The following is a 72089-nucleotide window of genomic DNA, read 5'->3' on the forward strand; positions in this document are numbered from 1 at the left end:
CATTAACTTTCCATAGGTATGAGAATTTTTGGAATTTGAGTCATTTTGAAGTTGCTATGGAAGTTTGGGAGAGTTGGCAAGATAAGTCCCTAAGTGGGGATTTTGGCAGTGAAGTACGCTGGGCGTACGTATGCGTACGCTTAGCGTACATAGACACATGTTTCTTAAGCAAGAGCCACCTAGTACACTGGGCGTACCAAGGGGTACGATGGGCGTACAAGGCATAGAAGGAAACCCTAATTGAGTAAAGTGCCCCTATATAAAGAAAGAGATGGTCTCATTTCTGGCCACCTTCCTCAGTTAATAAACCCTCTCAAACCCTAATATCCGTTCTTGAGCTTATGAGTGGACATGATGAGCTTGTTTGTGTTCTTGTGGGATTTTAGGAGTCAAGAAGGAGCATGGAAGGGAGTGAAGTTGAAGAGCAGACTGTGGATCTGAGCTTTCTTGGGGCTAGAGCACCATATGAAGGTATAAAGCTCCAAGCTTTCCCTCTCTTTTTGTTTTGTGCATATTAGGGTCCATTTTAGGGTTTCTGGTCCCAAGCTTGAGGCTTTATGAGTTGATGCACTCCAGAGCTTAATAACCTGTCCTTTTAAGTGTTTCTAGTGGTGGAGAACCATAAAAATAAGGCCTTGATCGTGTGAATCTACCCATGCATGAGTTATGAGCATTTTGGGTTAAGAAAGTAAGAGTTTTTATGTGTTGTGACCTTATCAGCCATGAAAAGGCTTAAAGTTGTTAACTTTATGGAGTAAGAGATGTTAGGAAGTCCAGATCCAAGAGTTGAGCTAAGGTCTTAACAGGTTAAGACCCAAAAAATGGATTAAGCAAGTCGGAAGGTACGCGTCGTGTAATTCCAGTACACCCCGCGTACTGGGTTGAGGTCCCCAATCAATTTCTTGAGTGTTTGGGTACGCTGAGCGTACCAGGGGGTACACCCCACGTATGTAAAACCCAGATTCCCAGGTATGATATTTTGTTCTTTTATTTTTGGGTTTTGTGGTGGGAACTCGGCGAGTTGGCGTCTAGAATCGTCGAGTATGGTCGCGGATTTGTACGCGATCGCACAGCTGGACTCGGCAAGTTCATGAGTGGACTCAGCGAGTCCACGCTGTTTAATGAAACCCTAATTTCCATGGTTTGAGACCTATTTAAAGGGCATTATGGCCGTCATTTGTGGCCACCAACCCTAGAGAGAAACCCTAAAGAGATCTAGACCGTTTGTGAGGAAGGAGAGGCCAATCTTGATATTTAGTGGGTGTTTTTGCAAGAAGGAAGTGTTTAAGGCAAGAGGAGGCTGAAGGAGGTGCGATTTTTGGTGGTTTTGAGCTCATAGAGATTTCATTGAGGTATTATTCTCGGACCTTCTTCAGTTTTGGTGTTGATTCTTAGTGTTAGGGTTTTCCTAACCCTTTTAGAGATTGATTAAGTGGTGTATTTGGTCCCTCCTCGAGTTTGTGTTCTGGATCTGGACCCAAAGAAGTCCAGAGGCCTTAACCCTTGGAGCTTTATGAGTCATTTTGGAAGTCATGAGCTTGGAATGTCATTTTTGGGGCTAAATCACCATTTTGGACCATTTCTATGTTATATGTGTGTCAAGGTCCGAACTTTACGTGATTATCATGCTTGGGGAGGGCAGATCTATGATTGTATGGAACAGATCTGACCTCAGAAGTTGTTTTGAGTTTGTGCATGGCATGAACTCGCCGAGTCCTAAGAAAGACTCGGCGAGTAGTATGAAGGTTGCCCGTTAATCACTCAGTGAGTGGACTTGCCGAGTTAGGGGAATGACTCGGTGAGTCAGGGAGAGTCAGGGGTGTGAGTTCAAGTTGGAACTCGCCGAGTTGTTCTTAAGACTCGGCGAGTTGAGTCGGGGTGGCCCCGCGATTCATGCCAGGTGGAACTCGTCGAGTCAAGGGAAGTACTCGACGTGCCAAGAGAGAATCTAAGAGAGTCAGTGGACACGTGTAGACTCGCCGAGTCACCCTTGTGCACTCGCCGAGTCGGGTCAAGTTGACCGTTGACCTTGTTGACTTTTAGGGTTGAGTACAGTTGTATTTATGAGAGTATTACTTTATGTGATTAGGCGGAGGCTAGATCATAGTTCTTCCAAGACAGATATTTTCCGAGACATCGAGGTGAGTCTTCTCACATTATACGTTACCTAGAGTGGTACCATGTGATTGTTGGATTAATTTCTAAGTCCATAACTATAATTGGTAAGACTTGACCCGACTCGGCATGGTCCATTTGGGTTGCATGGCATCATGCATTTGGATAGACTATAATGAGAGAAATAACACTTAAGGTTTGTTAATATATTATAAGTTATAATATATTAATAAGATTATTTAATTAGTATTGATCAAGAATTAATCTAGAATTAATTAAGTGATCAAAAGAAGAGTAATTAAATATATGGGTTGATTGTGTAAATCATCCATACTTGTATAGTGGGCTAATGCTCCATGGATGCTCCATGGTGTATTTGAACCCATGGATCCAATGAAATGGAAAGTCATGACAATTAGGGTTTACCCTAATCGTAACAACTATATAAGATCATATTCTTTGGGAAAATCGGCCACTAGAGAAAGTAAGAAAGGGCTAGCCAATTTTCATGAAGTGTGGTGTTTCTCTCTAAGTCTTCCAAGTGCATATGATGTTGTGTGAACCATTTGATGTGTCACACTTGGGGCACTAGGCACTCAAGCTTCTTGAGAACATTCTACATCAAAGATGTATGTATTCTATCTTGTTATATTCATTGTTTTTTATGCTAGATTAGGATAATACCTTGGATGTTCATATTTGCATGTATAATAGAGAAAACATAGATCCAAGGTATTTAGGGTTGCATGTACACTTAGGAGTGTTAGAATGCTCAAAACCCAACAGTGGTATCAGAGCCTAGGCTTGTTTTCTTGTTATACTTGCAAAAGTAGCTGAAAAATCGAGTTTTGATGCTGTCTGCCCAGCAGATTCACCGAGTCCAAGGCAAAATGCATCCAACTCGCTGAGTTGGTTCGTGCAGTCGACGAGTTGGAGCCCCAGACAGCATAAATTTGACTTTTTTGGTTGGAATTGGACTAGGAACATTACCCTAAGATGTTTTTGGACCTATAAACTTGTTTTTTGATGTGGTAATGTTCATGCTAATCCAATTTCTAAGATAATTGTCATAAGTTCAAGATTTGTATTAGTTTGTATGTTCATGCTAATTTCTTGAAGATTGATGATTTGAATTATCTTGTTCTTAGATTAATAGAAAAGTTATGTGAAATAGTTGATTTCAATCCATTTTAATCTAAGAGTTGATTCCAAAATGTGTTTGTGTAACTTGTCCTCAAGTTACATGAAAAGTCACATTAAAGTTTCTTAAAATTCATAAAAGTTGGCAATGGTTACAAATATGAAGAGTCTTGTTCACATTAAATGGTTTTATGACTCCATAACTTGTCCTCGAGTTATGGAGGTTCAAGAGTCTCTTCATTAAATAATAAAAAAAGTGTAACCTTAATTAGTTCCATAAGTTAGAAAATAAAGAAAAGGTACATTCTTTTATTAGTTTAAAGTCTTACATAACTTGTCCTCAAGTTATGGAACTTGAAGAGTCTTTTAATTAAAACTACTTTAAACACATAAGTTATGGAATTAATTAGTTTTGAATAGTTTCAAAACTTGCCCTCAAGTTTTGGAATTTGAAAAGTTTTCTCTTATGAATACTTTAATTCCAAGTTAGCCCTTAGAATTTTAAAAGTTAAAATTCAACCCTTATACTTTATAATATTATAAGTTAATAATATATATATATATATATATATATATATATATATATATATATATATGTATGTATGTATATATGTATGTATAAGAGTAAAGTCAGTCTTACCGCAAGTAGGCCTCATTCACGAAGCCGGTCTATAAGGGGGGGGGGGGGGTATAAGGTTACTGCCTATAAAATGGCAGTTTAATGGGTGTCCACTCTCACCCATCGCTTCCTTGACTGGTGGAGGGTCGTTAGCCGAACGGGTAGGACAAAGACTATAAGTTCTCCCTTCATTAAAAGTATTAATGATAAATACTAAGTAACTAAACACTTATAATTCCCAATCTTAGTTACTTAGGAAAAAATGTGAATAAGGTGCTAACACATGAAATTACACTTTGTACTTTGTTTAAGTCAGTTGGTGGAACGTGTGTGGTTTACCGGCACACTGGCTTGACTTAACAAGGTAGGAAAAGGGTTTTCTTAAAGTTTATCATAGGCTGGTGGAGCGTGTGTGGTTTACCGGCACATCGGTTGGGTGATAAACATTTAAGAGTACCAAGTAATTTGAATGGTTACTTCACACCTTGTTTTGTGATCCTCAGCATCCTAGTCACAAAACCTGAAGGGCACACTCGAGATTGAAACATGCCATTGAAAAGTTCAATGAATCTACAAGATCTAGGAGTTTCAAATCCAATTAAAACTTAATTATATTTCGGTTTTCATGGTGGAAATTGGTAAATCGTCATTTACCTACCTTCAACTATTTTATAACTTGGATTACGGCATCCCTCTTCCAGTTATAAAATAGTTTGTTGGGTCCTAGCCTTAATATTTCATATTGGGAGTCATATTAAGGACTTTAAATCAACAAAACTTGAATATCTCCCAAAAGATGTCTAGTTCAGACATATATGATCTTCCCAAATCTCTTGGAACTTCACTTCCTCCACCTCCTCCAATTATTCTCCCTAACCCACAAGTTCAAGGTCACTCAAGCCCTATTGGCAAGGCAAGGTATAGGTGTGATCACATCTTGGAGATGAAGTCACATATTGACAAGCCGGGAGAGTTGGGTGTCAAAGTCTTGAGAAAGTTGGATGTTCAATCACTTTCTAACTCACATAGTGAGTTCCTTTGGGAATCCTATGAAACAACCCATGACAAGACCCTTAATGATCTTATCTATTTGTTTGGTACTGCTGAATCAACAATGGTTTGGAAGGCTAGTAAAGCAAATGTGATTAGGAGATCAACTTTCCAAAACATTATGGACATGGACAATAGTGACACAGGAAATCCAGAAAAGCATTCTCTTCCCAATGGAAAGGGATTTGCCATAGTCGACTTGATTGACAAAATGGTAAAGAGAAAGGCTAAGTCTGAGATAGTCCCATGTACTATTACCTAAGGGTCCATATGTTTCTATTGCCAAAGGAAGGGACTTTGGTTGCGAAGCGGCCAGATTTACCTAAGAATGTTAAAGTCAATAAGTTTGACTCTACTTCAGGTAAAGTCCATTGTCTAACTCTATTAAGTTCCTATTTGGAGATTCTTATTACATGATTTGACTGGGTCACATCTTGGTGTTTTAAGAATCAAAGAAAAGTAAAGAAACTTAAAGAAATAATATGCTGAATCTGATCGCGTAGATGGATTTCTATCGCATAGTTTGAAGATTGGATTCTTGAGCTACTTCTTAGGAGTTATGAGACATTGCTTAGGAATAGATAACAAAAGTTTTCATATGGATTGTAAGGATAAGTTCTTCCGCAAAGATTTTAAAATAAAAGGAAAATTTCTGATTTTATTTATTTTAAAATATCCTTACAACGGCATCTGTGAAAATTTTTGTTGCTTATAAGATTCCATTAATAGCAAGACTTGAAATATGAAATTGATTCTTTCATTTGTGGTAGTGTCTAAATTTACCAAATAAAGAAAATTTCTCATCACCCAAGTTTCAATTGGACCGAAACTTGGAATCATGCAAGTTGTATAGTATGATGAATGAGAACTTTCAAGCATTGGAAAATTAAGACTGATTACTTGTTCACATGGATGTGTGAGTCAAGTAAAGGACTAAGGGATCGAGTACACATTCTTGTGCACTGATCAAGCCCACCACAAATAATCGATAAGAATATTCGTCATGATTTACTAAAGTTTAGTAAATATGGTTATACTTACAGGCTTAAGTGTAATTCTGATACATTGGAAAAATTTCGATGTATGGCATAACGAATGAGAAGAATCAAATTAGACAGAAGGATAAAATCTTCTCAAATCTGAAAAAGATGGGAGAGCACTTTAGTATCATGTTATATGATCATCTTAATGATTAAGATACCTTATCACAATTCATCCTCTAAGTGCATTCTGATAACTAAGAAGAGGAGTTATGAATTGTTGAAGTGGTTAAATCAAGAAGACGAGTCATACTTCGTTCCAAAACAATCCTTAGAGTTATACTCTAAGATTGTAACTTGAGTGACATATATTAAAGAAAGGTTTAAAAACACGTGTCAAATGTAAGAGTAAAAGTGTCCTACTCTTGTGCATTTGAAGTTGGTAAGTTGTGATGTTTTGGATAAAACAAAGACCAACTTAGGCCAATTGTGTGAAGTGTTTGTCTTGATAAAGAATCCGCACTATCCCTTGAATATTTGACAAGAGAGTCTTATATGTCAAGAGGACAGTGGGAGTCTTAAAGGTCTTGAAAGTCTCGAGAACTAATTAAGAATAAAACCTGAGGTTCTTCACTAGTACACGACTTGAGGTTTATAACCTATCGTGTTGACATATTCTGTGCCCATTCCAGTTAAAGTTGGCTTTGCATATGAGTTCTTAGATTCCTCAATTGGTTGCACAGCTACTTGGAAGCTATGGCAGGCCCTTGTGCTGCCAAATGGCAAGAACTTAAGATTGCACAAGTTCAATCCGTATGAGTTTGGATTTGTCACTAACCTTGTCTTGTGATTATGGTTTTGACAAATTCATATGGGTAGGAACTCATACACCATAAAAATCTAGGTGTCATAATTTTTCTCTCCGATTCATGAAAATGATGGTGAGGAAACACTTCCACTAAGTAGATTTATAAGTAGATAGTAATCTTTGCATTCTCAAAGTTGTTAGTAGGCACACTAACATGGACTTATGAGAAATAGCAAAGGTCTAAACAATTAAAACTATGATTACGAAATCCCTTTTTATAGTTCTGAAATTGTTTAGACACACCTGTGAGCTATCTAAGATAAGGTGTATGATTTTGATAAAGTCTTATGAAATCAATCTAGTATCAGAAATATGAACTTTGGTAAAAAAAAAGTCAATAGCTGATTTCTAAGTACATGTCAAAGCTAGTGGGAGCATAAGTGTTATGCTAATAATCATCATGTTAGTGGGAGCATGATAATTATGATAAGTATTGCAAGTTAGCAATATTAATTATATAAAACAAAAGTTTCAATTCGTGAGGTTGCAGGGGTTGAAAAAGTTGTTTTGCTATAATTAAGGGAGAGGAAATTATACTTCATTTCATTTATGAAAAGCTTAGATTGAGTTTATAATCATTCTAAAGAGCTTATATTGAGATTTTAATCACCTTTAGTCAAAAATATATATATGAATTTCATGTTGGATTAGTTCAACTTAAGAAAAATTCTATATATTGCGTTCTCAAAATTCGATTATGATTACGACATCCCTTTTCATAGTAAAATTTTGAGAATATGGCAAACAAAAAATTATTATGGCAAAAGACTGGTCTAGAACCATTTCTTTATGTGAAACATCATGAATCCTGTCCCATTTACTTTGGGTGCAAGATCGATTACTTGTGCTATAATATTTATTCTTTCTGAATTTTCCAAATGCCTTGGGGCATTAAGGAGGAAAATGTCGAGAATTGGATATGACTAAAGTGATTAAGCAATTGTCGAGGACAATCTAAGGTTTACCAAAGATTTGTTGCTCAAGGACAGTTGGAAGTATAGTGTGAATTTTGTAAGGGCCATATTGACATAGTCTAAAAAGAGGCAACTTTTGTTCAGAAGTAGTAGTCAAAATGGGAAATAGAGTTGTCTCTATAGATAGTAGCAATCTGTGTAAGATTAGAAAGAACTTAGTGCAAGAATCATGTTCAAAGCAATGCATACTTTGAACATAAGGCTTTATGTACATGGAGTAGGTCTTCATTGGAATACCCTGTAATGGTTGTTGACAAGTCTTTGTGACTTAGTACACATTCATTGCAAGAGGGCAGTGCATTTAAGTTTAATTCCTAACAAGATTTCGATTTGGGAGTGTGAAATTAGAATCATTGAAAGTTTGGTCAATTGGTTTATTTCACAAAGTAAGGATCATAGATAAACATAGAGTGCATACTTGGTGTATGGCAAAGCTATTGTTTAGAAAAACATAATGTACATGCTTGGAGCATGGGACAACTAGTGTTTTAATTCAAGTATAAAGTTGATAAAACCGAAACAATGAATAATGAGTAATCAGTATGGTGATAAATAGAAAGTGTTTTATTTATATTCATAGGTTTCGATACCATATTAGATTCATTTATTCTTGTGCTTCACTTTGCATGTTTTGACTTCCATAATAACTAGGTTATTCTTCCGGAATGACTAAGTTATTCAAACCATCCACAGTCGGTCATATGTTGGAAGTAGATATGAATCAAGACTGTCATGGGTTGGCTTGTAGAGGTCCAAGTTGGTGGACAAAGTTGTGCTACAACGCTCATGAGTGCTCATAAGTTTTGAGTATTGGATTCAACCCGCGCTCATTTGAATCACTTCATGGATTTTATCACGAGTGATCATGAGACGATAATATCTTATATTCTTCAAACCTAGAGATATGAGTTGTTACTATGAGTTGGTTATACATTGATTGCACGAAACTGCATTGGTAACTCGATGTTATAAAACGTGTCTTTGTGTATGATTCAACAAGTTATAGAACAAGCCATATGAGTCGAAGTTTATCCATTCCTTTTACCTTCAGGATAAAAGAGATATTTGTGGGCCCCTCGATGATTTAGCGATGACACATGTGAGTGCTTGGCCAAGCCAGAACTGATTTGATTTGTTCAATCAGTCAGTTGTCATAAATCGGAAATCAGGAAACAACAAATGGACAGAGAGAATGATTTATAATCCACGTCTCAGTCCATATGATATCTAGAATGGAGGAATATATGATCCCTTATCTAATGGACAAGTCATTGACAAAGGTCAGAGATCATCGGCAAGGTCAGAGTTCGACGGAAGCTTTTGAGAGCTACGATTGCCAGTTGGTTCTTGAAGTCATACGCAATAATAGTTTTAGACTTATCCAAGTGGGAGACTGTTGGATTAATGTCTGAGTCCATAACTATCATTGGTAAGACTTGACCCGACTCGGCATGGTCCATTTGGGTTGCATGGCATCATGCATTTGGATAGACTATAATGAGAGAAATAACACTTAAGGTTTGTTAATATATTATAAGTTATAATATATTAATAAGATTATTTAATTAGTATTGATCAAGAATTACTCTAGAATTAATTAAGTGATCAAAAGAAGAGTAATTATATATGGGTTGATGTAAATCATCCATACTTGTATAGTGGGCTAATGCTCCATGGATTATCAAGTTGGGCTAAAACCCATAGGATGCTCCATGGATGCTCCATGGTGTATTTGAACCCATGGATCCAAGGAAATGGAAAGTCATGACAATTAGGGTTTACCCTAATTGTAACAACTATATAAGATCATATTCTTTGGGAAAAATCGGCCAATAAAGAAAGTAAGAAAGGGCTAGCCGATTTTCATGAAGTGTGGTGTTTCTCTTTAAGTCTTCCAAGTGCATATGATGTTGTGTGAACCATTTGAGGTGTCACACTTGAGGCACTAGGCACTCAAGCTTCTTGAGAACATTCTACATCAAAGAGGTATGTATTCTATCTTGTTATATTCATTGTTTTATATGCTAGATTAGGATAATACCTTGGATGTTCATATTTGCATGTATAATAGAGAAAACATAGATCCAAGGTATTTAGGGTTGCATGTACACTTAGGAGTGTTAGAATGCTCAAAACCCAACAGTGATGACCAGAGGGTCTTATGTGTTATGTATGAGATTATTTGCTATGTGATATTATATGTTGTATGATGATATAGACCGGACCGGAGGGTCCAACGAGCTATGATCGGACCTAAGGGTCCAACGAGCTATGATCGGACCTAAGGGTCCAACGAGCTACGGGACTGGAGGGTCCCGCTGAGACACATTGACCGGAGGGTCGTATTATAGCCTTGAGTGGCGTATGTGCTGTATGTGGTATTTTGGGGAACTCACTAAGCATTTATGCTTACAGTTGTTGTGTTATGTGTTTCAGGTACTAGTGATGAGCGCGGGAAGGCGCCGACATGATTCGTACACACACGCATTTGAGTTTTTGTAGAGATTCTGGGGAAAAGTTTTGTGATAATAACATTTGATACAATGTGTTTGACATTATTTATGAATGAATGAATGTATTAAAAATGAAAAAATATTTTGAAAATTCACGTTGTTATAAGTTGGTATCAGAGCCTTGGTTTGAAGGATTCGGATGCATCTTCGGGCGTATCTGAACTCAAACTGAGGATTTGAGGAAAAATTTTGATAATGAAGTAAAAATTTTGAAAAGAGTAAAAAGAGTTTTGAGACAAACAGAGCAGAGCCGTGTGTACGATCAACCAGCGCCCGAACGGTGAATCCCTAAAAGTACCCTTACATTATGTGTTATGCGATATGTTATGTTATGCATGCTAGAGTAGTCTAGGTATACATATTATGACTAGAGTGGCCTGATTTGTGATGCCTTAGCCTAGGATTTTTCTGCTGCTGAGATCCTTTGAGAGTAGAGTACTTGTAATCCAAGATCCAAGGAGGAGGACTTGGAGTGAATACTGATGCGGTGTGGTCAGTAGTATTGGGCCCGTGCTACTGGAGACACCGAATCAGTGGGCATTCCAAGTAAGAATCTTTTGGACAACGGAGGACAAGTAGGGTTACGTCATCGAGTATGTGTATGCTCGATCAAATCTCTGATAATTTTTGTTGTATTTCAGAAGCATCATGGTTGGGACTCGACACACACCTGAGAGCAGTAGTGTCGGCGGCGAGGAGATCCGTCGATTGATTCATGAGGAGGTTGCTGCTGCCATTCGGGATGAGATTCCCACGATGTTTGGGGACATCAAGACCACGTTGATTGAGACTTTTGATGAGCGGTACGCAACATTGACTGAGGCTACTGCTGCTGCCAGACCTCAGGGAGGTGACTCGTTGTTGTTCCGGGAGTTCAGCAACACGAAGCCACCAGAGTTCGACGGGACGCAGGACCCGATTTCCGCTATGAGATGGATCTCTGACATCAAGGGATGTCTCTAAATGTGCTCTTGTCCAGAGCACTTGAGGGTTTGATTCGCCTTGAACCAGCTCTGCCTGGGAGCGAAGGATTGGTGGAAGTTCGTGACGGCGAACTTCACTTTGGCTGAGATTTCCGAGGTGACCTGGGAGAGGTTCACCGCTATGTTCAGAGAGGAGAATGTTCCCCCGGTGGAGAGGGAACGGTTGATTCAGGAGTTCTTGACCCTCAAGCAGGATACTGATTCTGTGGTAGTCATCACCCGGAAGTTTCATGAGAGGGCGATGTTTTTCCCTGAGCAGGTGTCGTCTGAGCAGGCTCGTATGAGCCGTTATTTGAGTGTGCTGAGGAGAGATATTCGGAAGTTCGTGGCGAACTCGACTTACCGGACATTTGCTGAGCTCCAGGAAAATGCCCGGAAGAGGGAGATCGAGTTGGAGACTCAGGCCAGGGAGGAGGCCGAGTCTCAGAGGATGGATCGGCGACCGGATCAGTCTCAGCCGGCAGCCAAGCGGGCTAGACCCACTGATTCGAGATCTGGTGGCGCGAAGGGCCACACCTGTGGGAAATGCGGTAAGATTCACGAGGGGACGTGCAGGACTGGGGTGTGCTACAAGTGTGGGAAGGAGGGGCATATCGCGAGGGATTGCCTCAAGGGATTTTCGGTGTGCTTTCATTGCAATCAGACCGACCATTGGAAGGCCGAGTGCCCGCAGCTTCTTCAGGGATCAACGTAGGGATCTGCGCCTGCTGCTAGGGTTACCGAGGTTCGGCCGGTGAAGGTCGAGGCCCCGAAGGCTCGTGGGAGGGCATTTCAGTTGACCGCAGAGGAGGTCCGCGTGGCGCCCGATGTTGTGGCTGATATGTATTCTCTTTTCATCTTTTATTTGAGTTGCGTATTTATGCTTATATGATGATATGCGTAGGTACTTTTCTTATGAGTTCTGTGCCTGCATTGGTATTATTTGACTCGAGTGCGAGTCGGTCGTTTGTTTCCATAGCATTTAGTCAGCATATTAGTGTCCATCGAGAGGCGTTGGATCGGCCTCTGCGAGTTTCCATAGCTGATGAGCGAGCAGTGTATGTTTCGGATGTGATTCGAGGATGTGTCCTTGAGATCTTCGGTGTGGAGTTCTCGATAGATCCGGTTCCGATCGCGATGGGGGACGTGTGTGTTATAGTGGGTATGTATTGGTTGAGCCGATATGGAGCTGTGATAGATTGCGAGCGTCAGTTGGTGACGATTCGAGACCCTAGTGGGGGGTTCTTACAGTGCACGACGAGGGTACACGTGCGAGGTCAACATTTTGTTCGGCCGCCAGAGCGAGACAGAGTCTACAGTAGGGCTGTAGAGGATTTGTGGCATATGTGATGGATGCGAGGGTTGTTTCAGAGAGACCGAAGTCGGTGGATGAGGTTTTGATAGTGCGCGAGTTTCCGGATGTGTTTCCAGAGGAATTGTCGGGTGTGCCTCCGGAGAGGCAGGTAGAGTTCAGTATTGAGTTGGTTCCAGGAGCTGCACCTATCGCTAAGGCGCCGTATCGCCTTGCGCCTCCGGAGATGCAGGAGTTATCCTCGCAGCTTCAGGAGCTGCTGGGGAAGGGGTTTATCAGGCCGAGCAGTTCGCCATGGGGGGCGCCTATCCTTTTTGTCAAGAAGAAGGATGGCTCGCTCCGGATGTGCATTGATTATCGTGAACTGAATAAGCTAACGGTCAAGAACCGTTACCCATTGCCGAGGATCGATGATTTGTTTGATCAGTTGCAGAGAGCATCTTGGTTCACCAAGATCGATATGAGGTCGGGGTATCATCAGGTGAGGGTGCGGGAGGAGGACGTCCAGAAGACAGTATTCCAGACTCGTTATGGGCATTACGAGTTCGTGGTGATGCCTTTCGGACTCACCAACGTACCGGCGGTGTTCATGGATCTCATGAACATGGTGTGTAGACCGATGTTGGATCGCTTAGTGATCGTGTTCATCGACGACATTTTGGTGTATTAGAGATCCAGAGAGCAGCATGAGGAGCATTTGAGGCAGATCCTCGGAGTTCTGAGATCGGAGAGGCTTTATGCTAAGTTCTCCAAATGTGAGTTCTGGCTACGAGAGGTTCAGTTTCTAGGACACCTCGTTAACCAGAATGGGATATTGGTCGATCCGGCCAAGATTGAGGCGGTCATGAGATGGGAGGTGCCGAGGTCACCCACCGAGATCAGGAGTTTTCTGGGTTTGGCCGACTATTATCGGAGATTTATTAACGATTTCTCCAAGATCGCCGTGCCACTCACCAAGTTGACCCGTAAGGGTGTTGCGTTTTCTTGGGGTCCGGAACAGCAGACCTCGTTCGAGACACTTCGCCAGAAATTATGCGAGGCCCCAGTGTTGGCCCTTCCGGAAAGGATGGAAGATTTTGTGGTATATTGTGATGCATCGATATCCGGATTGGGAGCGGTGTTTATGCATAGGGGGCATGTAATTGCATATGCATCGAGGCAGCTTAAGCCTCATGAGTCGAGATACCCCACTCATGATTTGGAGTTGGGAGCGGTAGTGTTCACTCTCAAGATCTGGCGACATTATCTGTATGGGGTTCGGTGTACAATATACACGGACCACAAGAGCTTGAAGTATTTGATGGATCAGCCCAACCTAAATATGCGCCAGAGGAGGTGGTTGGACGTGATCAAGGATTATGAATGTGAGATCCTGTACCACCCGGGAAAGGCTAATGTGGTAACCGATGCATTGAGCCGTAGGGCGGAGGGCGCCCCAATTCGAGATGTTTGTTTGAGATTGTCAGTGATGACCCCGGTGTTGGATGCTATTCGTGGGGCCCAGGCTGAGGCTGTGAAGACAGAGAGCCAGAAGAGGAAGCGAGTTGTCGGGCTGGTATCGAAATTTGTTACCGATAGCTGGGGGCTTATGACATTTCAGGGCCGGATTTGGGTACCGTCTGTGGGCGGAACGCATACCATTTTGTTGGAAGAGGCTCATCGATCGAAATTCTCGATCCATCCCGGGGCCACTAAGATGTTTTTTGGACCTGAAGAAGGATTATTGGTGGCCTTGTATGAAGAGGGATGTCGCATGGTTTGTAGAGAGGTGCTTGACCTGTCGCAGGGTGAAGGCCGAGCACCAGCGTCCACATGGTAAACTGCAGCCATTAGAGATTCCCGAATGGAAATGGGAACAGATTACCATGGATTTCATCACCAAATTGCCAAGAACCGTGAGGGGTGTCGATGCAATTTGGGTGATTGTGGATAGATTGACGAAGAGTGCTCACTTCCTGGCCATCAGCGAGAGCTCTTCCGTGGAGAAGTTGGCAGAGATGTACGTGAGAGAGGTGGTATTGCGGCATGGAGTTCCAATCTCGATTGTCTCAGATCGAGATGTACATTTCACTTCCAGATTTTGGAAGAAGTTTCATGAGGAATTGGGTACGAAACTGCATTTTAGTACCGCATACCACCCACAGACTGACGGGCAGAGTGAGCGGACGATTCAGACGCTCGAGGACATGCTCCGGGCATGTGTGTTGGATTTTGGCGGGAGTTGGAACACATATTTGCCCTTGGTAGAGTTTTCTTATAACAACAACCATCATTCGAGCATTGGCATGCCGCCCTTTGAGCTGTTGTATGGGAGGAGGTGTCGAACCCCTATTTGTTGGGGAGAAGTAGGGTAGCATGTGATGGGAAACACCGAGATTGTGCTTCAGACGACAGAGCAGATCCAGTAGGTCAGGCAGAGGCTATTGACCGCTCAGAGTCGTCAGAAGAGTTATGTGGACAGACGCCGGTCCGAGCTCGAGTTTCAGGTCGGCGACTTCGTGCTCCTGAAGGTCTCTCCTTGGAAAGGAGTGATCCGATTCAGGAAGAGGGGCAAGTTGGGGCCCCGATATATTGGACCTTTCAGGGTGATCGCGAGAGTAGGCAGGGTAGCCTATCGTTTGGAGTTGCTAGCAGAGTTGGGTCAGATTCATGACACTTTCCACGTGTCGTAGTTGCGAAAGTGTATAGTCGACGAGTCGGCAGTGGTGCCATTAGAAGATATTCAGGTGGATGTGAGCCTGAATTATGTCGAGAGACCGGTGGCGATCAGGGATCAGAAGATCAAGGTTTTGAGGAACAAGGAAGTGCTGCTGGTGCAGGTCCAGTGGCAGCATCAGAAAGGGTCAGAGTTGACTTAGGAACCGGAGCGTGAGATGCGGGAGCAACATCTGGAGTTGTTTACAGAATAAGACTTCGAGGGCGAAGTCTGATTCTAGTGGGGGAGAATTGTAACACCCGGATTCCCAGGTATGATATTTTGTTCTTTTATTTTTGGGTTTTATGGGGGGAACTCGGCGAGTTGGCGTCTAGACTCGCCGAGTATGGTTGCGGATTTGTACGCGAGTTCACAGCTGGACTCGGCGAGTTCATGAGTGGACTCGGCGATTCCATGCTATTTAATGAAACCCTAATTTCCAGGGTTTGAGACCTATTTAAAGGGCCTTATGGCCTTCATTTGCGGCCACCAACCCCAGAGAGAAACCCTAAAGAGATCTAGAGCGTTTGTGAGGAAGGAGAGGCCAATCTTGATATTTGGTGGGTGTTTTTGCAAGAAGGAAGTGTTTAAGGCAAGAGGAGGCTGAAGGAGGTGCGATTTTTGGTGGTTTTGAGCTCATAGAGATTCAATTGAGGAATTATTCTCAGACCTTCTTCAGTTTTGGTGTTGATTCTTAGTGTTAGGGTTTTCCTAACCCTTTTAGAGATTGATTAAGTGGTGTATTTGGTCCCTCCTCGAGTTTGTGTTCTAGATCTGGACCCAAAGAAGTCCAGAGGCCTTAACCCTTGGAGCTTTATGAGTCATTTTGGAAGTCATGAGCTTGGAATGTCATTTTTGGGGCTAAATCGCCATTTTGGACCATTTCTATGTTATATGTGTGTCAAGGTCCGAACTTTACGTGATTATCATGCTTGGGGAGGCCAGATCTATGATTGTATGGAACAGATCTGACCTCAGAAGTTGTTTTGAGTTTGTGCATGGCATGAACTCGCCGAGTCCTAAGAACAGACTCGGCGAGTAGTATGAAGGTTGCCCGTTAATCACTCAGTGAGTGGACTTGCCGAGTTGGGGGAATGACTCGGTGAGTTAGGGAGAGTCAGGGGTGTGAGTTTAAGTTGGAACTCACCGAGTTGTTCTTGAAACTCGGCGAGTTGAGTCGGGGTGGCCCCGTGATTCATGCCAGGTGGAACTCGTCGAGTCAAGGGAAGTACTCGACGTGCCAAGAGAGAATCTAAGAGAGTCAGTGGACACGTGTAGACTCGCCGAGTCGCTCTTGTGCACTCGCCGAGTCGGGTCAAGTTGACCGTTGACCTTGTTGACTTTTAGGGTTGAGTATAGTTGTATTTATGAGAGTATTACTTTATGTGATTAGGCGGAGGCTAGATCATACTTCTTTCGAGTCAGATATTTTCCGAGACATCGAGGTGAGTCTTCTCACTATACGTTACCTAGAGTGGTACCATGTGATGACCAGAGGGTCTTATGTGTTATGTATGAGATTATGTGCTATGTGATATTGTATGTTGTATGATGATATAGACTGGACCGGAGGGTCCAACGAGCTATGACCGGACCTAAGGGTCCAACGAGCTACGGGACTGGAGGGTCCCGCTGAGACACATTGACCGGAGGGTCGTATTATAGCCTTGAGTGGCGTATGTGTTGTATGTGGTATTTTGGGGAACTGACTAAGCATTTATGCTTACAGTTGTTGTGTTATGTGTTTCAGGTACTAGTGATGAGAGTGGAAAGGCGTCAGCATGATTCGTACACACACGCATTGGAGTTTTTGTAGAGATTTTGGGGAAAAGTTTTGTGATAATAACATTTGATAAAATGTGTTTGACATTATTTATGAATGAATGAATGTTTTAAAAATGAAAAATTATTTTGAAAATTCACGTTGTTACAACGTAACTCCTTCTAGGGGTTTTAGGCTAAGCATTGTATTGGGCCTTGATTGTTGGGCCAGGAGTTTGGACCTCATGTAATAGAGTCTTGGACTAGAAAAGTGTATGTATGTGCTTTGGGCCTTTGGTTTGGACTTGCGTTTTTGGTTGGGAATTGGGTCGTGTGAGGGCCCATTTATTATTGGGCTTTGGTGGGCCCAATGGGCTTAGAGTATTAATGGACCATTAGGTGGTCTATCTTTAGACCCAATAAGTGAGAGGTTGGACTTAGCTCCAAATTGAGATTATTGTGGGTTTGGCACAGAGTTAGAGTCTGGTGTGTAGCAACAGTGATTATAGGAGCTGTTCTTTATCCGAGGCGAGTCTTCTCACTATACTTTACCTAGAGTGGTAATTAGAGTTATGTGACAAAGTATTTTGTATGCTATTTATATGATGTGATACACTGCATTATTTCTATGTGATTTATGCTATGTATGTTTCAGAGTTATAGAGTTAGGACCGGAAGGTCCATAGAGTTAGGACCAGAGGGTCCACAGAGTTATGGGACTGGAGGGTCCCACTGAGACACACTGACCAGAGGGTCAAACAGAGTTATAGCCTCGAGTGGCTATTATGTGTTGTATGTGGTATTTTGGGGAACTCACTAAGCTTCGTGCTTACCGTGTTATGTGTTTCAGGTTTTCTTCTCAGGATCGCAGGACGGCAACTTGATTGTACACACACCAGAGAAAGAGTTAGGAGGATCCTGGATTACCATTTAATTAAACATAGAGTTATGTTTTGTGATTTTAATAAATGATGTTTTTGTGAAATATGTATTAAGAATTATACGTTTTCAAAAGAAATTTTGTTTTGAAATTTACGGTGTTACATAAACACCGGTGAGGTTTGCCTCCTCACCGCGGTTCTTTTCCGAGCACTCCGATGCATAATGACCAAAATTCTCACATTTTAAGCGTTTTACTTTGCTTTTATCCTTTTTGTGGTCATTCTGTTTTGCATTAGTTTCACGTCCACCTCCTCAGCCAAACCCTCGTCCTCAGCCTCTTCGTTGGCCTCGACCACCACGACTATCTCTATCCTTTGAGGTGTTTGACGAGCTCCCCTCATTCTGGTTTCTTGGATTGCGATGCCCACTTGACATGTGTAACCAACAAGGAATGTTCATTTACTTGTTCTCCAAAACCTTGAAGCCCTTCTTCATGGGTTTTTAAATGACCCACAACCTCTTCTACAATCATGTTCTTTAAACATCTAAATTGTTCCATAGATGTTACGATTTACATAAATCGCAATGAGACAGCTCGAAGAAATTTCTTTACCACCACAACTTCCTTAATTTTTTTCGCTTAAAGATCGAATATCGGTCACAATGGTATTTAATCTCGTGAAAAATCATCCACCAATTCACCGCCTTTCATTCGGATAACCTCGAAGTCACTTCTCAAGGTTTGTACTTTGCCTCTTTTACCCGATTGACGCCTATGTGCATCACTTTAAGCGTTTCCCATGCTTCTTTAGTTGTGTCATTCTCAGCTAACATAATTAACATATCCTCCAGAATTGCTTAATAGATAGCAACTAGAGTCATTAGATATTTCTGTTCTTCTACATCTTTATTTCAAATTGCATGTCATACTCCTTGTGCTTGCAAATTCACTCACATTTTTATATCCCACACCGAGTAATTTAACTTCGTAAGCAACGAATAATGTAGTGTAACACTATTGTTCTTCTCGGATTTTTGAACATCTTCACCTTTATCTGCTATCAGTAACATTGACATATACTTCGATATACAATAAGTACGCTCTAATACAACTTGTTGAAAATTAATGATCTAATTGCATACAATATTAAAGTTGAAGGGAAAACGACTTATAAGCCCAACGAAGTGTCCAAACCGTTCAAAAAACCTAAATCATGTTTTGTCTATTCAAGAAAACTCAACGAACTTAACATTTTGTCTAAAAAAGCCCAACAAAGTTTCCAAACCGTTCAAAAACCCCAATCATGTTTTGTCAGTTCAAAAGATTAAGTTCGTTGGTTTTTTTGAATAGACAAAACATGACTGTGATTTTTTGAATGGTTTGAAAACTTCGTTGGTCTGACAAGTCATTTTTTCAATATGGTAATATGTCACGTCATCTGTTTTTTTTTTTTTTTGTTTTGTTTTACTTCCATAGAATTGAACAAAAACATAACTTAGTTGAGCTTTTTTAGACAAAATATTAAGTTTGTTAAATTTTCTTTAACAAACAAAACATAATTGGAGTTTTTTGAATGATTTAGAAACTTCGTTGGTTTCGTAAGTCATTTCCTTAAAGGTGAATTATTGTTCAAACGTCCAAGTGCCAAAAATACTTAAGTCATTTCCCTAATGATGAGCAAAGGAACTTACCTGGCTGGAACCGGCCCGAACCGGACCCGACCCGTGAACCGAAGTCGGCCGAAATTAAGAACCTAACCGGACCGCTAGTTCTACCGGCTCCTGGTTCTTACCTGTTCTTGCCATGTCTTCAATGTTTGAACCGGTCATCGATAAATAACAACAAACGGTTCCGTTTTTTGCCGATTCTGCCGATTTTTGTCGGTTCTACCGGGTCTGGTTCTGCCGGTTCCCGGTTTTAAAAATCCATAAGAATATCGTCTTGGTCCCGGCCTGACCGGTTCCGGCCCGTTCCTCGGTTCATATGCTCATTCCTAACAAGAAACATAATAGTTAAACACCATTCAAATTTATAGCCTAAAATTACTAATATATTATAATAAAAATAATCCAAGAAAAATTAACAGATATCCCATATAACTTAAACATATATACTGTATCTTTTAAAATAATAAACAAAAACATTGTTATTTGCTTTACAATTGACAAACATGAAAAATGTTTAAAACAATTAATGTATCCAACAATTATTTATTAAAAAAAACTATCTAGGAAAGAAAAGGTTATTCTTTCTTAATTTTCTATCATTCCAAAACTATCATATCCTTCCAATGTTTAACAAAAAAAAAATCCATCAATTCCATTATTATTATTATTATTATTATTATTATTATTATTATTATTATTATACATGTAGTTTAATATCACACTGAATGATCAACAACAATTACCATCCATCTGATGAAGTAACACGTTCATATGTGCATGATTGATTAACAACGTACCTACAATGTCTAAATGTAAAAAAGAGAATTAAATATTGTAAAGTTATTGTATATGATTATTAATTAATCATATCTTGATATTTACAAAATTTTAACAGTTATATATTGAACAAAAAAAAACGTACATTTAATTTAATATATAAAAAGATATCTATGAACACATCCATCATACAAAAATGTAATTGATTTCAAATGCTTTATTTATTAAATTATATATGCACCCGTAAGTGGTGTCACTCCATGATAACGCAAGTCTTCCATATTTTCTTTAGATAAAGTGGCTGCATTTAAGTGGTCTACCATGTGCATCATGGAATTCATGCCGCCTAGTACTTGTCGCACAGGTAAATTCCACTTCCATTTTACTTTCATGAAGATGTGCGATTCCATAATGTTAATTTGCAAGACCTTGAAAGAAAATTACCACCATCGGCCAGACATTTCTTGAAACCAAAAAGGAAAGAAAAATGGTTTAACCTATGTTTTGTAAAATTACATGCAGTAATTACTATATATATTAATTAACCCACAATTTCTACAGTTCAAAAACAACTAAAAATCAAGAAAAAAAAGCAAAACTTGAACTCAAATTCTTCGATCTGTTATATATTTACCATGATCCACCTCCTAATCCTCCACTAGCTGTACCCCAATACCCACTTGAAGATTCTCCTTGCCCTCTAGTTGCCTCAAGCAAGTCACTATTTGATGTTGAAATAGGCTTCAGGTCTTCAAAGGGAAATAATACCCTAGCATTTGCACTTGTACCAGCAGTTGTGGTGATAGTACTCATGGTGGCTTGATGATTAGATACCCCACTACCTCCTCCTTGTGGATGATGGTGATAATTACCTCCACCATTTTCAAATCCATCAAGAGAAAAATTCAAACCTGCAGGAGAATTCATGATCATGGTGTTTGGTAATGAGTTCATCATCACCTCTCTGGGATCAGCAAATCCACTTTTCAAGAATTCCATGGCTGAGAACTGAGTACTGGAGGTGCTTGTGGTGTTTGGATTGAATGGCAAGCTACCAAATTGAAGAGAGATGTTTGTGTAACCTAGGTTTAGGTCTTGACCACCTTGACCTTGACTACCTATACCTTGACCTAGGATCATTGTCTTGCTGCTAGGGTTTTGTGGTGTGATCATGCTTTGTGCTGGTGGGGCCATCATCATCTGGTGCTGATTTTTAGATATCGAAGCTGCTGCAGATGGTACTGATGATGATGATGACGACGATCGCTTGTTCCTCCGTGAACCACCGCCAACCGGAACGTTTCTTAGAGATCCGCCTTCGGTCCAGTACCTTCTACAAGTCTTGCAAAAGTATCTTGGCTGAGAGAGGCTGTAATTGTTGTAGTAACAAAACTTTGTGTGCGCTGAATTGCACCTTGGACAGTTCAAAGCTTGTGGCTTTTGTGGTCTGATACTTTTCTTTTCTTCCATGGATTTCACCACTCCCAATCCCTGAAAAGTTGAAAAAGAAAAAGAAAAGGAGGAACACATGACTCCATGCTATCAAATCCAAATCAGTTTGTCTCAAAAAGAAAGCTTTTTTAGGTCAACTTTTTTGAGTGAGGAGGGAATTTAAAAGGGAAAGTAAAGAGAAAGTGTAGTAAGTACTTTCAAGAACAATATTATGAGATATATATATATGTAATACAGACAAACACAACACAAAGATTTGGGTTTAATTAGTGGTTGAACAACAACATGGTACACCATCATCTCTTTTAAAAGTGCAAAAAACTAAACCTAGCCATCATCAAAAGCAAGAAACAAATAAAACCCTAGTTAGAAAGTTAAAAATCAAGACTGACAGACAGACAGACATATATATATGCATGGTCTTTATATATATAATTGAACTGAGATATTAGGTTACCTCCGACCACTGAGCAGCATCCATTAGATGATCTCAAGAAAAGGGAAAGTTCGTGGAGATGTTGAGAGAGAATGAGAAAAAGGAGACTACAGACACCCACCCACTTTTGGAGGGATTGGAGGTGGTCATAACTCATAAAGCAAAGCAACACACTGGAAGGAGGTGTGGGTTGGCTCGCTCAACTCACTAGCTACCTTATTTATTTATTTTTTTATTTTTTTGGGAGGGGCATCTTTGTCTTCACCCACTATTTTCTAAAAAAACCGTTACACCTTCGTAAAAATTAAACTATTGTAGTGTTATACTTTTTAAACAGTCTTTTTTTTAACAGTGACATATATATAACTTTATACCTCTTAAAACAAGAAATTATGGTTTTGTAAAATAATATCAGTTAAACCAATATTGTTTTATTTATTCTATACGTAAAACTGTGTAAAGAGTTACATGATTTTTTTTTTTTTTTCATTTTGCAAATCTACCCTAATAATCTACCCTAATAAATAAAAGGATATTTTTGCCACATGTTATATTCTTATTCGTTTTGTTACATGTAATTTTATGGTAATTTTAAATTAAATTTTATTTCACATGTCATTTTATGGTTTTTCCATTTTATTAAATTTCACATAATATTAAATGTACTAATAAATGCATATCAATTTCATTAATAAACTTTCCTTTAAATTTCAAAATTATCAAGTTAAAGTTTTATTAGTTTCTTTTATTTATTTATCTAAATTATTTGTTTAAATTTAAAAGAGAAATAAAACACCTTAATTTTTATAATTCAACATTTTTTCATTTTTCTTATAAATTCAAAATTCTTAATGTTTAGAATTTTATATTTAATTTTTATTTTAAATAAACTCATGTAATACACAGGTCTCACACCTATGTTATGTTTGAACAGAATCTTGTGACGTTTAGTTTATCATTGTTATAAACTTCTTTTAAAGTTGTAGAGATTTTCGTATGGTTATTATTTAGACATTAAGTCATACATTATAATTAATGCTTATTTACTATGAATATTATAAAGTTTTTTTTTTAATTTCAAATTAAATAACAGCTAAATGATTTGAGTCAATAATTTGAGAATAAAAGTAAATTAACAGAATCTTTGTTAAAGTGATTTTGTATGTGAGTGGAATTTTGCAGGTATGCAAAGTGGAGTGTTTTATATTCTCTGTTTGTGACTTGGAGAAAGTAATGCTTGTCCGCTTCATGCAACATCTTTTCACTCATTCTTCATTATGCTTTCTTGTGACATGAAGGGACATGCAAAATTATTATTTTTTTCCAAAGAAAGACAAAAACAGGTAATTAAGCAACTTATATGCTCATATCACTAGCGATTATTACTTGATACGTGCGAGTCAGATGAAAAACCACTGATCTTTTCATCAATGTATACGTGATCAAATTTGACAATTGGAGAAAAACCAATAGCTAGGTATGTTCGTCCTTTTTGGATATCAGTAATTAATTGAGATTTTTAAGAATTGAAGTATAAAATCATCGATAAAAGAACTTTGTCCTCCCCAAATGAAAATTATGATCAACCCAAAATTTCCACCAATCCTTTAAGTTTTTTGGGTTCCATTAATGGAGAAACACTAGTACATTCATGTTATTTACATGCATGTTTTTTTTCTTTGAATAAAAAATGCTTCACTAGCTACAAAAATGTAGATCTCCTATTACAGTTACTCTTAAGAAGTTAGTTAGAGCATCTATACCGATGCAAGTTTAACATCTTGCAAAAAAGAGTCACATATGATTTGGTAGGTTAAAATATAACACACTTGCAACTTGCAAGTCTTTCAAATATTGAAAGATGAAGTCCTAAGTGGCAATCTATATATGCTTAGTGGCATGCAAAATTTCTTTGAAAGGCCTAATGTGGATACTCTTACAGTTGTTATTGTCTCTTATAGACTTACGGACATTTTAGTCATTTCTATATTATTACTTGTTACAGTTAGTTTTAGACAGATCATTGTATACAAATAGTCTCTTTCAGTTCATCTGGCCAATGAAAGAATGATTAAAACTTCTCTCTTTTGATCTTAACATGGTATCAAATTCGGTTCTCGATCTTTCTTATTGAATTGATTTTTTTTGAAATCGTTTTTTCATCATCATTTAGTCAATTCGTCATTTCTTTTCTCAATTCAATCAGAATGTATCAATCAAATCCTGTCAATTCTTCAATTCTTGATCAATCCAGTCTATACTTCCTTAATTCTTCTGATAATCCAAATTCTCTTTTGGTAACATCTGTATTCAACGACATTGGTTTTTATTCATGGAAGCGATCAATGGCGATTGCATTAGATGTGAAAAACAAAATCGGATTTGTCGATGGATCAATCTACAACCTCTTTCCTCTTATTCATCGTATTCCAATTGGTTTCGAGCTAATTCAATGGTGATAAGTTGGCTCCTAAATTCTATACACGAAAACATTGCAGAGATCTTACTCTTCCTTCAAACTGCAAAAGAAATATTGATTAAACTAAATCACTTTTATGAACAAGTCGATGGTGCTTTACTCTATTAGATTCAACAACAGTTGTACTCTAGGTCACAAGGATCTGAAGATTTTTCGACTTATTTCACGAAATTGAGTAAATTTTGAGATGAATGAAGAATCGTTCAAGAAATTCCACCTTGCTCTTGCCCGTCTGCCGTTGCAATTCACAAGTTCTTAGAAGATCAAAGACTCATTCAACTTTTGATGGGACTTAATGAGTCTTATAAAATTCTTCGTGGTCATATATTAATGATGAATCCATTACCAATTGCGCCCACAGTTTATTCAATGATTGTTCAAGAAGAGAGACAAAGAGGTGTTACTGCATCTTCCTCTTTCAATTCAGATGTTGTTGCTATGCATATTTCAAATGAATCTTCTACATCCAAGAAACAACTCTTTTGTAATCATTGTAAGAAGTCTAGCCACATAAAAGCGCATTGTTACAGGTTGGTTAGATTCCCTGCAAACTTCAAATTCACAAAATCCAAAAGAGAAGATCCTAAAGCTACAGTTCAAAATGTCACCACCATGCATACTTCTTCTATTTCACCAAAACAATATGAAATTTTGCTTCAACTATTGAGTACTAACACTATTACTCAATCATCACCAGTCAATCAACTTCATCTCTCAATCATAGAAGGTCCAATGAACGATAAAGGTAAAAAAATTTCATTTAACGCATTTGCTATAAATGTTTACAAATCTTCTTCTTTATTAAATCCTAGTGAATCATGGATCATTGACACTAGTGCAACTGATCACATATGTTCTAATTGTTCTATTTTCCTATCCATGACCAATTACTTCAACGAATTCATATTGGTCTTCCTGATGGTCATTCTACTCCTGTTACTTTCATTGGTGATGTAAGACTTCATGAAAACATCATTCTTCATGGTGTTTTCTTCATGCCTTGTTTCAAATACAATTTACTTTCCATAACAAAACTCACTTCTTAACTGTAAAACTTGATAATCTTCACCGATTCAATTTGTTTGATGCATGACCCCTCATTGAAGAATAGACTTGTTTTTGGCAAACTTGGCTAACGAGTGAAAGATCTTTATGTTTTTTTATCATAATACTCTTCAATCTGTTATATCTTTCAATTTACAATTTCCAACTTGTCTTAATATGTTTGTAATCAAATATGATTGTAATGCTTTGTTATGGCATAGACGTTTTGGCCATCTTTCATTTCATAAACTTCAAAGTCTTTCTCTTATTTCTTCTTCTCATAATATTGATCCTTGTTATGTTTGTGCAAAAGCTAAACAACATAAACTTCCTTTTCCAAAAAGCATTACAATCACCGATACTCCTTTTGTAACTATACATGTTGATGTATGGGCGCCTTACAAGCATATTTCATTACAATTATAGATGACTATATCAAGCATACTTGGGTGCATTTAATGAATAAAAAATTTATGCTTCTACATTAATCAAAGGATTTGTTGAATTTGTGAAAACACAATTTTCAAAAAAAAAAGTCAAGATAATTCGTTCTGACAATGCTTATGAACTCGGTTCAAGTAATGATGGGAAATCTTTCTTTGAGCAGAATGGAATTATCCATCAAACTTCCACGCCATATAATCCACACCAAAATGGTTTAGTGGAAAGAAAACATCATCACATACTTGAAATAGCTAGAACTTTATTCTTTTAATCAGGATTGTGCATAACTTATTGGAGTGAATGTGTGATGACTGATGTAACATCCCAATAATTTAGATAAAACTTTCATTTTAAAATTCATTTCAATCATACGATAATCATATTAAAACAATCAGGAGTATATCATAGTAACATACTGTAACGTCCCAAAAATTAAGACGAAAAATTTCGATTTTTATATTAATAAAACCATCATCCATATCAATACCATAAAACCATAGTGAAATCAGAGTATATCAAATAACATCCAAAAACATCAGAGTCATGTAAAATGCGGAACAATGTGGTGTGGGCATTGCAGTCATCCCGAGCTCTTTCCATTCGAACCAGAAGTACCTGAAACATGAAACTAAAAATCGTAAGCACAAAGCTTAGCGAGTTCCCCAAAATACAACATACCATACATAACAAACATATAATGGGCCTCGCCTGACATCGGGCCCACTCGTAACAGATCTGTCAATCATCAGGCCCCGTTTGGCATTGTGTCCTGTCTGATATACATATAAACACATAAACGCATACAAAAATTACAAAGATAAATATCATACAATATAATCATCAGGCCTCGCCCGGTAAACATATCAGAAAACATACATACAGAGTCACACAGACAACTAACATTCTAATCATAATAAACCATGGGCCGACATTCGTGCCATCAACCCGCTAAACACAGTGAGGAAACTCACCTCTAACTGCTGAATCTCTCAAGTAAAATCTAGTTTAACTGATCCGGAAAATCCCCACGTAAACACCATCAAATAATATCCAATTGATAATTGGATCTCCATCTATAATCAAGAATCTAAATTACTTGTCAAACATCCAGGGTGAAAGTCCATTTTACCATTTTCTTACTTGGCCTAAAACCAAGGCCCAACCCATTTGCTCAAAAGGCCCAAATTCCTAAATAACATCCCAAGGCCCAATATGGCCCAAATTCCTAATTGGGCCCAAAAACCATCATGGACCTAGTTCCAAGAAAGCTCATAATCTATCCATGGTCCAAAGTCAGAAGTTCAATAGCCCAATCAAGGCCCAAACCCTAAAAGTCCAAAATATGGCCCAAACCTATCAAAGTTAACTGAAGGTCAAACAGGTGAGTACGTTCAGCGTACTCAGACTTACGCGTAGCGTACTCCTTCCGAGGCCAGTATGCGCAATCTACGAGCTGGGTACGCCTCGCGTACTATTTAAACTACCAATCCAACTCATTAAGCACTTAATCGGTTAAGCCAAACTCTCTGATCTGATCCTAAATGGTGACTTAACACGTAAAGTTGGAAACTTTACTCCCATACATGACTTAATGGGACCCAAAACTAAAAAAATAACTATATTAAGGACCCTAACACATGCATGGACCAAAATAACTCATAAAGATTGCATTTTTATGGACAAAGGACATCAAATGTGCTATGATCTATCATCCATGGCTTCTGGAGTAGAACATAATCTCAAATATGGCTTAAAAGACCCAAAAATGCATAAATAACACCTAGGCTTAAAAGACGCAAAAATGGACAAAGGACCTTAAATGTGATAAGATCTGCATACTAGCTAGGGACTAAAATGAGATAATTTTGCATTAAGGGATAAATGGAAACATACCAATAATCTCAAATTTTACGCATATTATTAGAGTATAAAATCCTAAAATTATGTGATACAGAAAATCATAGGTGGATGCAGTGCGATAAGACAGGGCCTTTCCCTTTCGAGTTGGAAGTACCTGAAACATAAACTGAAAACCGTAAGCACAAAGCTTAATGAGTTCCCCAAAAATACCCCATACCATACATAAAACTGTAAAAAACATAATGGGTCTATTTCACCCCCTTCGGTATCTTTCATTAGGTATTGGGTCTATTTCACCCCCTTCGGTATCTTTCAACCGGTACTAGGTCCACTTCACCCCCTTCGGTATCTTTCAACCGGTACTAGGTCTATTTCACCCCTTTCGGTATCTTTCAACCGGTACTGGGTCTATTTCACCCTATTTGGTATCTTTCAACCAGTACTGGGTCTATTTCACCCCCTTCGGTATCTTTCAACCGGTATCGGGTCTATTTCACCCCTACCACTAACACATATAATCAAAACAATAAGAGTCATAAAGACATTAAGCAGATACATGCATAACATGTAATTGTCACGAAGACAATCACCATACTAAAAGCATAATCTAGTAGGCCAACATTGGTGCCTTCAACCCACAACTATAGTGAATGAAACTCACCTTAGACTGAAGGTATCAAATCACACTGGAGCTGTTGCGAACACTGCTCCTCACACTAAACATAATCCAGAAACAACTCCAATGAATAGCTAAGGTTTTATTCCATACCAAATTTCCACTCATCATTCATCATATCAAGGTAAAAAGACCATTTTCCCCCTTTCCCTACAAGACCCAACTAATCCAAGGCCAAAACCCTAAATGGCCATGGCCCAAAATCAATCCAACGGGCTTCTGAGAGAACGCCTGACATCCATTTAATGATGCATGGCATCCGAACTCCCAACGTTCTATCCCAAACGCTTGGTATAACCACATAATCCTAAATCCTTAACAAAGATCTTAATGGCTTAACACCTAACGTTCAAAGTTCAGATCCAATGCTAAAAGAATGTCTAAATTCATAAAGTTGCAACCTTTATGACTTTGCATGGCTACAAGGAGCCCAACACCAAAATCTAACTTAAATCAAACTCTAAAGTTCCAAAACTCTTGCATAAAAGAGTATCAAGGTCTAAGCTTGCATTTTTATGATTCTAAACCCTCCACAATGCTTGAACGGATAACCCAAACTCTGGAGCATTCCAAACTTACAAAAGTCAAGTTCTTAGGACCAAAAAGAACATAAAAATACACTTAGGCAAGATCTAATAAAGAATTCATCCAGATCTAAACTTCATACCTCCAAAAGGTGCCCCAAGATGCCAAAAGTCTAGATCCAAAGGCTAGAGAGCAACACCAGCACTCCAAAGATCTTTCTTCTCCACCAAGAACACTAAAATGATACCAAAATGTTACTCCAAGGCTTCAAAACACTCACACTCACTTAGGGTTTCATAATGAGGGCTATAAGGAACGAAGGTTGGAGACAAGAAACATTTTAAGACTATAATGGCCTTTAAAAAGGGCGCAAACCCTGAAAATTAGGGCTTGTCCTCTGCGTGTGAACACTTGTCGTCCACAAACTTATTCCTAGCGTTCCATTCCCAATGCTTGGTGTTTGGGACCAAAATGTAAAGTTAATACAAATAAAGGCCAACAAAGCAAATACCTGGAAACCGACGTTACAAATCTCCCCCACCTGAATCAAACTTCATCCTCGAAGTCCGCTGCTGCAAACAAGCCTGGAGAGTGCTCCCTCGTCTCATCACCCGACTATCTCGTCCACCTAGAGCCCTTTTGACGCTGACATTGCACCTTCACCAGGTTCATGACTTTATTATGCAGAGTCTTGGTCTTCCTGTCGAGGATCGCGATCGGCCTCTCTACGTAGTTCAGGTGCTCATCTACCTGAATATCATACAAGGAAATCACTGCTGAATCATCGACTACACACTTCTGCAACTGGGAAACATGGAAGGTGTTATGGATTTGGTTGAGCTCATCAGGCAAATCATATCGGTAGGCAAACTTGCCCAAACGGGCCAAAATCCTGAAAGGACCAATGAAACTAGGGCCCAAATTCCCCTGCTTCCGAAATAAGATGACACCTTTCCAAGGTGACACCTTCATAAGCACCAAGTCTCCTACCTAAAACTCGAGGACCGAACGTTTTCGATCTACATAACTCTTCTGTCGGCTTTATGCAGCTCGCAACTTGTCGCGTACCTACTGAATCAACTTAGTGGTTGTGAGTACAACCTTATTACTCCTCATGACTCGATGTCTGACCTTCCCCCATCATACCGAGGTCCTGCACCTCGTTCCATACAACATCTCCAACGACGGTCGGTCAATATCTTATTGTAGGATAACTCAGCCAGTGGAAGGTAAGTATCCCACTTCCCTCTAAAATCTAGTACAAAAGCCTAGGGCAAATCTTCGAGTGTCTGAATCGTCCGCTCGCTTTGGCCGTGAGTCTAGGAATGTTTAGAGACTCACCTACTGACCTTAACATCATTCACATACTGACGACGAATGATTCCTTTCTCCCACTAAACTTAACCAATAAAGGAAAGCCATCACTACTCAACTCAAATCCAGGAATCGAATACCTTATCTGACTTCCCGACATACAAAACCATTCTTAATCATAGCCAATATGGCTCCACTTCGCAATCTAATCCAAACGAAATCCTTACAAACCTAAATTATCTTGTTGACTAACACTCGCATTTTCAATTTATCCAAGATATTTTGAGCTGTGAGATGATCTACCAATTATCTGTAGCGTCATATTTCTTACCAGTCGCTGAAATCAGCATCCTTTCAAACAACTGAACCACAAGACTCTTTCCAAGAGTCTGTATGTCAAGGCTACTTTATCCTACTTGTATATAAGGCTTTAGCAACCCTCCCATTCCAAGATTGGGTACCCCACACTCGTCTGACAAGGAAGGCAGTGGATTTCTCCAAGATTGCAGTACCCCTCACTCGTCTGACAAGGAATAGAGTGGATTTATGGTGGGGCCCCGAGCAACAGTCAGCATTCGAGACCCTTCGACAGAGACTTTGCGAGGCTCCAGCCTTGACCCTCCTGGAGGGAATTGAGGATTTTGTGGTTTTCTGTGATGCATCCATCACCGGTTTGGGAGCGGTCCTCATATAGAGGGGACGAGTGATAGCTTATGCTTTACGACAGTTGACGCATGAGGCAAGATATCCCACGCACGATCTTGAGTTGGCAGCAGTGGTCTTCGCTCTTAAAATCCATAGGCATTACCTTTATAGGGTCCGTTGTACCATCCGAACGGATTACAAGAGTTTGAGGCACATTATGGATCAGCCGAACCTGAACATGAGGCAGTCCAGGTGGATGGACGTAGTCAAGGATTATGACTGCAAGATCCTTTACCATCCGGGTAAAGTGAACATGGTGGCGGATGAACTGAGCCGTAAGTCAGTTGGACCTTCTGTTGAGGTGGTGTGTATGAGGAAATCCATAGATTCTCCACTTGTGGTTTTGATTAGGGAGGCTCAGATTGAGGGTGTGCGAGAGGAGAATTGGAAGATTGAGAGGATCAGGGGTGAGATCACCAGATTTGTGTTGGACAGTCGTGGATTGTTGACCCGTTGTGGTCGGGTGTGGGTTCATGTGTCTGGTGGGGTCAGACAGATCGTGTTAGAGAAGGTTCATAAGTCTCACTTTTCTATCCATCAGGGGGGCACCAAGATGTATAGGGATCTGAGATTGAGTTATTGGTGGTCGTACATGAAGAGATAGATCGTTTGGTATGTCGAGAGGTGCTTGACTTGTAGGATGGTCAATGCCAAGCACTAGAGGCCGCATGGCAAGCTACAGCCTCTGGAGGTTCCTATGTGGAAATGGGAACATATTTCGATGGATTTTGTCACTAAGTTGTTGAAGACAGCAAGGGTTTTGGATGCCATTTGGGTCATCGTGGATTGATTGACCAATAGTGCCCATTCTCTGGCCATTCGGGAGGGTTCTTCGGCCAAGAAATTGGCCGATGTATATATCTGCGAGATCGTTGCTCGCCATGGGGTTCCGATCTCTATTGTTTCAGACCGTGATGTTCGTTTCACCTCTCGTTTTGGCAGAAGTTCCATGAGGAACTGGGCACGAGGCTTCATTTTAGCTTAACATATCATCCGCAGACCGACGGCCAGAATGAGTGGACCATTCAGACTCTTGCGGATATGTTGTGTGCTTGTGTTATTGGTTTTGGTGGGAGCTGGGACTCCTACCTACCTCTTGTAGAGTTCTCCTACAACAACCGTTTCCACTCTAGTATTGGCGCCCCGCCTTTTGAGCTTCAGTATGAACGAAGATGTCGTACCCTAGTCTATTGGGGAAAGGTTGGCCACAGGGTCATGGGTTGGACCGAGGTGGTTCTACAGACTACGGAGATGATTCAACAGATCAGACAGTGTTTGCAGATTTCCTAGAGTCGGCAGAAGAGTTATGCCGACGGACGCCGATCTGAGTTGGAGTTTCAGGTCGGTGACATGGTGTTACTAAAGGTCTCACCTTGGAAAGGTGTGAGTCGCTTCAGGAAAAGGGGGAAGTTGGTCCCCCGATTTATTGGACCATTCCGGGTTATTGCCAGAGTTGGGAAGGTTACTTATAGATTGGATCTTCCGGAGGAGCTCAGACAGATCCATAGCACTTTCCACGTATCTTAGTTACAGAAGTGTATTTTGGAAGAGGATGTAGTGATATCATTGGATGATGTTTAGATTGATGATCACCTGAACTATGTAGAGAGGACGGTAGCTATTATCAAGTTTCTAAATGGCGTGAGGCGTGGCATGGCGGCAAGGCCAAGCCTCAAGCTTAATGAGCCATGGCGATCCATGGTGTTTTTCAAGGCGTGATGTAAGGCGGCGATTTTGTATTAATTTAAAATTATATTACCACACAAATATAAATTTATATTAAATATAACTACTTTTTAGAAGTGTTAGATCAATAACTAATAATAAAAAGTTAACAAAAACCACAATACTTGTATCTCCGATTTGAAAAGACATAACAAAGAGCAAAAAACTATATCTCAAACAAAAAACACGCGCCATAACACGCCATAACGCGCCATATCACGCCTAGCCAAGCGTCACGCCTAACAGCAACGTTATGAAGCTTTTCGTAACGTCGAACCCACGCCTCATGCCATGGCGCTCCTTTTAGAACACTGGCTATTATATAAAGGAAGGTGAAGATTCTGCATGGCAAAGAGGTACCTTTGGTAAAGGTGCAGTGGCAACATCGGGGGGGGGGGGGGGGGATACGAGTGGACCTGGTAGCCGGAGGCTGAGATGCAGGAGCATTATCCGAATTTGTTTTCTGCAGCAAACTTCGAGGACATAGTCTAGTTTGAGTGGGGGAGAGTTGTAACATCCCGTGTTTCAAGGTATTTTCAAATCCCTCCTTTGGTAAATTAATATATCGTATTGGTCCTTGAATTTAGTGGAATTTAGCCCTAAGAGGCCCGAGCGGCAAATTTGTAATTTTCGTCGGAGGGGGGAGTACGCAAGGCGTACGTATATGTACGCTGGGCGTACGTATGTCTGAATGCAACCCTAACTTTTAGGGTTTGATGGGTATTTAAACCCCATTATGGACCTTTACCCCATCCTTTCAGCCTCGAAGTACTGAGATCGTTTCTTGGAAACCCTATCCTCTCTTTTGAGTGTGTGTGAGCTAAGAGTGTGTTTCTTGTGTGGTTGAAGAAGAAGAAGTTGCATCAAGGTGTTTGGAGAGTGAAGCAAGCTTGTACATCTGAGGCCATCTTGTCGTTTAGAAGCTCGAGAAGGTAAAAAGCTTCTGCCTTTGTGCTTGTATTGTGTAGATCTTGTTTTGTTAGCTTTTTGGTACTCTTCTTGTCCCAAATGTCCCAATATTGTGCATGAGTTGACTTGGACGTTTTGAGCTGTCCTTTCACACCCTAGGAAGGGTGCTAAGTCATTAAAACGAGGCCTCTTTGGCTAGTTTGGCTTCATGTTGCTTATAGGAGGTCTTAATGGATTAAGACCATGCATTAAGGACTTTTTGGACGTCAAAAGTATTAAAGTTTGAGACTTTATGGTTCTAAGATACATTTGGTCGTTGGATCTAGGATTTGGGCTTAAGTGCGTAAGCCATTAAGCACTTATTAGAGTTGTAAAATCTGCGAGGGTACGCCCCTCGTAAATGGAGTACGCCCCTCATAGCCTCAGAGTACGCCCAACATACGCTCTCTGTTGGGCCACCATTGGGCCAGATTGGGCCTGGGTCCTTAATGGACTATCTGAGTAGAAGTATGTTGGGCCAATTAAGGGAATTGGGCCTTAGGATGAGGCCTATTAGGGAGTTGGGCCCAAGTTGGAAAATTGGGCCAATTATGGTCCTTGTGTATTTTTGAACTTTTTGGATCTAGGTTGGATTTGGGCTTTAGCCCAGTTAAGGAAGAGTTAATGTGAATTTATGAGTAAAGAAATTTGAGTTGATAACCAATTATTAATTGGAGATTTATTTATTATGATGGTTCGAGGTTCTCATGAACCAGCGGCCGGAGGTTCTGTTTGATACGTCAGTGTGAGGTGAGTTTTCCTCAGTATACTTGTTGGTCAAAGGCACCAATTTCGGCCCTTGTTTGATGGTTATCCTAGTAGAATTCTATTATAATGCTATGATTTGTTAGATCTGTATCATGATAGATAGGATGATGTCATGCTTAGTGATTTGTAAGATCTGCCCGTTTGTATGTAGACTGGTTATGTGTTTAATTGTTTTATATATATATATATATATATATATATATATATATATATATATATATACATATATGTTGACATGTATGTGTGTATGGTTGGGTTGAGGCGGTCCTACTTTATGTTGTAGGCCAATAGACCCTGGGCGGTCTAGATAGACTGTAGTCCCTGCGAGGCGGTCCAGTCAGGCCGAAGGCCTGGCAGCGGTCCGGATAGGTTGTAGGCCCTGTGAGGCAGTCCAGTCATGTCGAAGGCTCGAAAGCGGTCCAGATAGGCTGAAGGCCCTGCGAGGCGGTCCAATCAGGCTGGAGGCTCTTTATGCATGTTGTTATTGGTTATGTTTATGTGATGGTATTTTGGGGAAGACTTACTAATCTTTGGGCTTATAGTTTTTGGTCATGTTTCAGGTACTTCGGATGATTGTGGGAAGGCGAAGGCTTGATCGTTCACCTCCTCATGTTTTGTGTTATGGTTTCTGGGAAAACTCTGATGTGAACCTTATTTTGAAAACAATATGTAATAAATGATGGTTTTTGGATTTATGTAAAAGTTTTAAAATTTTCAAAATTTTATGGATGTTACAAGTTGGTATCAGAGCCTTGGTTTGAGTGAATTGGAGGAACACTCATGCGAATCCAGTCTCAAACTAAGGAAAAGATTTTCAAAATAATTTTTCAAACAATTTTCAATTACTAAAGGAGGATGAGAAGTGTACGATCAGCCAGAGCCAGTAAGTAGACCCCAAAATACCATGCTATTAATTAATATTGTGATATGATAGAACAACATGCTAGTGATAGGCTAGGGATCTTCAGGAATTGCATGATAGAATTGTCTGATTATATGATGTCTGATAGCCTAAGGCCTTCCCTTTTATGGAATTGACATATAACTAAGATCTTATAGCCTGATAATGTTTGGTTTAGCCTTATTTCCTATTCTTGTTTGATGCAGGGCTTAGGGTAGGATCAGATATTCGGATGTCTATAGGGTCCAATGTTATGTATGGCTAGCATACACGAGTGCTGCAGGGTTGGTGGAAGTTTCATGTATGAGTCGTGAGGGGTCAGTCGACCAATAGTGAAATGTTTAGCTTGTCTTCTAAGAGTGAGGACAGTGTGTTCGTTTATACTTATGAGTATTGTTAGGGTGTTGTGATGGTCCTTGAGACAAACACAGGTAGGTGTGGAAGGTAGTATGGGCCCGTGCTACTGAAAGCACATGACCCGTATATGTATCAAGGAAGTCACAACCCCTGCGGAAGTTGGGCTTTTCGGTATTGGGCTTCATTTTGGACTTTAGAAGTCTAGACATTTATTTTGGGCCATCAAAATATTGTTTTGGGCTAATAATATTTTTGCACATTGGTTTAAGGCCCATGAAGGGGTTTAGGCCTAATTTGGAAAATTGGGCCATAGTGGGCCTTGGGTGATTATTTTAGAATTTGGGCCTTTAGATCATTTAGATTAGGCTTGGGCCTTGGGTTAAATCTAGGGAAGGGTAAAAATGTCTTTTACCCTTGTTTGGACTCTTAGTGTGAGTCAGGACCCGATTGTTAATTGGATGATGTTTTGTGATTATAGCGCGGGGATTTTCAATGGGCCAGCAGCTAGATATTTATCTGTGATGTAACGCCTGTGTTTCTGGGCTTGCTATTTTTAGCAATGTAATAGTCTAGGTTAACCTTTGTAACCCGTTTTGAAATAATAGAAGTGTATTATTTGTGTATTATGTGTTTTGTGCTAAATTGCTTAATTGCTTAGTTATGGGATTGGATTAATTAAGAATAAAATGAGCGTCAAAATTTAAGTGTAAAATAAACTCGTTATCTTTGGATAATGTTGTAGTAGTTGAAACGAGGTTTCCGAATATACATAGAACGCCCAAATCTGACTTCGTATGAGGAAGTTATGATTTTCTGAAGTTTCGACTTAGCGGTATGCAGCCCGAAATACTCGATTTGAGATCGAGCGGTTTTTAGCCGAAACAATCTATACGAGAATCGAAGATCTCGTTGTTGGTATCGAAGCGATGAAAAGTTAGGCGAGAACGGACGTCAAACGAAGAAGTTATGAATTTATAACGAAGTTTTTCTGTCCCGGCCTACTAAAAATAAATAATAAAAATAAAGTCGAAATTTGCCGATGGAGTCTAAACGAAAGTTGTAGAGCGTAGTCTCACCTACGCGTGGATATAAAGAACGTCGAAAACGGAGTTCGTATGAAGAAGATATAAATTTTCAAAGTTTATTAAATAATTAATATTTAAATTTAATTACTAAATCCGACATTATCCGAAGGGGAGTCATCGGACTAATCCGAAGTACGCCCAGCGTACAGCGAAGCATGACGCGCCTCGCACTCGAGTTCTTCGGATGACGCATGCAGTGACAATTTCGGACGCGTATGCCCAGCGTAGTGCGAGGCCTCAGCCTCCTATAAATAGGATGCGAGGGTTCCGGGCTTATTTGCTCATTTCTCCTCCTTTTTGTGCCGAAGCTCTGCGTATAAACCCCCGAAGCCATCCCGACACCCCGGATCTCATATCCAAGTTAAGAAGGAAGTTTTACGCTCCCGAGATCCCGAGAAGTGCGATTCCCGAGCCGAAGCTCTGCCCGAGAGAAGTTCGATTTTTGTGTAGATCTTCCAGATCTAGTGAGGATTACTACTTCTGCAAGTCGTAGTGCTGTCCGATCATCTTCTGATCAAGTGAGTGTGTAGTTACTTTCTTCTAACGCATAATTATGAAGTATTTTATACGAAATACGTGTTATGTGTAAATTTTTGTTGTTATGTGTGTGAATGTATATCCACTCTCTTCTACCTCATAGATCTGATTTATTTTCTATGAAATACGTGTTATGTGGGTGTGCCTCATCTGTTATGTGGAATATGTATTGAATGAAAATGCTATATAGGTTTTAAACTATGTATAAAAATATATATTTTTATCTACTGATAGTTGGGTAGAACATGGGTAGATAGTTGATGTGTGATAAACAGATGAGAGGCCTCGATGTTGTTGTTGTTGATCTAGTTATTCAGCGGAGTATAGATAACGACCACAGACTCTTTCTAGACAGTCCAGTGGAACGCTAGCAGGTTCATAACCTGTAGGTGTTGTGAACGATGTGTTCACCGGTGTACTCTATCCCCCTCATGGTTGCCTTTAGGATATCTATTGGTGAGGAAACCCCTTAGCAGTAATGTCCGTCCCGATGAAAATCCTAGATTAGGTCCCTTGAGATAGATGTTGTTTTAGGGACGTAAAGTGAGGATAACGGGAATGGGTAATCGGGATAGTGATTGGTTGGTGAAATTAAATATAATTTATTTATTGTGGGTTGAAAACCCTATATGCTCACCAGGCTCCCAAGCCTAACCCACTCAGTTTTATTTGTATTACAGGAAGTGGCGCAAGGGCGTAAGATGGATGAATCATCGAGTTGTTTTGTTTACAAGTCTGTATATGTATATATTTGTCGAATGACTTGTAATGTTATCGTTTATGCTTTATGGTCTGTATCGGAACATGACATCCCGAGTTTTGATTATATAATGAAAATACATTTCTTTTATGAAATGCTTTGGTAAAAATTATTTTATCACGTTTTGTTTTTGGGAACAAATTCCGCAACTCTTTCAAATGAAATGGATTTACTCTGAAATTATTTTAAAAAACATAAATGAAAATCGGTCTTTTCCGGCCGTGATTTTGGGGATGTCACATGTGAGGTTCAGAAGTATGAGGTGATTTCCCTCACCATATTTAGCGAGTCTAAGGCACCAATGTCGACCCATGATCAGTGATGCTAGGATACTAGATGTATGTGCGACTCTTGTATGTGTATGTGCTTATATGATTTGTATGTTGGGCGGGGCCCGTTATGCGTGTTTGGGGGAATTATACTCAGTGGGCGGGGCTCGATATGTGATTTTGGGTGGGGAACGTTATACTCAGTGGGTAGGGCCTGTTATGCGAGTGTGGGCGGGGCCTAATATACTCATTAGGCGGGGCCTGTTATGTGTTTATTTATGTATGGTATGTGGTATGTTGGGAAACTCGCTTAGCTTTTTGCTTATGGTTTTCATTTTATGTTTCAGGTACTTCTGGTTCCAAAGGGAAGAGCCTGTGATGATTGCAAAACACACACCACATGTTTCCGTATTTTGTGATTTACTCTGATGATTGATGACGTATTGATACAATTTGTTTATCTAGACTTTTATGATGATGTTTGTGGGATATTGGTTTTATTAAATTAAAAATGAAATTTTTGGGTCTTATTTTTGAGACGTTACATGCAGGTTGATGAAGGATGTTTTTATGCCTTTGACAAGCATCACATCTTTGTGCAAATAATAAGGCATCTTTCTTCATCTTTGGTCAGTAGTACCCCGTCCGTAACACTTTGGAGCATAAGGATCTACCCCCAAAATGATTACCACAATCTCCTTCATGTATATCCTTTAGTACTTTAGTAGCTTCATTACCTTCCAAGCATCTCAAGTATAGACCAGTCATTGATTTCTTATATAGCTTCCCTTGGATCATCATGAAGCGAGAGACCCTCATCCAAAATTCTTTATCGCTTTTCTATTCTCTTGGAATCGTGCCATTCTGGAGATATTCTATAATGGGCAATTTCCATCATTTTGAGCTTTGCGGAGGATCCTGGATGTCGGGATCCTGACAATTAGGATCTTAAGGAAGTGATTAGGGTTCAGGATCTTCGATTGTTGCTATGTTGGTTGTTTGATCATGGTTATTGGGATTGTCTCGTTTGTTGGAGGGATCCTTAATCGCTGGGATCGGTATGTAAGTTATAGGGATCCTGATTTCAAGTCGGATCCTGAGGGAAGATCCTAGGTTAGCCAATGTGTCTGCCTCGGTGTTTTCTTCTCTGGGAACTTGACTTAGGCTAAAAGCTTCGAATATGGAGGCTAATTTTTTTGAGTATCTGGAGGTATAGTGCTAGTCTTTTTCCTTTTACTACATAAGATCCATTAAAATGATTATTTAATGATAAGGAATAAACGAATACCTGAAGATCCTTGATTTGAAGATCCTTGGCCAACTATAATCCCATGACCAGTGCTTCGTATTCAGCCTCGTTGTTGGTTGTATCGAATTCACAACTGATTGTATGAGGTATAATGTCCCCCTATGGCGATTTTAGTATGATTCTAATGTGTGTAAAACGCACTAGTTTTAATCCTATTACTTCAAACACAAATTAAACACACGAAAGGCAGTGAACCTATCGATTAATAGTATAGTTTAAGCAAGTAGGGTATCGAACACAGGGAACGGTAACAATCAAATTAAGTACTAGTATTACCTAATTAAAAACAATTAATAAAATAGGGGGTTTCTCTAGTTTTTCAAGACTAGAAACTTAATCAATCAATTTACTTTCAAACAAAGACAATTAACAACTAAGAAGAACAAGAAAGGACAACTAGATTCAATGATAAAAGAGACTTCTGTTCAGATTCGATTCACTTATTCCTATGGTTAATTTCGTGGCAAGTGCAATGGATTAATATGTCAATGGTTACCGATTCCTAATGTGATTGGGTTCATGTTCATTATTACCAATCCTTTAGTAGACAAGTTAATTCAAACAATGGCCAGTTGATTAAACTAACAAGTTTTCTAGTGTTTTGTTCGTATCAAGCAAGACTTATAATAATAGTTAATCAAATTTGTTCAATTCAATCAACTCATGTATAGATGTTCATCACACATGCTCACACATTGATTTACATATTTTATAGTTAACCCTAGTTTCATATTCACTATTCCTAGGCATACAATCTTATATTCATAAAACTATATGAATCAAGTAATCAAGAAGATATTCATGCAACTCAATCACTTATTTGTTAACTAAAAACATTTATCATCAATACATAAGGATCTTTAATAATCTTAACAAGAAGAATAACCAAATTAATATCAATTCAACCACTCAATCAAACCATATTCATAAGATTATCTCATCCAAACACAAGTAAAAAGCTTTTAGCTCATATCTAAAGCAAGTAATAACCTAAAATCAAAATCTAATGATTCAAACATGGTTCAAAACAAAGATTAAGAAAAGAAGAATGATTATTTGCCTTTGATTTTCTTCTAAATTGTCTCTTATGTTGCAATCTCAAAAATAGCAGCTCCAAGAACCCTTCTGGTCTTCAAAAGTCGCAGCTAGCCTCCAAAAAAAGTTAGGGTTCGAATGAGAAGAGTTTCTATATATAAATTCTGAAAACAGAGTCAACTCGACGAGTTTTCACCAAAAACTCGTCGAGTTTTTTCGATAATCCGCGTATACAGCGTGTACGGCAAGGCATCTTCGAATCTGGAACATTCTAACCAACTCGTTGAGTTTGTGCTAAAAACTCGTCGAGTTTCTTTTGGAATCAACATTTTGTCAAAACACGAAAGTCGTTCGAAATTGTGTCTAGTTTTCATAACATTTTGAATCTCGTCGATCGGAGTTACGGTTCATGAGATATGGCCAAAACACTGATGAGGGGTCAAGCTATCCAGCAACATCCTTCTTTCTTCAAAATCCAAGATCCAAGCTTCCAATCACTCAATCCTCTTCCTTTCTCACCCGAGCATGTCTTTTATTGCTGAAATTGAAATATTAAGCTAATTAAGTATCTTTTGTTCATAAAATGATATAAAATCAACAATAATTAATAAGATAATGAATGATTTCTATGACTAAATAAGCCCATATCAGATTCATAGGCTTGTTCCTTTAAAGTTGGAAGCTCCATCAGTGAAGAGTGTCCATCTTCCCATGCCTTCTTCCTTTTGGAGTTCCTTGCTTTCTAAATCACTTCATCTTGTATATCATCACTAAAATCAGCCACAAAGTCTGATGGTGCTTGTGATTTTATTGTTGATCTCGATTCATATTTGATGTCATATGTGCTTAGCTTCACGGACCACTTTGCCATCCTACCTGACATCTCTGGTTTTCTCATAACACTCTTAATGGGGTAATAGGTTCTTAAATGTATAGAATGTGTTTCAAAATAAGGTCTTAATTTTGTGGTAGCAGTTACAATGCAAGTATTAGTTTTTTAAGATGGGAGTATCTGGTCTCAGGATCCAAGAGGCTTTTACTTACATAGTAGATGGGATGTTGGTCCCCGTTAAGATCCTTGGCTAAAACTGCACTTACATCATCAGAGGATATTTAAAGGTATAGTAGGAGCGGTTCCCCATCTAGTGGTTTCACCAACAAGGGTGTTGAACTTAAATAATTTTTAAGTTCTCGAAAAGCATCTTCGTGCTCTTTAGTTCATTCAAACTTTTTGTTCTTCTTCAAGATGTCATAGAAAGGTTTACACCTCTCTAAGGATCTTGAGATGAACTTGTTAAGGACTGCCACTTTTCCTCTTTGTCTTTGAATATCCTTTGTCGAGGATGGGGATCTTAAATAAATGATGACCATTATTTGCTCCGGACTTACTTCTATTAGTCTTTTAGTCTCCATGTACCCAAGAAACTTACCTGATCTCATTCCAAAATGGCATTTGGAAGAATTCAGCTTCATGTTGTATTTGTCTAGTACGTTGAAGGCTCCTTCAATATCTTTGAGGCAATCTTCATCTTTCTTTGACTTGACCACCATGTCATCGATGTAGACTTCCATGGCGTCCCCTAGTTTATCCTTGAACATCTGGTTAACTAGCCTTTGGTATGTTTCACTTGCATTTTTAAGACCAAAGGGCATAAAATTATAGCAATATATACTTGTTGGGGTTACGAATGTGGTATCCTCCTGGTCAGATGGTTCCATTTGAATTTGTTGGAACCCTAATGATGCATTCATGAATGTTAATAGTATGTGGCCAATTGAAGCGTCTTTCATGGAATCTATATGTGGCAGGGGAAAGGATCCTTAGGGCAAGCCATGTTAAGATCCATATAGTCCACACATACTCTCCATTTACCATTATTCTTTTGTACGACGACCACGTTGGCTAGCCACCTTGGGAACTTGACCCCCTTGATCATCCCCGTTTTAAGAAGTTTTTCTACTTCTTCTTGGATGATCTAATTCTTTTCGGGTGCAAACTTCCTTCTTTTTTGATGTATGTTTTTGAAAGTAGGATCAATGTTAAGTTTGTGAGTTAGAATATTTTTGTCTATACCTGTCATGTCTTTATCCTTCCATGTGAAGGTTTTCCTTCCTTCTTTCAGGAACTTTATTATATCTTATTCTATGTTTTCTGGCAGTGAGGATCCTATGATTATTTTCATATCGGGATGCTTAAGGTCAATGGGAACTTCTTTTGTATCTTGTTCTCCGGCTTCTAGTACATATCATGCCCTTTGCATTAAATGTTATGCTTTTCGTGAGACCATGGAAGTCTTCATCGAGGTCTTGTAGCACTCCTTGGATTCTTGTTTGTCACCTGTGATCTTTTCTGTCCCCCGTGGGGTGGGCATCTTCACACATTGATGGTATGTTTATGGGACCGCTTTCATGGCGTGGATCCATGGCCTTCCTAATATAACATTATAGGAAGATAATGTATCAATTACGCAAAACCGTTGCACATAGCTTACCCCCTCTATGTAGATAGACAGGTTTATTTCGCTGACGTATGTTTTGTTTCGCCATTGAATCCCATTAGTACTGAGGATCTTTTTACTATTTCAGACTCTGGTATGTTCTTTCTTTTTAAAGCATCCATGAGGGGATCCTAGTTTCTCTAGGATCTTATGAGGATCATGATCCTTTTTTGGATCTTTCTCTTCTCATTCCAATGATCTCTTTGAGGTATCCCTTTGTTGAGTAGGTAACTGATCTCCATCCTGAGGGTTATGCGGTCTTCCGTAACATGACCAAACTCCTCGTGGTATGCACACTATTTGGACTTATCTTTCCAAGTGGTTGACTTTTATCCCTATGTTGTCCATCTCGCTTTGTCACCGAGATCTTGCATAGCAAATATTAAATCTGAAACATCCATAGAAAAGCAATAGTCAGTGATCTTGGGAAATTCCACTTCCTCCCCTTCATCTTCAAGTATGCTTTGGACTTACAAGATCTCTAGACCGAGGAGTCAGCCTTTCTATTGAGGTTATCGTATCATTTTGGTGGGTTGCTCCTCTTTTGGATCTCATTGTCATCTTCGATCCTTATGAACCTTAGTGCTATGTTCCTTACTTCGTTCATTCTTATTCCATGGAGTCATTACAAGGTATTTGTAGAAAGGATAGTCCTTCTTTAAGCCCATTTTGAAGGCTTCTTCAGTAGTTGCCATATCGATGTTGGGGATACTCAAAGCCTCCTTACCAAACTTGTTCACAAAATCCCTAAGGGACTCATTAGGATCCTAAACCACTCGGTAAAGATCACTAGTGATCTTTTCGAATGTTCTGCTACAAGAAAACTGATTGTTAAAAAGATTAAGTAAGTGAGCAAATGAAGTAATAGAGTAAGGAGGAATGTTAATAATCCATTTTAAGGTTGGTCCTGTGAGGGTTGAATCGAAAACCATACACAGATAAGCTTCCTTCAAATGTGTGGGAATGGGGATGATCTCCATTATTTTCCTATATTGTGCCACATGCTCTTCAGGATCTGTAGTTCCATCGTAAAGTTTCATGTTGAGAGTTTGGAAGCCCTTTGGAACTTCAGTGTCATCTATCACAGGCGCAAATATCGAGATCATGTGGATCGTGGGGGATACTTCTGGTATAGGTTGGACCAAGTCGGGCACACTCGAGATCATCTGCCTTAACTGTTAAAGTTCTTTGGCCATGACCGGATCATTCCTACATCAAGGTCCATTGAGTTAGTATTAAAAGTATTATTATTCACAAAGTTACCATAATCCTTATTATTGGGAAGGATGAAGGTTTCGCCAGGATCTTGGATCACATGGGCTCGCTCGTTTGGAGTTTCACCCCAAGTATGAGCAGATGTAGGTGCTGAGGATCCTGTCTTCCGGTTGTTTCTGTTGGATAAGTGTCTAAGCCCGTAACTATATTTGGTAAGTACTTGACCCGATTGTGCATGGTCCTTTTGGGTTGCCTTCACCAAAGCAACATTATAGGATGATTTATAAATAAAGAGGTTATTATGATTTATTAATATATTATATAATTAATATATTAAAGGAGAAATCATATAGTTTAATTAATACTAGACAAGAATTAATTAAGAATTAATTTTGTGGCTAAAAGAGATTAAATAAATAAAAGGGACTGTAACTGTCAATTGTGTGATAGTTGGTTTTGGGCTGTGGATCCTTATGGATCATAGGGTGGACGAAATTAAGGTGTATGGACTCCTTGAATTCGTCCAAGCCTTATTCTAGAAGGATCCTTGGACTGCTTAAGGCCTAACTTATCCAATTATGGTTTGAAGTTGTAACCCTAGCAGCTCAACTATTTAAAGACTCCATGGGCTACAAAAATCGGCTACCAGAAACCCTAAGGAGTTCCTAGAGCCGATTTTGTGCCTACAACCTCTCTCTGAATCATCGTCTTGCCTCTTGGTGTTTGTAAGCAATTAGAGGAGTGACATTTGTGACTCTAAGCTCCAAGGATAACAAGATTCAAGCTTTCAAGAAGAGGTAATCATCTAGATCTATTTTGTTATGTCAATTTCGAATTGTTTACTCTAGATCTAGGGTTTGCAAGTCATGGATGAAAAGCATGTTCAATAGAGAAACCTAGATCCAAGCATTAGGGTTTGCATGTGCACATTGGAATGTTCTTATGGCTTAAACTCATCAGTGGTATCAGAGCCTTGATTGGCTTCTCTTGAATTCGATGCTTTGTGTTTGATTCTTGCTTAAAAAATTCGTTTTTTTGCTCACTGCCTGATGAACTCTACGAGTCCCATTGTGGAATCGACGAGTAGAATGAACTCGACGAGTCCATAAAGGAACTCGGCGAGTCAGAGCGTCAGACAAAGGGAATTTCGAGATTTCTTGCTGTTTTGCTTAAGGATACTTACCTAAATCATTTCAGTTTAATAAAATCCGAATTTTATTTCCTTTATGTCAATATCCTTAACAAAGCAAAAGATAATTACCAATTATTTAAATGATAAATTCCTTATCTGATAATATTTGATTATTTGAATTTATTTGGTGAATTATCTTAATCTTGATTAGGTCAAATTTAGATAATCACAAAATTAATTGTTTAATTTGAAATTAGTTTCTATTTGATCCTTGTGTTTTGAAAATTTCAAAACTTGCCCTCAAGTTTTCAAATTTAAATTTTGTGATTAAAATGTTTAATTTGAACTATTTAAATTTCAAACCCTAGAATTTTACAAGTTTAAAATTCGACCTTATACTTTATAATATTATAAGATCAATATATATATATATATATATATATATATATATATATATATAACTTAAAATGCTAGTCTTACCGTTAGTAGGCGTCATTCACGAAGCCGATCTATAAGGGGGTATAAGGTTATGGCCTATAAAATGGCCATTTAATGGGTGTCCACTCTCACCCACCGCTTCTTTGATTGGTGGAGGGTCGTTAGCCAAACGGGTAGGATAGGGCAACCCTTTCTCATTAATAAGTATAATGAATTATTAAAGTAACTACATGTTTTTACAAAATTCCCAATCTTAGTTACTTTAGGCAAAGTGAATTGATGCAATTCGATGAAATTACACTTTGTACCCTTGCTAAGAAGTTAGTGGAGCATGTGTGGTTAACCAGCACACTAATTGGTTTCTAAGCAAAGGTGGCAAAGGGTAACTCACTGTTTGTCATAGTTCGATGGAGCGTGTGTCGTTAACCGGCACATCGAATAGGTGATTGTAACAATGAGGGCACCATGTACATTTGCATGGTTATTCACACCCGCTTCGTGATCCTCGGCGTCCCAGTCACAAGCTTGAGGGGCATATCGAGATTTAAACATGCCATTGAAAGGTTCAATGAATCTCAAAAGAATCTAGGAGTTTTCAATACATTTAAAACTTAATCTTGTTTTCGTTTTTCATGATGGAGAATTAGTGAATCGTCATTCACTTACCTTCAAATTATTTACTTGTTAGATTACGACATCCCTTTTCTAATTTGTAAATAATGTTGTTGGATCCTAGCCCTAATTTCTCATTTATGTTTAATTGGGGATTCATTTCTAATCAAACTTTGTTCTTTTCCTTTTTCAGATGTCGAACGTGAACAACAACAACGCTTCTGGCTCGAGCTCCTCTGGCTCTTTCTCACTTATGAACTTGTGTGGGAGGGTGATATTTGACAGAAACAATTTCAACGATTGGATTTGTAACATTAGAATGGTCATCCATTATGAGGACAAAGAGTATGACCTAGATAAGGAGCCGAAGGAGATCGACATGAACACTCCTACTCCCGAAGAAATCGTTGCCTTTGAGACCCACGAGCGTGATGCCATGAAAGTCCATTGCATCATGCTGGCAACAATGACTTCCAAACTCCAAAAGTCCTATGAGGACATGTATCCCTATGAGACGCATCAAGACTTGCTGGACCGGTACCATCAAAGTGCTAGGCAAGAGAGGTATGAGATCATCACTTCGATGATCACTACCCGAATGGGTAGTGGAGAGTCCCTTACCGCTCATCTAAAAAAGATGCAAAGATATGTTGACCGTTTTCTCAAGTTGAATGTTAACTTTGATGAAGAGTTGGGGATTGACATTATCCTTCACTCCTAGCCTCCCTGCTACAACCAGTTCCACATGACTTACCATATGAATAAGGAAGAGGTCACCTTGAGCAAGCTTCAAGGCTTGCTTAGGATTGCTAAGAGCAATCTAAAGGATAAGTCTGTTGCATCAACTCCCGCTCCAACCGTTGCACCTGTTTTGGCCATTAGGCAAGGGAGGGGTAAGAAGAGGAAGGCTCCCTCAAAGAGCAACCACAAGGGTAAACCCCAATATGGTACCTCTTTTAGTGGAACCAAAGTTGGTTTTCCTAAACCCAACTCTAACCCAAAGGAGGCAGAGTGCCACCACTGCCACAAAATAGGGTATTGGAAGAAAAGCTGCCCGGAATATCTGCAGGCCAGCAAGGATGGAAAGATCAAGCCATCTTACGCATGTATTTACACAATTAAATCTAATAATTCATCACATTCCATTTCTTGGTTACTTGATACATGATGTGGTTTTCACATTTGTTCTGATTTGCAGGGCCTAAGAAGAGATAGGGATGTGGAGCATGGGAAGATAAATTTGATCATGGGGAACAGAAGATCATCGCCTGTAACCAAGATCGGAATTTACTCTTTAATGCTCAATATTGGATTAGGATTAGATTTAAACAATTGTTGCTATTCGCCATATATGGCAAGAAACATCATTTCATTTCATGGTTTATATAGACAAGGTTTTAGATATTAATTTGATAATGAAAAGGGTTCTATTAATGCTTATCTTAATGGTGTATTTTATTTTGAAGCATTGCCTTGTAGTGGAATATATGAAACTGTGATGGTTGTAGATCACTTAGGAAATGATGTGTTGTTTGTTGATTCATCCAATGGTTTGGATAAAGCATGCTTGTCGCATTGTCGTCTTGGACATGTCAACAAGAAACCCATAGCCCAACTCCAAAAGGATGGAGTGTTGGAGTCATTTGACCTTAGGGACGATAACGTGTGCGAGTCTTGTTTACTTGGAAAGATGACCAAGTCACCCTTCACCGGCGCTTGTGAGAGGGGTGAGGTTCTATTGGATCTCATACACAACGATGTGTGTGGGCCCTTTAGATCAACCACAAGGGATGCGAGCCGCTTCTACCTGACTTTTACCAACGATTATAGTAGATATGGGTATATCTACTTCATCTAGCACAAGTCAGAAACCTTTGAAAAGTTCAAAGAGTTTAAATAAGAGGTGGAGAATCAGTTGGACAGGAAAATCAACATGCTTCGATCCGATCGAGGAGGAGAGTACCTAAGTCTTGAATTCCACGACTATCTTAAGGAATGCGGAATCGTTTCGCAATTGACGCCACCTAGGACACCGCAGTTGAATGGTGTGGCTGAGAGGCGTAATCGAACCTTGTTGGACATGGTTCGTTCCATGATGAGTCATGCTTCACTACCTATCTCATTTGGGGGTATGCCTCAGAGACTGCCGCCCATATCCTTAACTTAGTCCCTACAAAGAAGGTTGCCAAAACACCTCACGAGATGTGGACAGGGAAGGCTCCCTCGTTGGCACATATAAAGGTTTGGGGTTGCGAGGCTTTCGTAAGACGAGAGACTCACAACAAGCTCGAACCTCGTAGTAAGCGGTGTATTTTCATCAGCTACCCAAAATAATCCTTTGGATATCTCTTCTATAGACTGAGTGACAGTGTTGTATTTGTTGTGAGGAGAGGGGTTTTCCGAGGGCGAGAACTCATAAGCCAAGGGGACAGTGGGAGGCAAATCGATCTTAAAGAGATTTAAGAGTCGAGCGATGAAGGAACCTCTAATATGGGCGCTCAACCCGAGGAGGAAACTCCGGTTGAACCGATTGACGAGTCCCTACCTCTTAGATGTTTCGAAAGAGTTAGAGTTCAACCCCAGTTATATGGTTTTCATATTACTATAGAAGGGGACACATATATTAGTGATAGTAAACTAATAAATCTAGACGAACCAACAACTATAAGGAAGACATGGCAGTCCCCGATTCTACAAAATGGAAAGAGGCGATGGACAGTGAGATTCAGTCCATGTACGACAACCAAGTTTGGAATTTGGTTAACCATGTGCCCGGACGTAAGATGGTCGGGTGCTAGTGGATCTTCAAGAAGAAGACCAACATGGATGGGAATGTGCACACATATAAGGCGCGATTGGTCGCGAAGGTTTCACTCAAACTCCCAAAGTTGACTATGATGAAACCTTCTCACCGGTTGCCAAGATAAAATCTATTTGGGTGATGCTCGCCATTGCTGCATTTCATGATTATGAAATATGGCAAATGGATGTCAAAACCGATTTTCTTAATGGGAAGTTGGCTGAGGATGTTTACATGGCTCAGCCAGAGGGTTTTGTCAATGCGAAGCATCCCAATAGGGTGTGCAAGCTTGAGAAGTCCATTTATGGACTTAAGCAAGCGTCTCGCAGATGGAATCTTTGCTTCGACGAGAATGTTAAAGAGTTTGGGTTTCTATGAAGCGAGGATGAATCTTGTGTATATGTCAAAACCAATGGGAGTATAGTTAACTTCCTCGTATTATATGTCGATGACATACTACTCATAGGAAACGACATCTCGACACTGTAGGAGGTTAAGTCCTTGCTCGGGAAGTGCTTCGCTATGAAGGACCTCGGAGAGGCTTCCTATATTTTGGGAATAAGGATAGTGAGAGACAAAAGTAAGAGACTAATAGGACTTAGTCAGAATACTTACTCGGACAAGGTACTAAAACGTTTTAGTTTGGAGAATTCAAAGAAGGGAAAGTTACTGATCCAAAGTAATGCCAATTTGAGTAAGACTCAATGCCTGAGTATCGAAGTCGAGACAGCAGAAATGAGCCGAGTACCATACGCTTCCGCATTTGGCTCGATTATGTATGTTATGACTTGTACTCGCCCTGATCTGGCCTTCACTTTGATCATGGTCAGCAGATATCAGGGGAACCCTGACAAAGCACATTGGACCATAGTCAAGAACATTCTTAAGTACCTTCGGAGGACCAAGGAATGGTTTCTAGTCCTCGGTGGGAGTGATGACTTAAAGGTGCGAGGGTACAGTGACGCCAGTTTTCAGACCGACAAAGACAACTACCGTTCGCAATTGGGCTGAGTCTTTACCCTTAATAGAGGAGCAGTGACTTGGAAAATTTCCAAGCAAGAGACAGTAGCTGATTCAATGTGTGAATAAGAGTATATTGCAGCGAGCGAAGCGTCAAAGGAGGCGATATGGTTGAAGAACATCATTGGAGACCTTGGATTTATGCCAGCCATAAAGGAGCCCATGGAAATTTTCTGTGATAATGAAGGAGCGGTTTCCTTGACCAAGGAACCGACGGATCATGGTAGATCTCGATATATCGACAGAAAATATCATTTTATTCGACAGCGGGTGGAAGAAGGACTCCTCGTAGTAAAGAGGGTATCATCAGAGGATAACCCAGCAGATCCACTTACGAAGGGACTGAGCACGGTTAAGCACTTGCAGCACGCTAGAAGCATCGGACTGAAGGACAATATTATTTTCGATTAGATAGTTTAGAAACATGTAATAGATAAACTTTAATTAACATTTGATGATTAAATAAAAGAGTATTATTTATTAGTAATGTTACTGTCCTATGTTAATTGTTTACCTATTGTTTCATTTTTGCATGTTTTGACTTCTGGAATAATAAGAATTATTCGAACCGTCCAAAGTCGTTCATATGTTGGAAGTAGGTACGAATGAAGAATGTCATGAATTGGTGTGTAGATTGTCTAAAATGTATTAGACATAGCAAAAGTCTGCTACAACATTCATGAGTGCTTATGAGTTTGATTTGAGCATTGGAATAAACCGTCGCTTGCTGGAATCACTTCATGGAATTTATCTCGAGTGATCGCAAGAAGATAATATCATATGGTCTTAAAACCTAGATATATGGTTTATTGTTTGGTAGTTGATTATGCATTGATAATACGAAAACGCATCAGTAACTTGATGTTATAAAACGTATTGTTGTGTATGATTTGATTAGTGAATAATAAATGCATATAAGTTGAAGTTTATCTGTTCCTTTTATGCTAAGAGGGTAAAAGCTATATCAGGGCCCCTCAATGATTTGGTTTGACTTATGTGTCGGGCCCGGTCAGGACTAATTGATGTGTTCAATTAAGTTCTATGTCAAACGAATCAGAGATCGAGAAACAAACTGCTGGACAATAAGTATAACTATGTTCCATGTAATTGTCAGCACGATATATAGAACAGAGGACTATACGATCCCTTATCTAAAGGACAGGTTACTGATAAGATTAGAGTTCGACAACGTCTTTGAGAGTTACGATTGCTAAATCAGATTGTGCTTACATTTATAATTACTAGACTTATCCAAGTGGGAGACTGTTGGATTAGTGTCTAAGCCCGTAACTATATTTGGTAAGTACTTGACCCGGTTATGCATGGTCATTTTGGGTTGCCTTCACCAAAGCAACATGATAGGATGATTTATAAATAAAGAGGTTATTATGATTTCTTAATATATTATATGATTAATATATTAAAGGAGAAATCATATAGTTTAATTAATATTATATAAGAATTAATTAAGAATTAATTTTGTGGCTAAAAGAGATTAATTAAATAAAGGGGACTGTAACTGTCAATTATGTGATAGTTGGTTTTGGGTTGTGGATCCTTATGGATCCTAAGGTGGACGAAATTAAGGTGTATGGACTCCTTGAATTCGTCCAAGCCTTATTCTAGAAGGATCATTGGACTGCTTAACGCCTAAGTTATCCAATTAGGGTTTGAAGTTGTAACCCAAGCAACTCAAGTATTTAAAGACTCCATGGGCTACAAAATCGGCTACTAGAAACCCTAAGGAGTTCCTAGAGCCGATTTTGTGCCTACAACCTCTCTCCAAATCAGCCTCTTGCCTCTTGGTATTTGTAAGCCATTAGAGGAGTGACATTTGTGACTCTAAGCTCCAAGGATAACAAGATTCAAGCTTTCAAGAAGCGGTAATCATCAAGATCTATTTTGTTATGTCAATTTCAAATTGTTTACTCTAGATCTAGGGTTTGAAAGTCTTAGATGAAAAGCATGTTCATTAGATAAACCTAGATCCAAGCATTAGGGTTTGCATGTGCACATAGGAATGTTCTTATGGCTCAAACTCGTCAGTTTCCTGGGGATCCTGTATTGTCAAATTTCAGGATCTTAGGTTGCAGGATCGAGGGTTCTTCTTCTTGGGATTTATTTATCTCCGTCCTCATTCTTTCTATTTCCTTTAACATTGTCCTGTTTTTCTCCTGCTGCTGAGTAACATGTCATTCCAGTGTCTTCATCATAGCAAAGAGCTCGTTATTGGAAATCATTACAGGATGATCCTGAAATCCTTGGGTAGCGACCGAAGAATCGTTTTTCTATGGTGCCTCAGAAGTATTCTTAGGAGCTTTGCTTGGAGGTGGTGGAAGGTTTTTAGAGGGAATGAGAGGAATGGAGGAAGAGGATAAGGTTGGTTGACTAGAAATGATTCTTGAATGATTATGAACACCACGGCCGTACCGTTGACGCCAAATTGTTTTTGGTCAAAAATTAATCAAGTATTATTCACCAAATTGTATGAGAGACTGTGATATTTATGGTAATGCAAATATTGAATAATGATCAAAGTGATACAAGTGAGTTACAAGGAAAGCCCTTGTTCCTTTTTAGGATCTCCGACATAAAACCTTGAGAGGTGATAATGATCACCTGCCTTGTTGTTTTTATTGATTCCAATGAGAACTCACAAAAATGATGAAGATAATATGAGTAAAAATGTAGTAATAAAGCTAATTATGTGTGTGGTGTATATATTACAGGTGTATTTATAGTATAGACTAAATAACAATAAGATATTTCCGAGATCCTCTTGAATGAGCATATGCACGTTGTTTGACTTGATATTCCCGAGTCTTAAGCTTGGTTGAAACGATTCTTTGATGAGAATAAGTCTCATATTGAACATTTCTACACATCTGAGAAAAAAGAAATAGAAATATGAACATTAAGAGTGTTAGGAAATAAAAATAACAATGGTCAGGATCCTGAGAAAGGCCTGAAATCTTGATTAGGGTTGAAAATCTTAACCCTAATAGTAATCATAGTTCATGTTCTTCAATTAACATTAAAAGCAACTATTTTTGTAGAAATATTAATAATTTTAGCTCTTAGAAGACATATTTATGTCGGTAATAGAAATACACTTTAATTTTTAGCAGGTAATCATTGGTCCTTTGAGAAAATGCCATTTCTTTTACTTGCCATTTTAAAGTGTGATGTTATAAACATCAAAAAAAATACTATTTTTTTTTATCTATTATTTTATAATTAACTGTCAATTTTTTTTTGTATAAAGATAGTTTTCATCGATATAGGTAATTTTGTACACAATAAAGTCAACATCATACCTTTTAATTTTTGTATAAAGATAGTTTCCATTTGGAAATATCATTTTACCTTCATTTTATTGTGTTTTTATATGTGTGGCAATTTTTTTATACTTATTTTTGTTTCTTTGTTTATTTCATACCAAATTTTGTTACTTTGTAACATATGTTGATATTTGGTATATATTTTTATTATTAATGCATTTTACTTTGTAATATGCTATGCCATTTTTCTATTTATTGCATTTATATCCTTTTTTGTTCAAATGCAAGAAATAGCAACGCATTTTAATCGATTTGTTGTATGGCACCATTTCATAGGGATGTCAAAATGTCACGTGAGACCCCGAATCCGTGGAACCCCGATCCCATATGAGGGATATTTGTTTAAAAAAATAAGGGTTGGGGCAATGTTTACCCCTATTTTAATTTCTGGGGCGTGGGCGGGGATGGGCAGTCCCATCCCGAGCCCCTAATGGGGGGCCATTAATATATTATTTACATTCATATATATATATATATATATATATATATATATATATATATATATATATATATATATATATATAATAACAATGATTTTGAGCTTCTAAAATTCAACAAAATACAATGTTTTTAAGTTGTTAGTATAATATTTTTGAGATGTCATTATTTTTTTAAACATTTAAATTATACTATAAATAACTATTTTTTATCCAAAAAAAAACTTCTTGTAACCAAAAAAAATATATTTTAGCCCAAAAAGTAGTTTATTTAGCCCCAAAAAAAACAGTCCAAATGAGGTCGGAGAAACGCAGACGGGAGCGGAGGTAATACTCAGATTTGGGGGTGGGGGCGAGGGCGGGAGTCTAGAGATTTCGAGGGGCGGGAGTGGGGGTGGGGGAACGAAGGAATTTCGGGGTTGGAGGCGGGGGATGCAATTCCCGTCCCGTTTGCCCCCATTAACATCCCTACTGTTTCATGCAATTAGCTTTACAAAACTTCAACTACTACTCTATTATGTTAGTTTATGTATTCCTTTACTATAGGTACCATTTATGTTCATTTTTTAACACTATAATGTTTATGATGAAAATAACATTAATAAAGAAAATAAGAAATAACATAATGTATACTTTTTGGTAACTCTCGGATGGTTTGTAACCATCTCCTCCAAAAGCATATGCCTCTGTTGTGATTTCAGCACAAAAAAAAAAAGTCAATAAAATGATTAAAAGGTGTTTGGATGTTTGTTATTTAAGTGTTGAATAATCAGAATTACATAGTCGGTTAAATAATTTTTTAACAATGATGTGTGGTGATACATACAACATGAGTGGGGGCATAATGGTTAATTCCATTGTGTTTTTTTTACTCCACATAGTTTATAGTTGTGTCTGAGTGCGTGCTTGAGTACTGGAACTTGAACTCAAGTGTTTATTTACATCAAACTACTACATGTGTACTTTTGGAGTCGAGTTTCTTACCTTAGAGTTGCCATGTTCATACTTTGTCAAGGAAAAGAAAGAAAAAAGTAGAAGATTATGATAAAAATGCTATTATATGTTAGAAAATAAACTTTGCACCTATATATAATAATATTCAACAAAGGATTGTGTTAAATCCAAAATGAACTTTTATATTTTCAATTTCACTCTTAGTTTACATTGTTAATGACTTATGGTTCTAATTTTCTCATACGATGTTATCATATGTAACTCGATCCTTGCATCATATATAAGTGTTGTTATACTAAAATTTAAATGTTTCATATTAAACTATTATTTTTCCTATAAATCATGAAATAAAATTATTTGAATTTAGTAACTATTGTTTTTTTATTATTTAAACATAACATTCACAAAATTATCAATATTCATCAATTATTATATACAAAATTTTGTTTGCAATTATATAGTTAAATGAATTATTTTTTTACTATATAAGGTTTTTTACTGTCAACCTCATATAACACGAGTTATAATCTAGTTATATTATAAAATCTTAATCATTGCCCATTTCAAAAGCACCTTGTTAGAAATGCCCTTCTAACATAAGTTTGATATATTAACTATCTCATCAGGCAGCAGCCAACAAAGTCGGTCCCAAATAATTAAATATCCTCGAAGACCCAAGACGAACAAAAAAAAAAGATTCTTATCGTTCAGTGGTATGCAAGTGCTATACATTTTATGAACATAAAGCAGTCACCTGGGATCATTCCGTTCAGTGGTATGCAAGTCATTTGCAGCTCAAGCTACAACAAACTAAATCATTATTATTTCTATTTTTATTCTGAAAAATAAATACGTAGTGCTAAGTAGCAATGCTATTAAGAAAGATATATTGATTCTATTGCCTATAAAATTTAATGAGTGCTATTTAAGCCCATTGGACCAAAACAACCCCATTTTGTGTTAAGTTGTTCCATCTTTACTAGTCACTACTAGTGAGTTTTAGCCCAAGAAAAAACATATTCCAGTTTCCAACTTGAAAATTGGTCACTATTACCAAAAGAAAAGTTATCGTAAAACATAACTCGTTCCTTAATCTATCGATTTTATTTTGACACACATGACCAAAATAGTCGATTTTTAGCCACTTATTAAAGACTTTTCAACCGCTTCAACAAACCTAATTGAAAATGAATATGTTTATTGTTTATAAAATACTGTTTATTAAATAATTTTATGGATAAAAAAGTAAAAATACATCTAAACTATAATTATTATTGAATTTCAGGACCACAGTAAAAAAGAAATAGATGAAGCAAAATAAGAGTGAAAGGTGTAGAGTGGTCCAAAGAGTCGAGGCAACAACAAATCTCATAGTAGTCATCGAAGCCATGGATCATATGGAACCCTATGAGATGATTAAGGCTGGCATTTTCAATCCAAAACAAAATCTTCCAACCTAATATCAATTTTGGCAACATTCTTTAATATGGTTCAAGATAAATCATATATCCTAACAATATTTATTTGAAACTTTCATATTTTCAACTTATACTGGCTATTTTATTTTTAAATGAAATATTTGTCTATATAAAAAGATTATGTTATGTTTGATTACTTACAATGAAAAAAGGAGATGAATGATAAAAATATGATGAAGAAAACTAAAGGTGAATATGATAATCAAAGGTTAAAATTCTAAAAGTTATTTAGGTGATTTTCTCACTTTTAATTTATATTCATATCTTTTTCATTCCACTTTCTTTATACTTCAAGAAATTGTTCACGGTTTTACATTTGGAGCCAAAAAATGAATTTATTTAGATTTATTTGTTACAATTATTGAAGATATATGATGTAGGAGAAAATAGGTTTATGTTCGAGATCTGGATACACATTGGATCGTGTGAACACTTTCCGAACTGATATTTCTATCCTATTTCTGCGTTGCAAGAAATTCAGCCTAGGATAATTCAAGAGGACACTTACGAATCTAGGCACATAAATCGTAAGCCAAATTGCTAGAAGGATTCTATGTTCGTCTGAGAAAGAAGAGAGCTAATGATTTTCGTGTATGTGTCCCACCTCAAAGAGAATAGTCGCTTATTTATAATAAACGAGATTAGGGTTTCTTTTAGGGTTGGTTGTCATGGGTTGCTTTGGAAGCAAGCCAGGAAATCCAGAATTTAATGAGGATTTAGGGTTTCCAAAACAAATGAGTTTCTTTAGTTTTACCATACTCATCCTCAAAAATTTGAATTTCTCACTATGTTCTCATATGTAAAATTCGAAGACCTTTTAGAAGCAAGCCAGTAAATTTGGAATTTAATGAGGATTCAGGGGGACCACAGCCAAGGGCTCTGCCCCTTGGACCCTGCTAGGGGAGCTGCCCCTAGACCCCGCCACAGGGGCGCTACCCCTTTGTAAACCCCGGACCCAGGGGTGTTGCCCCCGGACCCCCGGCTTGTCGTCAAACTGGCTTCTAATTCGATCTTATACATGCATGCACTCCGCACAACCCGGTACATATATTAGAGTATAAATTATGAAGCCCTTTAGCTCACATGTTAGTTCCAGTTACATAAAATGACATAGTGACACTAAAATCACCAACACAATAGAAAATCAGTCAACTAATTAATTGAGTTATCTTCTTGGGTATTAATTTTTAGGTTCCACAACATAGGCTTCCGATTTATTGATTATTTCAATTTTATCGGTTTTATTTTTGTTGCATCTGTAGGATTGTGGTTATCTTCAATTAGTTTGTTTGTGACAAAAACTAAAGCAAACCGAACCTAAAAATGAGGTTATTTAGGATACCAAAAAACAAATTGTTAGTCTCACAAAACCGGTTCGACTTTTTGGTTTTCGTTTTCCTATTGGGTTTCGAAGTTTTTTTTTCTAGTAGGAATTATAAAATATTGTCCCTTTGTTTCAACAATCCCCTTTTGTCTCATTTTATTTTGTGTACAAATGTCGATAAGATGTTATCAAGTAAAGATACCACAATGGATATCTTCTTTTGTCTGCATACTTCATTAAGAAACCGTTTTTAGGAAGCAAAAATTGACCCAGAATAGTAAAACATACATCATAACTTAACGGATAGCATCATTTTTGTAACAAATGGATCTTATGAGATCAAAAGGATAATACATTTTACAACTATTCGGGATATCAGTTGAAAGTCATAGGCTACATGTACTTATCACATTAAATTCTCTAAAATTTTAACCAACTGAATTATATATCGTATACTACGCAAACACATGATCGATATTCAAAGCTTAGAATCAAACTAATTCAAACCCAATGCATGCATATCTTTATTTAACTTTTGGTAAAACCATAGATATGAAGATGATTTTGAGAAAGACCAAAATAACCTTTTCTTGGTAACTAAGCTTTATAATTATTTTTTAGGAGCATGGTTAACGGCTGTAAACCAATTACCAAATGTCACTAGTCAACCTTTCCAATTCGTGCAAGTGTCATCGAGTTTGAATTATGATCTATGACTTTATGCCTAATATTTTTCAATAAACATTATAGAACATTGCTCAAAATTTATAAATTAACCCGGTTTCAAGATAATATATTAGTTTAAGATAATAATGAATTTAGGCATAGGGATGAAGCTTTATTCATATGTCGGAATGGGGTTTTCCTAGTTCCTACTAGTCTCATCATTTAAGATATATGATATGTTAGATGAACTTAAAATTGGAAGGAAAATGTATTCTTAAAAATACTATGAATATTTAACAGTGTCACAGAATCACAGTATCATATGATATCTAGATCTTCAAAGATAAGTGTTTTTTTATTAAACATGTCTTAAAATAGATATAAAAATATATCTGAAAATGAAGAGAATAAAATCAAATGACTTGAATGCATAGTTATTTTCTAATTAAATAAGTAGCTAATTGACACTGCACACGTACCAAATAAAATCTTCACTTTCTTGATTTAAAAAGTTATTTAATTGAATATGTATATAGGGTGGGTGCATTGAAAAGGGTCGGGTCGTAAATTATGGAGCCAATCAAGCATCCATTCATGTGGTCATTGTATACATGCACCTTCTTTGTAACATATGTACCATGATTCTAGTTCCAACATAAAATTCCATTTGTCCAGGGAAAAAATATATTATTTCAATTTTAATATCAACGAATTGTTTTTAGTGTTACAACGGAATAATAATGTAATACGCAATACCAAAAAGTTTATAGTCTAAAAATATCAGAAGTTAAATACAGATTTTTCCTGTGGATTTTAATATCGCTTAAAACAAATGTAAAATTCAGGTTAGATTAGCGGCCACTAGAAAAAACAAAAGTAAAATAAAATAAAAGACTATAAATTAAATTAAAAGTAATGTGTATAAATCTATCTTAATAAATGAAAATGACTTTGCCACATGTCATTCTCTCATAAAATTAACCACATGTCATTTTGTCATAATTTGAGATATATTTATTTTACACTTGTCATTACTTTAATTTTATTTTCAATATATCATTAATTTAGTTTCCATAAATTAAACCTACCATAATAACTATTAACTTCAAATTTCAAATTTTAAATTTTAAATTTCAAATTAAATTTCAAATAAATTTACAGTTTAAACCTTTATGTTTAACATTGTTATAATTAACCTGTTTAGTACACACTAAACACAAAATTTTAATTTATTTATTTTTTGCATGTTTTTTTTCTCATAATTTTCATTTATTTCATTTATTTCAATTTCAAATTCAAATAAAATTTCTATTTAATCGTCCGTACTTAACATTTGTTTTAATCAACCCGTATAATATACGGGTCTCACAACTAGTTAACAAATAATATAGTTTACCTACATATCAAATGCTATAAATGTTAATAGAAAGATATTTGTTTTTTAAGTTTTTTTCGTTTTCATAAACTAAAAATAGTTTATAAGTTAACGTTTCAACCATTTTATTGAGTTTTTTTAAAAGTTCTTACAAATATATTCTTTATTAATTATATAAAAAAACTAAATCTTTTATATGTTATTTTATGTTGTTTTATATATTTCAATTAGTTTATTAGCTAGTTATTGTCAGTGTAATCCAAGTGTAATCCAACCAATTTATCGTTTCTATTTTAAAAAGGTCTATCATTTTTTTTTGCTTTCTAAATGGGCAAAATCTTGAAAACTACGATTTCTAAAAGGTCTCTTTGCTCATGAATGATGGATTCACCCAATAACCCCTTACTAATCAACAACTCAGAGGCTATGCATGTCAATTTAGTTAATTACATGTTATTCAACTAAAAAAGAAGAAAAAAAATGTTTTTAGTTTATTACATTTTATTCAACTAAAAAAAAGAAAAAAAAAACAAAACAAAAATGTGGTAAGGTGTAGTATGATACCCACCAGTTTTGTGGAGTGTGGTAAAAAATAACGTTGTATTAAAAAAATGTTGTGGAGTGTGATAAAAAATAACGTTGTATTAAAAAAATGTTGTGGAGTGTGGTAAAAAATAACGTTGTATTACCAAATGACTTTTAGCGTAATGGTATTTAGTGTTGTTATCTCTCCTTAAAATTGAAGGTTCAAATCTCGTCGTAGATATAAACGAATTTAAGGTGTAGTTCTACGTTAGATTTGCCGTTTCAAAACTAATTATTATCTTCTTCTTAATTATTTATATGTTGTTTTATTATCTTCTTCTAATAGTTATTATTATTAGTTTTTATAATTATTATCTTCTTACTTATTTAAAACTTCTTTTATTAAATATAGAAACATATTTACCAATTTACTGTTATCTTAATTTAAAAAAAAAAAAAAAAATTATACATCACTCTTTTTATATCTTGACGACTCAAAGCTACTTTGGCATGAAACCATATATAACATAAATACGAACTCCGACAGTCCAACTCAATATATGGGAATCCTTTTTATTGTTTTTATTGCACCCCATAATAATTGATCCACCTCGGATTTCTCAATTATCAAGATTTATATGTAATGTAACCTCATCATAGAATAAGCATAAAACACATTTAAATATAAAAAATGAGATATGCTTTCTTTTTCTTTAATATAGTTTCAAACATACAGAAAAGTTCTCGAACAATCGTAATGCATTGAAATGTTCCCTATTAGTAAACTATTTTATTTTTGTTCTTAAAGATAATAGACACGGTGACAATGACGATGGCTAAGGAGGCATTTTTACAAATGTAAAATTATGTATTTGTTATTGGTTGATAAAATGTGTTTAATAATAATAATAATAATAATAATAATAATAATAATAATAATAATGATTAAACTTTATAATTTGGGAATGAAAAGGACAAAATCAGGGGGCACGGAGGGATTACTTTAAACAAACATGTTTGAAGAAATTGACGACTGTCTGATGCTAAAAAATCATTTGGTCGGACTGGGAATCGCGAGACTATGGTTAAGAAGGGAGCACACTTTTGACTTTACCCATTTTTACATTGTTTCATCAAATATTTACATCTACTTTTCGCGTTTTAAACTTTTTATTACATTAAAATAATTTATGTCCTCGTTATATCGAAATATGTGGATATTATGTTTTAAGATAAACTAGAGTAACATAAAATTGCAAAATCAGTCCGGTGTTGTACCTAAAATTGCAAAACTAGTCGGGTGTTGTATCCTAAAAAAAATACAATTTGGTTCCATGGTATTTCAAAAAATGAAGTTTTAAAACTTTTTTTAAACGATAGAACGTAGTTAATTTTATGTATCAAGTCTGTATGGAAGTTTTCATTTTCGACCAGTCATACGAATGAAAAGAATATAAAAAACTACAAAAATGGTCATTGTGATATGCATTTTTTTTATGTTTAGTCAAAACTTTGATTTTTTTGGCTCTATGGTCATTTTTAGCTAGTTTCGTTGTGTTTTTTGTCTCTCGAAAAACTGAAAATACTAAATTGCTCTTCTGAAACTTTTTTAGTTTTTTTCTATTTAATTTAATGTTTTATTAAATTCAAATATGAGGCTCTCTCTCTCTCTCTCTCTCTCTGTGTGTGTGTAGTTCTACTCATGGAGAATGTACATCTTCACCATCCTTGCTACCTTCTACATGAATTCAACGACCTCCTGAAAATTTTGATAAAATTTGATAGAGCTTCCATGAAAACCAACACCAAGCTTGTAAATCCTCGTTTCATAAAAGACAACAATAAGCAACAAATCATCGAGGTTAATATTTTTAATCTCAAGATCAAGTCCTTACAAACTAATAACAAGATAGTAAAGTCACAAATGACGGATTAATGGATTATATGAAGGTTTTACCGCCACCATCACCCACCTGTTACAACCAAAACACCAGTTGATGAATTTCACCATCAACCTCCCAAATCAACCACTAATCACCACCATAAACACTCCTTCACCCCTTTCTTGAACCACAATAACAACAACCCATTACCACCATTGTTAAACGTCATCGGACTAGCCACAACTTTCATTGTCCTTAATCATCTCAGTCCCACCAAATCATCAGAAGAAATGCACCCTTGTTCACATATTATTGCTGACTTGAGATCTTTATTCAGAACAAAGAAAAAGAAAGGGGAGGTAGACATGTAATCGATTCAGATTGTGAAAAAAAGAGGTGTGGGTTGAACCATGGTAGCATAGGGCAAGAAAAAAAAACCCAACCGCTCCCATCACCTTCTTCGTCTTTAGATTCTGAGATAATTTCCAAACCATCTTACTCATTTCCTTTCTTCGATTCAAAACCTCGACCCTTCATTTATGTCTTATTCTTTTTTTAGAATCAAGAACTATGGAGATTTTGGGTTTTGGTAACATGTGTTGTCACAGATGTGATGGTGGTATGGTAACGCGATGGTGGTTGCATGTAACATCCATTTGTGAGTTATTAAATTTCTTGGCATTTTTGGTTAAGTGTTGATTGTTAAAGTCGAAAATGGACTTATTACGTTGGGCTTAATATGAGTATGCATGACGTACTCACCTGACTTGGATGCAGAGGGAATCACCTTCGTATGTTGGGCGTACAATATGTACGTTGGGCGTACGTTGCGAATCAGAAAACCCTAATTTGTAGGGTTTAACCCCTATATAATCCCCATTATGAGGCTTGAGGTTGCCCCCTCATCAGCCCTCCCACGAAACCCTAGCTGCCATTTGAGTGTTTTAAGCTTAGAAGTGGCCTTTGTTGGTGTTTTTGGTGATCTTGAAGAAGGAATGATCTCTTGGAAGTTGCTCTTGTGGTGTTAAAGCTCGTGGATCTAGAGCTTAGCCACTTTGGTCATTCTTCAGAAGGTTGCTCTTGTGGTGTTAAAGCTTAGAAGTCCTTACCTTGACGATTCATCTCTTAGTTCTAGATAGTTAGGGTTTTTGGCTTGTTTTGATCCCTTGACGTATTTCTTGAGAGTATAAGCTACTCCAAAAGGTTATGATGATAGATCTTAGTGTTTATGATGTCCCTTGTGCATAATAATGGTGTCTTGATGGATTAAGCTCAACCATGCAAGGGTTGAAGGTTGTTTTCATGAAGTTAGTATGTTAAAACCCAAGATTTTACCTTTTTAAGCCATGCAAAAGCTTAAATCTTCGACTTTATCAGAAGACACTTGTATTAAATTATATTATTAATGCAATGGATGATGTTGTCGCTTGTTTACTATTATGCATTGTTGTGATACTGTACATGACGTCCTCCACCCCAGAACGTTTCCGCCATTCCGGTTTTGGGGTGTGACACATTGTCACATATACTATAACTTTTGTTAAGATTATATTGTTGGAATAGTGTCTAAGGCTGTAACTATATTGGGCAAGTACTTGACCCGGTTGTGCATGGTTCTTTTGGGTTGCCTTCACCATAGCAACTTGATAGGATGATTTATTAAGAGAGAGTAAATATTATTAATATATTATGAGAATAATATAATGAATAATATATTTGTTATTTGATTAATATAAGTCATAGAATTAATTAGAATTAATTTGGTGACTTAAAGAGATTAATTAAATAAAGGGGTATAAACTGTCAATTGTTTGATAGTTAAGCTTTAGACTGTAAATTCATTGGGATATGCTTTGGACGAATTCTAAGAGTATTAGGATAGCCAAAATCGTCCAAAGGCTTATCTATGGAATGGATTTGGATAGCCTTAAGAGAAGATTATCCAATTAGGGTTTAGGTTGTAACCCTTAAGGAGTCTACAAGTATAAATAGACCCTATGGCTGATGGAATTCGACACTTGACCTAAAGTAAGGAACCTCTGGTCGAAATTCCTCCCCTCTCCTCTCTCCCAAATCATCCTTCTTGCTTTGGTGTTTGTAAGCCATTAGAGGAGTGACATTTGTGACTCTAGAAGCTCCAAGACCTCAAGATCAACAAGGAACTCAAAGGTATGATTCTAGATCTGTTTCAATGTTGTTATTTAACCTAATTAGTAATTAGAAGTCTTGGATTCAAAGCATGTTTATTAGAAAGCCTAGATCCAAGCATTAGGGTTTTTGCATGCGCACATAGGAAAGTTCTTATGGCTAAAACCCAATAGTGGTATCAGAGCCTAGCTTGGTTTTCTTTAAATTGTTGCTTGATTAACTGAAACAAACCTGCAAAATTCGATTTTTAGGGTTCTGAGTCACTGACTCGGCGAGTCCCAAGGTGGACTCGGCGAGTAGGCCTGACTCGGCGAGTCCCCTTGTGCACTCGGCGAGTCCAGGCGTCAGGAATGACCAGATTCGGGATTTCTTTGTGTTTATCTTATGGAAACTTACCTTAATCATAATAGATCAACCTAAATCCGATTTTATGATAAATATGACTATTATCTTGATCTAGAAAAAGATATTTATCAACTAATTAAATATTTAATTTCCTTATATGATAATTAATTAATTATTTGACTATTTTGGTAATTATCTTTCAAAGAAATCTTGAATAAATCAAATATAGATAATTAGGATATTAATTGTTAATTGGAATTATTTGTTATTTGATCCTCCATGTTTTAAATGTTTAAAACTTGTCCTCAAGTTTTGAAATTTATATTTGTGATTAAAAGTTTTAATTTAGACAACTTAAATTTCAAACCCTAGATTTTAAAAAGTTTTAAAATACAACCCTATACTAATATGATATTACTAGAATAATGTATATATGTATAACTAAATGCTAGTCTTACCGTTAGTAGGCCTCATTCACGGAGCCGATCTATAAGGTGGGTATAAGGTTGCGGCCTATAAAATGGCGCTTAATGGGTGTACACTCACACCCACCGCTTGCTTGATTGGTGGAGGGTCGTTAGCCGAACGGGTAGGATAGGGCAACCTCATCCTCTCATTAAAAGTATAATAAGAAATACAAAGTAATTACACATATTTTAAAATTTCCCAATCCTAGTTACTTTAGGAAAGGTGAATTGATGCAATCCCATGAAATTACACTTTGCACCTTGCTAAGATGTTAGTGGAGCGTGTGTGGTTTACCGGCACACTAATTGGTTCTAAGCGAAGGTGGCAAAGGGTGATTCATTGTTTATCATAGTTCGATGGAGCGTGTGTGGTTTACCGGCACATCGAATAGGTGATCGTTACAATGAAGGCGCCATGTGAATTTGCATGGTAATTCACACCCGCTTTGTGATCCTCGGCATCCCAGTCACAAACAAGAGGGGCATATCGAGATTTAAACATGCCATTGAATAGTTTCAATGAATCTCATCCGAACCTAGGAATTCTCAAAAACACTTAGGACTAATAGTTTAAGTTTCGTGATGGAGAATTAGTGAATCGTCATTCACTTACCTTCAATTTATTTGCATGTTAGATTACGGCATCCCTTTTCTAGTATGTAAATGTTATTGTTGGATCCTAGCCCTAATTTTCTTATTGGGTGACAATTAGGGATTCCTATTCTAATCTATCTTTGTCTTTTTCTAATTATAGATGTCGAACGCAAACAACGCTGCTGCTAGTTCCTTCACGTTGATGAGCCTTTGCCAAAAGGTCACCTTCGATGGAACGAACTTTAGCGAATGGATAAGATACATTCGCACCATTGCTCGCTATGAGGATAAGGAGTATGTCCTCGATGAGAAGCTCGAGAAAATCAACACTGAAATCGCTACTCCAGCCGAAATCACCGCCTTTGAAACTCATGAGCGAGATGCAACGAAGGTACATTGCATCATGATCGCCACCATGAACTCCGAATTCCAAAAGTCCTACGAGGACATGTACCCGTACGAGATGCACCAAGACTTATTGGAGAGGTACCACCAAAACGCGAGACAAGAGAGGTACGAGATTTTCACTAACATGATTTCCGCGAAGATGGGTCATGGAGAATCTCTTACCGTGCACTTGCAAAAGATGCAAAGGTATGTCGACCGCCTTCGCAAGTTAAATGTTGACTTCGGTGAGGATTTGGCGATCGACATGGTGCTTCACTCTTTACCTCCGATGTACAATCAATTTAGGATGACCTACCACATGAACAAAGAAGAGGTCACCCTAAGCAAGCTCCAAGGTCTCTTGAGGGTTGCTGAGAGCAACTTCAAAGACAAGTCTGTTGCACCTACTCCCAATCCGCCCGCTGCTCCTGTCTTGGCTATTGGACAAGGGAAGGGAAAGAAGAGGAAAGCTTCATCGAAGAACTATCGCAAGGTGAAAGCTCGAGATGGTGCCTCTTCTAGTGGGACCAAAGTTGATCCCGCCAAGCCCTGCTCTAACCCGAAGGAGGCAGAGTGCCACCACTGCCACAAGATAGGACATTGGAAGAGAAGCTGCCCGGATTACCTGCAAGCGATCAAAGAAGGAAAGATCAAGCCATCTTTCGCAGGTATATATACAATCAAATCTAACGATTCTAATCATGCTATTTCTTGGGTTCTTGATACCGGTTGTGGTTATCACATTTGTTCTAATGTGCAGGGACTAAGAAGAAGTAGGGATGTGGAGCAAGGAAGGATCAATCTAATCATGGGGAACAGAAGATCGTCGCCTGTGACCAAGATTGGAGTGTATTCCTTAGTGCTTAGGAATAGTTTAGTTTTAGATTTGAACAATTGTTGCTATTCGCCAGAAATGGCAAGAAACATCATTTCATTTCATGGTTTATATAGACAAGGATTTAGATTTTCTTTTAATAATGAGAATGGTTCTATTTTGGCTTATCTAAATGGTGTCTTTTACTTTGAAGCTATACCATGTAATGGAATATATGAAACCGTTATGATTGTTGATAACTTAGGAAATGATGTTTTGAATATTGATTCTTCCACTAGTATGGATAAAACATCCTTGTGGCATTGTCGTCTTGGACATGTCAACAAGAAACGCATAGCCCAACTCCAAAAGGATGGAGTGTTGGAGTCATTCGACCTTAGGGAAGATGACACATGCGAGTCTTGTTTGCTTGGAAAGATGACTAAGTCGCCCTTCACGAGTACTTGTGAAAGGGGCGAGGGTCTATTGGACCTAATACATACCGATGTATGTGGACCGTTTAGATCAACCACGAAGGATGGGAACTGCTTCTATGTGACTTTTACCGATGACTATAGTAGATATGGGTATATCTACTTAATCAAGCAAAAGTCAGACACCTTTGAAAAGTTCAAAGAGTTCAAGAATGAAGTGGAGAATCAATTGGGCAGGAAAATCAAGATGCTTCGATCCGATCGAGGAGGAGAGTACCTAAGTCTTGAATTCCACGATTATCTCAAGGAGTGTGGAATAGTTTCACAATTGACGCCTCCTAGGACACCACAGTTAAATGGTGTGGCAGAAAGGCATAATCGAACCTTATTGGATATGGTTCGCTCTATGATGAGTCGTGCTTCACTACCAATCTCTTTTTGGGGGTATGCCTTAGAAACTGCCGCCCATATCCTTAACCGAGTCCCTACTAAGAAGGTTGCCAAAACACCTCACGAAATGTGGACAAGGAAAGCTCCCTCGTTGGCACATATCAAGGTTTGGGGTTGCGAGGCTTTCGTAAGACGAGATACTCACGACAAGCTTGAACCTCGAAGTGAGCGATGTATTTTCATCGGCTACCCGCAGACATCCTTTGGATATCTCTTCTATAGACCGAAGGACAATGTTGTCTTCGTTGCAAGGAGAGGAGTTTTCCGAGAGCGAGAACTCATAAGCCAAGGAGACAGTGGGAGGCAAATCGAACTTGAAGAGATTCAAGAGTCGATGGATGAAGGAACCTCTACCGCTGGCATTCAACCCGAGGAGGAAACTCCGGTTGAACCAATTGACGAATCCTTACCTCTTAGACGTTCCGATAGAGTTAGATTTCATCCCCAGTTTTATGGCTTTCATATTACTACCGAAGGGGACACGTATATTAGTGATGGTACACTAGTAAATCTTGATGAACCTAATAGCTATAAGGAAGCTATGGCAGGCCCGGAGTCTGTAAAGTGGAAAGAGGCAATGGATAGCGAGATCCAATCCATGTATGATAACCAAGTTTGGAATTTGGTTGATTACGTGCCCGGACGTAAGACCGTTGGGTGCAAATGGATCTTCAAGAAGAAGACCGACGTGGATGGGAACGTACACACATATAAAGCGCGATTGGTCACGAAGGGCTTTACTCAAACTCCCGGAGTTGACTATGATGAGACCTTCTCACCAGTTGCGAAGATTAAATCTATCAGAGTGATGCTAGCAATTGCCGCATTTCATGATTATGAGATTTGGCAAATGGATGTCAAGACCGCTTTCCTTAACGGAAAGTTGGCTGAGGATGTTTACATGGCTCAGCCAGAGGGGTTTGTGGATCCGAAGCATCCGGATAGAGTGTGTAAGCTTGAGAAGTCCATTTATGGACTTAAGCAAGCATCTCGCAGATGGAATCTTTGTTTCGATGAGAAAGTCAAAGAGTTTGGATTTGTACGAAGCGAAGACGAATCTTGTGTATATGTCAAAGCCAGTGGGAGTATAGTAAGCTTCCTCGTTCTATATGTCGATGACATATTACTCATAGGAAACGACATCCCGACTTTGCAGGAAGTAAAGTCCTGGCTCGGGAAGTGCTTCGCTATGAAGGACCTCGGAGAGGCTTCTTACATTTTGGGAATAAGGATAGTAAGAGAAAGAAGTAAGAGACTAATTGGACTTAGTCAGAATACTTACTTAGAGAAGGTACTAAAACGTTTTAGCATGGAAAACTCAAAGAAGGGAGAACTACCGATACAAAGTAATGCCAAATTGAGTAAGACTCAAAGTCCGAGTACCGAAGCTGAGATAGCAGAAATGAGCCGAGTACCATACGCTTCCGCAGTTGGCTCAATCATGTACGCTAGGACTTGTACTCGACCTGATGTAGCCTTCGCTTTGAGCATGGTTAGCAGATATCAAGGGAATCCTGGCAAAGCACATTGGATTGCGGTGAAGAATATCCTTAAGTACCTTCGGAGGACGAAGGAATGGTTCTTAGTCCTCGGAGGAAGTGATGACTTGAAGGTGCGAGGGTATAGTGACGCCAGTTTTCAAACCGACAGGGACAACTACCGTTCGCAGTCGGGCTGGGTCTTTACCCTAAATGGAGGAGCAGTGACATGGAAAAGTTCCAAGCAGGAAACCGTAGCTGATTCAACGTGCGAATCAGAGTACATTGCAGCGAGTGAAGCGTCGAAGGAGGCAATATGGCTAAAGAACTTCATCGGTGATCTTGGAGTTGTACCTGCCATAAAGGAGCCCATGGAGATTTTCTGTGATAATGAAGGAGCGGTTGCCTTAACCAAGGAACCGAGGGATCATGGTAGATCAAGACATATCGACAGAAAGTATCACTTTATTAGACATCGTGTAGAAGAAGGACAACTCGTAGTTAAGAGGATATCATCAGAAGATAACCCAGCATATCCGCTTACGAAGGGACTGAGTAGGGTTAAGCACTTGCAGCATGCTAGGAGTATTGGGTTGAAGGATGATATTAGCATAGATTAGATAGTATTAGAAACGTGTAATAGATAAATGTAATTGACATTTGATGATTAAATAAAGGAGTTTTATTTATGAGTAATGTTACTATCTTATGTTAATTGTTTAGCTATTGTTTCACTTTGCATGTTTTGACTTCCAGAATAATTGAGGTTATTAGGAATAATCGAATTATTCAAATGGTCCACAATCGTTCATATGTTGGAAGTAGATATGAAAGAAGATTGTCATGAATTGGTGTGTAGAATGTCTAAATGGTGTTAGACATAGCAAAGGATTGCTGCGACGTTCATGAGTGCTTATGAACTAGTTTTGAGCATTGGAATAAACCCGCGCTTGCTGGAATGACCTTATGGAATACGATATAAAAGGTGATCGCAAGACGATAATATCATATAGTCTTAAAACCTAGATATATGGTTTATTATTTGTTAATTGATTGTACATTGATTATACGAAAACGCATCAGTAACTTGGTGTTATAAAACGTATTGTTGTGTATAGTTGGTTAATGAATAAGTAAATGCATATAAGTCGAAGTTTATCTGTAACTTTTATCTAAGAAGGTAAAAGCGATATCTCGGCCGCTCGATGATTTGTTTTGACTTATGTGCCGGGCCCGGTCAGAACTGAATTGATGTGTTCGATTAAGTTCTATGTCAAATAAATCAGAGATCGAGAAACCTAAATGCTTGACTAACCATTCCATAGGATTGTCAGCATGATATCTAACAGAGGACTGTACGTTCCCTTATCTAAAGGACAAGATTGATTAGATCAGAGTTGACAGCGTCTTTGAGAGCTACGATTGCAAACCGAATTGTACTTGTATAGTTACTAGACTTATCCAAGTGGGAGACTGTTGGAATAGTGTCTAAGGCTGTAACTATATTGGGCAAGTACTTGACCCGGTTGTGCATGGTTCTTTTGGGTTGCCTTCACCATAGCAACTTGATAGGATGATTTATTAAGAGAGAGTAAATATTATTAATATATTATGAGAATAATATAATGAATAATATATTTGTTATTTGATTAATATAAGTCATAGAATTAATTAGAATTAATTTGGTGACTTAAAGAGATTAATTAAATAAAGGGGTATAAACTGTCAATTGTTTGATAGTTAAGCTTTAGACTGTAAATTCATTGGGATATGCTTTGGACGAATTCTAAGAGTATTAGGATAGCCAAAATCGTCCAAAGGCTTATCTATGGAATGGATTTGGATAGCCTTAAGAGAAGATTATCCAATTAGGGTTTAGGTTGTAACCCTTAAGGAGTCTACAAGTATAAATAGACCCTATGGCTGATGGAATTCGACACTTGACCTAAAGTAAGGAACCTCTGGTCGAAATTCCTCCCCTCTCCTCTCTCCCAAATCATCCTTCTTGCTTTGGTGTTTGTAAGCCATTAGAGGAGTGACATTTGTGACTCTAGAAGCTCCAAGACCTCAAGATCAACAAGGAACTCAAAGGTATGATTCTAGATCTGTTTCAATGTTGTTATTTAACCTAATTAGTAATTAGAAGTCTTGGATTCAAAGCATGTTTATTAGAAAGCCTAGATCCAAGCATTAGGGTTTTTGCATGCGCACATAGGAAAGTTCTTATGGCTAAAACCCAACATATATGTCCTAAATAATCTTCAATCAGAAAGTCATTTTTAACGCATATTATTTCTAAATTGACTAGCCTGAATTTGCAGGTGTTACA

General features: G+C 38.0%; 1 protein-coding gene across 1 annotated transcript; it reads right to left on the bottom strand.

Moving 5' to 3' along the window:
- Positions 1-20794: 20794 nt before the first annotated feature.
- LOC145070121 (uncharacterized) lies at positions 20795-22387 on the bottom strand. Its single transcript, XM_079017068.1, has 2 exons — positions 22226-22387; positions 20795-21807 (listed from the first exon to the last, which is right to left on the bottom strand). Exons 1-2 carry the CDS (start codon positions 22247-22249, stop codon positions 20947-20949), a joined length of 885 nt encoding a protein of 294 aa, XP_078873194.1. The 5' UTR covers positions 22250-22387; the 3' UTR covers positions 20795-20946.
- Positions 22388-72089: the final 49702 nt, after the last annotated feature.

The sequence above is a fragment of the Lactuca serriola genome, chromosome 8 (genome assembly GCF_051521515.1).
Source record: "Lactuca serriola cultivar US96UC23 chromosome 8, Lser_US96UC23_V15, whole genome shotgun sequence".
In the NCBI taxonomy this organism is placed as follows: domain Eukaryota; kingdom Viridiplantae; phylum Streptophyta; class Magnoliopsida; order Asterales; family Asteraceae; genus Lactuca; species Lactuca serriola.

Coding starts and splice junctions, on each gene's coding strand:
- LOC145070121 (XM_079017068.1), bottom strand. CDS start 22,249: ATGGATGCTGCTCAGTGGTCGGAG. Junction 21,808..22,225: donor ATGCTGCTCAGTGGTCGGAG/GTAACCTAATAT, acceptor TCAACTTTTCAG/GGATTGGGAGTGGTGAAATC.